Source organism: Grus americana, chromosome 1 (genome assembly GCF_028858705.1).
Source record: "Grus americana isolate bGruAme1 chromosome 1, bGruAme1.mat, whole genome shotgun sequence".
Taxonomy (NCBI): Eukaryota; Metazoa; Chordata; class Aves; order Gruiformes; family Gruidae; genus Grus; species Grus americana.
In genome coordinates, this window is record NC_072852.1 from 188,897,171 (window position 1) to 188,969,259 (window position 72,089).

The following is a 72,089-nucleotide window of genomic DNA, read 5'->3' on the forward strand; positions in this document are numbered from 1 at the left end:
CAATGGGGTCACTTGTGCCTGAGGTGAGGGACGCCGGCCATCCGTCCAGCTACGAGAGCCATGGAAGGCCAGACTCCGGCAGAAGGAGTAAGGTCGGCTTGTACAGCACCCCAAGCTTAAAATTAGTGCTGAATCAGCAATCAGCCCAGCAGCGGGAGCCTGGAAAGGATGTTTCTGGAGGTAGAAAAAGACTGTGAAAGTTCCTTCACACTGCAGTGCAGCTTTAAACTGAAGTCGCGATTTAATGTAGTTGTGTGGATCAGCTGCAGCCCATTACCACAGCCTCCTGTACACGTTTGGGAAACCTCTCCTTAAAAAGTATAAAACTCCATCCGGGAACAGTATCCAAAATTTCAGAGCTGACTGCCATTAGCTTGCTTTATTCAATCCTGTAACATACTTCAAACTTTGATGCGGAGTTCTGCTAACTAATATCGAGTCAAAGACAAAACCCCCTAAATCAATCCATGAAGACTAAGCAGTTTCATCATCTTCAAAATAAGGTCTTGCATTTTTTTTTATAGTATTTGATAGCAGCTTTTTATTGGTTACAAAACCTAAGCCCATATACAAAATTAGGAACACATTTAGATGCCTCTTTGAAAGAACGTTTTAGTCTATTTTAACTGATAGTTTAAAAAAATAATAAAAACAATGCAATTTTAAACACTGTTCTGAAAACGTAAAAGTGCAGCAATATACTTTGTTTCCTTTATTAACTATGAAATGGTGCAATCCCAATCGAAAGCTGATAAGGTCACAACAGAAAGAACTGAGCAAAGGCTTTGTCCTGCCTCACCCAGTTCTCCCATGTTCACTTTAATGTAATGCATTGAGTGCAAGAAAAGGATCAAATCTTCACAGTAGTGGAAAACTGTTGTTTCGGTATCAATTTGTACGTAATCTCTAGGATAAGAGGGAGTGCAGGCTGAACAGGGTATCCGTCAGTCTATATGGCATAGAGGGAGACTAAATTGAATTAGAAGGGGGGAAATATTTGTTCACAATAACATCTGCTGGAACTCTAATTTCACAAAAACTTTGTGACCTTACCTAACTTTGACTTTTTATTGTTTAGTTTTTCTTAGCGAACACCACACAGTTTCAAGATTTTAGACTATAGTGTGTGAATAGGATGCAGTTACCATATGAAGCTTCAACTCAACTTTTGGGAAAAGAAAAAAGGCACAATGAACTTCCAACTCAATTTTATGTGCACAAGAGTTGAAAAATCTGAGCCACCTTAAAGAGAAATTGATTCTAAAATTTATAAAACCTATAAATAATCAGAGGCCAAACCACTATATTAAAACAGATTATCTAGCAAGTAAAAATCTTGCAGTTTAAACATACGCTTGTATCCAGTTGAGATACAAGACAACTCACTCTTTAAAGTGGCTCCACCTTGGCAGATATATATTTAATGAATGCACACCTGCTATGCGTTGTTCATCAGTGGAAAAACAGCTGATCCACAAAGCTCTGATGGCATCTGGCCTTATCTTCATCACAGTAAATACAACCCACATCCAATAACTAAATTCGTTTAGATTTTTCTATCCCTTCACATCAATGCATTGGGAAATTACACCCAGTAAACAACAGCAACAAAACCAGTTTGTGTGATAGCTTACAGAATTTCAAAATTATCCATCTCTGCGCCCCAGCAATACCACAATCCCTTTGAAAACAACTGGGTCAGACGATTTTCCAAAAGCAATGACCTCACATACCTTAAGTAAAGTTATTTAATGTGCGCTGCACATCAGGTTTATGCTGAATAACGGCAGCTTCCATACAGCCTCACACATCAACCAGTTTGTATCTTTTTTAATCACGTGAATAAGATTTGAGACTAATTTCTGAATTACTCTTCCAATACTCCAAGAATGAAGCTTTTATGACGCTTCTAAGTAGTTGCTGGTTTGTTGCCAACCACATCATCATAAGCACTGGTTACTAAGTAAAAAATAGTTTAAGACTAAATTACAGTAAACATGAAAGCTCCACAGTTTAAACCCAATATAAATCAACCATATCCAATTATCAATTTAAAACAAAATATATTGACTACTGAAAGTTGAAAGCAAGATTCTTTTTAACTAATATATTTTTGGACAGAAATTTTTTTTTCTCTACAGTCTGGGACTCTTGCTTTCAGCTTAAACAGAAGTTCAAGTCCATAACAGGTTGTAGCTCAGGTAAAATACCATGCACAGCATTTGATTACTTCAAAACAGCAGGAACACACAGGCTGAAGTGAGTGGTCAAATAGGGCTCGCTGTTCTCAAAAATTAGGTATAATGGCAAAAGCTTTACCAGTCCAAATCTACAGTTCATTCTCCAACCCTGGTTTCTGAGGCAGTTAATGAACACACATCAATTACTGATAGATGAAGTAGTTTTTTTGTTTGTTTTAAACTTAAGTGTTTAATCAATTGCCAAGTGTTTGTTTTCGTTTTGTTTTTTTTTTAAGTTACTTTTATTTCAGTTTCACCAATGAAATTCATTTGGCTTGTATTTTTGAATCTATTCTTCCACATAAAGTATATGAAAATATGTTTGTGGAGGACGATGATGGAGGCTCAGAGCAAACTGGGCCCCTGTAAAGTCTTCCAAATGTACGCATCATACCAAAGTGTCTTGATCCACAGCGCACCATTTTCCAAAGAAGCTACTTTTCCGTGGAAAGCCAATGTGCCACCACTATGGAATATTCTTAACAAAACTGCAGATTGCGGTTGTCAGCATGTGGCACCAGGAAAAAGGCAAATAAAGGTAGTTGGGACTGTTAAAAAGAATTCTGAAACAGTTTAAGAGATCATGCATATGCATTTACAGTCCATGTGATAGTGACGTTTGGCAACTGCAAAGTGACCGATACATGGCTTGCTTTAGAAGCATCAAAACGAAGAGGCATGTGTGTCTTGGAGCCTTTTGTTTCTTCACTTGGTAGCCATCTGGTGGTGCTTCATACTGGTGTGGGACAGAGAAGCTGCACTTTTTTGAACTTAAAAATTAAATTCTTTCGTTTGAAGGTTGGCTGTTGGGTCAAAGTTGTAAGTACCTCCTTGAGTGGCTTCAGGAATGAGACTGGGATCTTCATCAATCTATAAAATACAACAACAAAAGCGCATGAGACACCAATTCCCCGCGCAATTGGGTACACATAGAAGAGATTCACAATTGTTCATCTCTTCTTCTTTTTTAAATATTACTGCAATAAAATTAGATCAATTTTTTCAATTCCTCAAATATATTTAAAAAGAACACATGAACTCTGCTCTAATATTATTAGAGAAACAGAAAATTGAAATGGTTAGAGACTGGGTTGCTGCTTGGACAAAGCAGTTGCTATTTTAGCTGTGCAATTTAATTTTCAATGGCAATTTTCAGTACTTCTGGAGCTGGCTAATCACTAGTTGGAACTTCCAAAATTAGTATTGTACTTTCTCCCATTTTCTTTCAGCAGCTGATAGAAACACTTATATAAAGCTTAAAAGAGTAGTCAGTATCTCCTATCAGAATCTGAAGGATTTAGAATTACTCATTTCAGAGCAGTTTTATATAGCTTTCGTAAGTGCAATCTGATTTTTTTTTTTCCTAGGAACAGCAAATAACATGGTCAGTAGCATCAATACCCACAACTTCAAACCCCACCCATCCTCCTCCAAACCATCAGCTGCATCTATTCACTGGACGCATCACCTCTACAAACCTGTCTGCAGGAACCACATGCCTCGTTTCAAATTGTGTGTCATTCGGAAGCAAGTAAGAGCCCTTGTGTGTGGGGACTAAATAGCTTTCTGAGATCTGGCCTTGGGAGCAGTGTGGATGTCAGAACTGACTCGCCTAAAATGTTTGTTTCTCTTTACTTTGGGTGAGGTAATCCTCCTAAATTGGAGGGAGAGATTAAGGCCTTTGGTAACAGCAACAATCCTCAGGAGAAAGAGTGGGGCACGTCATGCCCGAATGAAGATCGAATCTGTTTTCAGAACGTTGTGCAAAATGTTTGTGAGTTGATAAATTACCACGTCTGCCTTCAGCAGAGGTGAAGTTACTTTGTAGTACCCAAGTTCACATGCCTTTAACACAATAAACTAAAGTCAGGAAGCCATTAGTGCTGGTCCTAAAGTACGTGTGCACTTTATAGGGCTCAAAGGAGCAGATGGGACTAACAATGAAGGGATATCTAGTAGCCAGCAACATCTTGTGAGAATACAGAAGATCCTGAAGTGACAGAAGGCAGGAATACTCCTGGGCAGTCAATCTTAACACCGCCAAGCAGGCTAACATAACCAGTCTCTTGTCTCCCTAGGGCAATTTGGATTTTTGGTTTTTTTTTGGGGGGGGGGGATGTGTGTGTGTTTTTCTTTTTCCTTTTGCACCAGTCCTCAAATGACAAAGGTTATTTTCCTACTTATAGTTACTGCCTAAAAATTTGTCTGGTTTTATGTTTTAACTCCTATCTCCCAATCATGGTATTTTTACAATTTCAAATTTCAGAAGCCCCAGAAAACCTTGTAACAGTATAAACAATAATCTGAAGTGTTGCTGCAGGGTAAAGGAGGTAAATTCATCAAATTAGGCATAGATTAAATTACATTAGTTTATGTAAAAAGTAAATGCACAGAAGGGAGTACTAACCTCAAAAAGGGTATTTTTCCACCTGCACCAACTAGGCTGTGCCCTTCAGTTAGCTACAGAAGTCTCAGAGTCACTATGGAGACTATTAGACACTGCTCACAGAATCATTACAAGCAGAGAGAACTTTTCACAGATCTTAACTTCTGGTGACTAACTTCACAATCACATGATGGATCCATGAATTGAAAATTAACAAGTCTTAAAGTTAGAGCTAGTATCTGGAGAGTTCAATTTAAGAGAAGAATTGAAGATATAGTTCTACTAGGCTGCAGAACTACAGACACCCTGGATGGCCCAGAGAAGGTAATTACTATGTCTTCAAATTGCTCATTGAAGTGCTTCTGATGCACTCACAAGCAGCCAGTAGCAGAAAGAGCTAGAAGCCAAAGGATCAAAATACCTAATCAAGCTGCAACAAAATATCAGATGGTCTGGATGAATCAGTTGCAAGTCTTAGTTTTGATGATTCTCTTCAATGCAGAATCCAGACTGAGCAACTACAAAGCTGAAATATAGGGATCTATCTGAAAGTAAGGAACCACCCCCCCACTCCAAAGACTGATGTATGAGAAAGTAAAAAGGGGAGCCAGAGAACTGTTTAGAATCTAATCAGAAGTAATTACATGTCAATTTACATGTCAGTGTGACAAAATTAGGTCAGCGTCAATCGATTTATTAGTCAAAACCAGAGTGGTCATCTTGATGTTGCTAAAAAAATTCTTGGTAGTGAGAAACTCTTCAAAGACTTTCAATTAGGGGAAGCCATACTGAAAAAGGAGCAGGAAAACTGCATTCCCAGATAACCTATGTTCATGACAATTGGAACTGAGGAACAATGACAATGTACTTACTAAGCTAACAGCACAGCGCATACGCTCTTCAATCTTTAGCATACTTACATCATCACCAGAGAAATACTGATCTATGATTTCAAATGCTAGTTTATAAATGTCTTCATTCTCATGCTGTTGCAAGGCTTCAATTTTCTCTAACCCTGGATAAAAGAAAATGGAGAAGAGTTTTGTAAGTTTAAACTGAAGTGAATTACCATTTTGAAAAAAATTAACTAAGAAAAATAATGAAACATTACTACTGAAACGTACTAGAAAAGATGTAGCTCAGTTTGCAAATATTAACACAACTGCTATCTTTGCCTCTAAGATGAAAAAAAAAAAGTAACTTATGAACCTTTGCATGCCATGGAATATCACATTTTGTGAAGAAGAAATGAGAGAAACTTCTCTCTTTTTAGATAAAATTACATATATAGTATGTACTACATACATAAGCTGCTCCATAGTTTTTGTTCCAGTCATTGTGCTTTCTGTGTATCACCCAAAGGATATGGCTTCATTTGTGCATTGCATACGAGTTTCAAACAACACGGCAATAACGTCTCACACCAAGAGCTGCTTAAAACCCTAGTTCCATTTTCAAACTGGATATGGTACAATACAAGGGGAAAACTTCCAGTATAGTAAGTTCTCAAACATCCCTTTACTGCTATCTTACTATAATACATTAATTAGCATGTGTTAAAACTTGGATTGCAATATCTCAAAGCCCGACTCCTCATCCAGCTTTGATCTGTAATGAAATTATGATCCTAAAAACTGCTTCCAAGGCAATAAACTAAATCAAGAATTGTGTGTTTTACCACAGAATAAAGTATATTCAATAATCAAATGAAAAGAAGCACAATTCTCATTTAAACCTAAAAGATACCTAAGCTACAGAAAGATCCTTCAACATGACAATCCCTAAACCGAACTAAAAAAAAAAAAAAGTAATTTCTCTCATTACGAAAGTCTCACTTGCTAATTCAAATAGCCTAGGGTAAAAAACTGCTATAGTACATATCAACAGCAACAAGGGGAAGACAGAATAATATCCAACAAATTATTTTTTTTAAAAGCCTAATAAACACTTACCTCCACACTCTTCTATAATTTCAGCTATTGTGCTAGCCTCGTCACCAGCCATTATCAGGATGTTCTTCAGACCATCCAGCACCACCTGTACCACTTGAGAATCCTTTACTGAGAGTAAATTGCAGAACGGTGGGATTACATTTTGTTGTACAAGGTATTCAACCTAAATAATGAAGAAAAAAAAAAGTGCTTTCAACATTGTGCTTCTTACAAATGGCTGCATCTGGAAGGTTTTAGTGACAATTTGAAATCCCACTACACATACCTGATCTTTTCTCCCACTTATTGTCAAATTGCTAATTGCCCAAGCAGCCTCCTTTTGTGTTCCGAAGTCCCCCTGAAAAATAAAATTAATAGCTCATTAAAATCTGCATGGAAACATCTGTCAAGATTATTATTAAAAATCACAGACTCCTCATGTCAGATTTATAAAAAGAGGATGACAACTTGCATAGCTGATAGTTTGACTGACCTTAGCCAGCTGGTGTATGATCATAGGGATTAGCCCAGCATCTATTACAGCCTGAACTTGTTGCTGGTTTCCTGCTGTGATATTGGAAAGGAACCAAACTGCTTCCTGCAATTGGTCAAAACAAGAAAGCAAAATACCTTTAAAAACTAGTCAACAGATGAAAAAACAACCACCAAACTAAACAAAACAACCTCAAAACCTAAAATTGTACCATGACCTATCACTAAACAGAACCTCTGGGTTTCCTCCCCAATAGCAGTTCTAGCACACAAACTCTTATTGCACTGTGAAAGCCAAACATGCAGGGGATCACTGTAAAATTGATGTGATTAATTTACAGGACCAGAGTATTACTTACAGAAGGAGTGTGTCCATACAGACTTAAACCTTATAGCCACTTTGCATTGCTGGAGTCGCAGCCATGTTTTAAACTTTCAATCAGTTTTGTAAAGAAAATAGGAAAACTGGTAAAACCTCAGATAACCTCATATCAGACAGGACACTCAGTCCTGAGACTTTACCTAAACAGTTATCTCCTTCAGGTGGTTCATCCGCATAGCTAACAGCTATCTACTGGCAGTTACAAATTCCTGGTTACAAAGGGGGATACTTGTAAAGGCAATCCAGAACATCTTAGGCTCCAATGTTAAGTAAAAGACAAACATATGTGGCAAGCAGCCAGTTGTGAAGTACTGCAGGAAAAAAACATAACGGGTTCCAGTCTCCAGGGATGTGTCTTGCTTTTATTTGTATTTGCCCCTCACAATACACACTTAAAACTCAAAGCGTTTCTAGACTCCCCTTACACAAAAATAATTCCTTTCTGGGAATTCAAAAAGAGCTCTTCATCATTCTTTTCTAAGAGCTAGAAGGGCAAGCAGAAACAAATCACAGCAGTTTGAACTGTCAAAGATAACTTCTTCAGAGCTCTTGAAGCTGACAGGGCCTGAAGAAACAGAGATTTCTCACAAACAGATTTCCCCTCAATGGTACACTAAGTGGGAGAATCACGTAAGCTAAACAAAAAAGCCTCCTCCTCAGCCAGCCCTATCTTTGCAGTGGAAGATGGCACAAGGATTAGAAAAATACAAATAATGAAATACAGCTCTGGAAGAGGGCATTGATCACTTTCTTTCAGTTCCCCCTATTCCATCCAGTCCTTGCAGCAGTGAAGTTACCTCTGCCAAGAGGAAGGAGAGGAAATGCAGGGACAGTTTTCAGAAAAAGACAGTGGTAGTCCCTAGGTAAGATGGACAAGAGAACAAACTCCACTATGAAAAGGTGGAGTGGAAAAACTCAGTCGACCTTACTCAACTCACTGGACTCAACCAAAAGTAACACTCTTTAATTATGAAAAACTATAATGCAAGTTAGCCAGTTACTTTGCAAACGAAGAAAAAGTATCACACTCCAAAGCAAAAACCATCAGTTCTCCCAAAAAGCACTAGGCATCAACACCAATGCATGGATCCTCATTAAGCCTGTTTGGCTTTAGCCCTAATTAAGCACCAGCCTCAAAGGCTATGTCTTCATACAAAATTGCTCGCATGCCAGAAATAATAGCTGTAATAAATTCTTCTGTAATATGCTACAGAGTACTGTTTTATTTCTTAAACAAAAACATTAAGTTTGGAAAAAACAAACCATACCTTATTTATCTTCTCTTTTGGATGCGTCAGGAGATTTGGGAAATAAGACAAAACATCACAATTGAGAACAACTTGTGTCTGTTCATCAGTACCAGTTACTATGTTGCCTACTGCTCTCAGTGCTGCTGTCTGAATATCCAAAGTGGGAAGGAAAAAAAAATTGCATGTTAAAGACATTGCTGTTACTTATGCTAAAACAAAGATCATTTTAAGACTTCTCTTTATAAAAAACACTTTGCAAAATACAATTTAGCACTTCATCCTCTGAGCTACATCCTAAAAATGGGTACTGTTTCATCAAGACAGAGACACACAGTACAGCATTTTACTGAATAGATGCACTGCAGCTCAACTCAAAAAGTGCAAAGATTAGAAATTAAATGAATATTAAAACAATAGAAGAGCTAATTCATTATGTATCTGATCCGAGTCACAGTTAACATTAACTGTTTCTAGGCTTTGACTATGTCTGCCAAGGTTGCTTACTTTTGCATTCAGCTCTCCACTACAGAATTAAAAAAACCCACGACTACTTTTCTTCTTAGTGACTCTCAGTTGACTTTCAGAAATGGACTCTCTATGTATTGGTTACTAAATGCTTTACAAGTGACAGAATACTGGAGAGACTCCTTTTCATCAAGTGAACTGGTCTGACAAATTTCAAGACAGCCAAGTCTCATCCAAAGTACAAACTAAACAAACACGACAAATGCACGGATACATAAAAAAGCTCCAAATTACAATGGCTGGTTTATAAAAAACAAGCACGAATTAACTAACTTTTAGTTTCCCCTTGTCTTTGAAATTAATCAAACAAACCCAGTTAACCTACCTTTTGCAGCTAATTAGAAATTTACTTTACTAAAAGGACTCAGCATCTACAAATATTTTAACATTCGAAAAGTTCCAAAATATTAATTGATTTCCACAAGCTATTCAGACAGAATATGCACAACCATGCATGCAGCAACAGAAAAGAGTGCATATAACTTGAATTCTGGAAAACGTAAAATCTGTTGTCATTAAATATTTTAGGACAACAAAAGGAAGGCACTCCTGGTAATCACACAATGGAAGTTAATGTTTAACCTGTCGCTTTACTTTAAAACTATATTAGAATGGTTTTGTTTGAGTCTTCTGTTGTTTTAATCATCTTTTTTCCCCAGTGTAGGCAACATTTTTTATTCAGTTTTACCTGCAACAACTATAGCAATAAATGCTATATCTCAGTACTCCACTGTAATAAATACTCTAAGGCACATTTTTTAGAAAATAGCTTACAAAGGACTATTCAATAGCAACTGAACCAGACTTACTTGAACTTTAACCTCCTGATGACTCAGAAGGGGAACTAGAAAAGGTACAACTCCTGAATCAATCACCATTTGTATCTGTTCATTTCCACCATCTGTTAAGTAGGACAAAGCCCAAACAGTGTCCACAAGAATCTACAAATTGGAAAGAACATGGTTTACACACTGAACAGTAAAATCCATGTAACAGTCTTAATGTAGTGATCAACATTCCACATGTTGGCGGGGGAAGCATGCAATTTAGATACAGGAAAAACTCAAATGTTACAATGAGACCTAATCAGTAAAATGTTAGATTATAACGTACAACTATGAAAATTGGGGCCATTTGTTCCACAGTAATAATTTCTCTATGTCTTCTCTCAAAAAAATTATAATTAAATATATCATTTTGGTGCATAAAGTGACAGCATACAACATCTCACAAAGGTAAACTGTTGGGCTTGATTTGCATTTCAAAGATAGACAACCAGCTCAGTCAGATAAGTAGTTGTGCTAGTAATTTTCTGAAGAAAATACCAACCCAGCCTCCTAGAACTGCTGTAATTTGTTAGCTGTGCTATCTTTTCATTATGGAATACCTAAGTTCCCTTAGTCTTTAACCCATCTATCTTAGCATTTCTGATCCATACCACAGTTCTGAAGTGAAACTGCAAACTGTTCTGGATGTATGCCTTTTTTTTCCTTCATATTAAGATTAAAATCCACAATGAAGGAAAGGAATTTTTATACCAACTAAAGGACTAGCAACTATTGTAACGTGGCAACTGTTCAAGCAAAGCGAAAACCCACAGAGAAATTACTATCATGCAGGGCAATCTTAATATCTTAAAGAAAACAAAGACTAAGTCACTGATGACTTGATAAGGATGATTTGAGAGCCCTCACAAAAAGAAAGGTACAAAAGTTACAATGATTGAAAGGTAGTATTTGAAGCAGAACCAAAGCTAGCAGAAAGAAGGATATCCCATCACTTAGAGATGAACTGCAGGAAGAGAAATCTGGACCCCCACTGAGGACATCATCTGTTGAGGTACCTAGATCTACTCTACTTTTAAAACAGATACCTGTTTAAAATTTCCAGCTATTAAGACAGCTAAATAATACAGTACTGAAACACAGGAAGGACTTTAAAGTCCTGACCCACAGGCTGCTTCCACCCAGCTCCGGGGACCAGACAGCACAGATCTAATGCTTTCTTGACACAGCCTGCTGCTGCCCTCACCCGCTAACGCCACAGGGACAGCCCAAAGTGCTGCAGTGGAGCCAGTATCGCAGCAGAAGCAGTGAGATGGTGCCTCACCAGTTTGCTGCCCCACAGCCCTGCTGGTGACGAGAGCAGCAGCCGCCAGAAGCGCTCACAGGACTGTTGGCTGACCTACCTGCATCACTGACTCATCTCCAAAGATAGGTTTGCTGCTCCAATACAGAGGCTGGGACCAGACTGGTACCTCCAAACTACCACCTGACTCTTGGGATCAAAAAGACGGGCACCCTAATTGAGATCAGTCAAAATCTGGCATCACAGAGTCTCATATCTACTTCAAGAAGCTTTCACACAATCATTGCTTGGAAAAGCTTTCAAATTTGGCAGGGGGAAAAAAGTCTATAGGTTAGAAGTATGTTTGGTTTTGCTATGAATTTCCAGTCAGGTTTATCCAAATTACGAATTGGAAAGTCACCATGTGCTGTCTCCCACTCACATTACACTGGGAAAACCCTGGCAAAATCCCAGATTAAACTGTTTGCAAATATTCTGTGGAGCCAAGCCTACTTCACCATTAAAAGAGCAGCAGAAATACCACTACCACAGCATGGAAGTTACAAAAGACAGTTCCACCAATCTTACGCTCTATCCCCAGACCCACCACACGGGTTCAATTCCTGCTTCCCTAAATTGAAGGATCACTATAGGGATCAAAGAGTCAAAGACATTACAAAGTCCTGACAGGAGGAGGAGGAAAAGAGCAGCTCAGTATCCCTTAGTTACACAGATCTTTGTTCCTGAAGTCCCAATGTAAAACTTCGGGAGGTAAGTCTACCCCTCTAGGATTTTACTCAGAAAATATATGTAAACCCATGGATCAGGAATGTAGGAAGTACTGAAGTTTTAGGATTAAAAACCTGAAGAAAAGTTGTCAAAGGTGCCACAAAACAATAGTTTATTGCTGTTTATTTAAGTATATTTTTGTATGTGATTTCCTTAGTTAAACAGGTTGCAAAGTCAGGCACCCAACAGGTTACAAAAGTCAGATTTACCCATATGATCACAATATTTGATCGGACTGATATGCAGAATTAAATATTTTTCTTCCTACACACGCATTATATATCATCTGTGCAAAATTACAAATTGGGGCAGAATTCAAGTGAAGCTGATGGTAAAGCTGGCACTTAGGATTTTTTTTAAAATGTAGTTTCTTTCTAATGTAAAGGGTACAAAAATCTGTTAGAAAAGATATTTCAGAAATGGTGTTTGCACTTTCTTTTTCATGCTTGGAATGACTACAATTATATTAGACTTCATATTTTTAACTGTGCATTTACTACTTAATTATACATAAACTAACACACAAAACCAAGTTTGCCACAAACACAATCTTGCAGCATTTTCTCTTTAGAGAAAACAAAGAATCTAAATATCTAACACTTTAGAAATTACTTACGTTTATATCTGTATGGTAAATGAGAACACACAATGCTGGCAAAATCTGAAAAGAAGTTCATCAGTCATTACAGTAGAATAAAATGGGCTGCACAATCATGAATCCACGTACTGCAGTCACAAAGCTTAGCTTGAGACTGCATCAGCATATTGCATTCACACACTTCCCAGCAGCTGGTCATTCCCTCAAAGTATGTATAAAAATATTATATTTAAAATTTGTAAAAATACAAGACAGTCTGTATTTCAAAGACACACAGAGAGCAGACTGTATTTTGAGGGAAAACAAGCAAACAACAGAGATAAGACATCCCCCTCCTATTTTGAAAGCTTTGTTACCACACAATATAACAAAAATCATAAGCCTAATATCAATTTATAAAACTCTCTTGGATTAAAGTAAAACTTTATTTTTGTATTCACATATGGTGAAAATATACAACTGAGCCATGATAAGACTGCTTAGAATGGGGTTTTATTTAGTAAAGTATCACTTGTAGAAGTTTCCCTGTTCTCTGCTTCATTTTAAAAATTTCATTAAAGTTTAGCTGCTAACAGTATTACACTTCACATGGCTTCGAAAACTGTATCTACGCTTTGGAATTTATCTTAAAATGAAGAACTTTATGTACATTACAACTATCGTTCTAGTAAAATAGCATCACTTTACTAGCTGTGCCTACACTATAAACACCACATTTGCTCTGTTCACTAGTTTAAAAGCATTTTCAGATGCTTCTCTTCTCAAGTGGGGACTTGACATTGACTGCATGTTCACAGCTAGTTGAAACACAAACTACAGTACATTCACTAGTTTACTTACATTTCTTCTTACTGAAAATAATTACATTTGAATACTTCTATATACAGAATCACGTTCGTAGCCTTTTTTTTGATGAAAACATGAAATGCTGAGTATGTTAGCACTTTCTAATGTGTTAATTTTTTGTTGTGTCCATTTTACTATATGGCTCATCAGTCTTTAGTCTTACTCAGTTTCAGATGTTAAATACCTTTATTACAGCCTTAGTAAGAAGCATCAAATTGGTCAAATTACTTCATTTAACAACTGCTAAGTGGCACAAGACAGTGAAAAAAAAAACCATTCATAAATTCATAGTGTGACAATGTAAAACATTTGGCCTCTAGCCCAGAGTATAAAAAATTATCTGTCTCGTAATTCTTTACCTCCTGAACTGTCTCCATAGGCGGTGGGGGGTCCTTATTCCTGCAGAGATTTACAATGACCCATGTGACGTTCCGAAGGAAGGTGATGGGAATGGAGGGATTGATGAAGGACAGAAGAGGTTTGACAACTCCCAGTGATATGACATAATCTCTACACTGAGGACCATCACCTACAGAAATGAAAATTGTTGTAAAAGAAATTACATTAAAAATGGAAAATCCTGAAATGTATGCAATGACATGTTGGGATACTGAAATTCTATGTTTCCTCACCAATAGTCTACTACTAACAGTTCATGTTCAATTAAATATACATACGTACAGATATGTATGTATATTTTACAAGACACAAAATTTATCCTGTTAATATTTTGTGCAGCAAGTGATACTATTCTTTAGAAAAAAAATAGGCTGTACATATGTAATTCTGGCCACATGAAAAATTATATTAAGCCACAGAATTTAGAGGAAACATAGTCTCATATGATAATGCCAATGTTCAAAAAGTCAAATTCCAAAATGAAACACTCCCTGAATTCAAATCATTATAATAACAACAAGAGTTACCTATAATATTTCCGAGAGCCCAGACAGCTTGCTCACAAACGTTCTGGTGTGGTGAATGAAGTAGTCTCAAGAAGAGAGGTACTGCATCTACAGAATGCAAAAATTGGATTTGTTTTCACTGGAACATAGTATATGCACAACACTTTCATTGATTAATACAAGACACTTTTGCTACCGTGCCTTATACTAAGATACATGTTTCTATTATGAAGAGCATACAAAACCTCAGTTAAACATTTCTATACATATCTAGAGAGTGGAAAAAATAGACTTGAGAACAAGCAACTATTAAACAACAATTCTGCCCACATTTAAGCATTTTCCCATATTTCTCAAAGTGATATACAAGACCTTCAAGTATACAGGTGCTAGGTTTAATGTCCCGGTAATTCAGACTTTCCAGTTATCCAAGATCACAATACATACCAATCAGAATGACATACCTACTTGTGCAAACATGTTTCAAATCCTGACTTTAAGAAAATAGCTTCCTCCCAAGAGGTAGCTATAGTTAGTCTCCATATGCAGTGAAGATTTACATCCATCTGCCAGTCCTAAGGCACGTTTTAATTTGCTCTTATATAATGCAGGCAACATACCAGATTAAGGAAGTGGTACTGATTTTAGATATCAGTCTCTGCTGAATTAAATAAATTTAATAGAGCTAAGAAACCATCCCTCTACTATTCCCATGCACTACTTCCCTTCACACAACCCATACTGTTTGAAAGACAGTAGTTCTTGCAGCAATTTTTAAAATCTACATATGATCATACTCATCCTATAGTCTGAGCAAAGTAAAATAGATCAATTTATATACTGTTGAAGGAAAGAATTTTTTTCTTGTAGAAATACCTTCAGAAATTTTAAAAAACTGCAACGCAATTTGTGAGCAACTGTGAATCAATATTTTGTTGATAATTTAACATGTGATAATGAGCCAAAAACTCCTGATGCATTTTCCTGAAAAATACAGAGCAACGAAGAATAAAGACAACCTAAAATTCCTTCCCCACCCTAGATGAGTAATTCAGCAATTACCTACAACTGACAAGTTAGGAGGGACAGCAACACACTGTCGCTTAAGAACGCTCTCACTGTTCTTGCAACAATCATCCCACTGCCATTAGCTCAAGTGGAATATTCTAGCTTCCTTTTCAGTGATTACTGAGATTACACTTCAGCCACATGTGTATTCAACCTATTTCACAGAGGAGGGTCAAGTATGTAGTTTATATTAGATTGCAATTCTGGTATGCTTTCAAAAGCACGAATGAAATTATTTCATAACAGCACTCAGGCAGGAGGACAGTCTGAGAAAGCGTGAGTTGCAGGTTATCTGATCCACTGCTCTCAAAAAATTAATTACGTCTGCTCCAAATTGGCTCCTGCCAAGATCTATTCTGTATGTATAGTACTTCTCCTCTTTTGCTGGGCCTTCCAACTGCCATCTGTCCCTCTTGATTGCAGGAGGCCTTCTTCTTTTGTATTTAGGCTGCACCAGCCTCTTCTTCTATAGCTGCAAGGGCCTATTGCTTTGTTTCCTTGAACCATCCCTTATCTAAAGGGAGTAGAGCTGAGAGGCTGTTTTCCCTTAGTCATCTCCCAGCCAAAGCAGCGAGACTTTTAGACTAAACTTCTTCCATTTTGTCTTCAGGAGTAAAGCTTGGAAAACGCTTTTTGCTTTTCTGAAGTAATTTTATCACATTTTCTTTATTTCCAGCATTTGCTAAACAGATTTTGGGAGAGACATATCCCAGCCTGAACTTCTAGTAATTGTTCAGGTAACAGCAATGCTTTTGGCTGGATATTTTAATTCTAAATTTAATTTTTATTTTAAGATTTTTTCCAGATTTTTGTCTGCAAAGCTAACGCTATAAACAGCCTTTTCATTAGATTCATTCAGTCAAATAAGATAACACTGAGGAACTTGAAAAAGCAAGAAAACAATGATTGACCAATGAACAAGTTGGGAAGGATGAAAAAACTTGGGAATAGATTTTCAATGATATTTAGATACCAGAAAAGCAATCTAAAAACAGAGGTACCCAAACCATGTCAGGATTTTGAGACATTCAAAACTTTTATTTTTTTTAAAAGGCTTTGGATTTTTATCCAAAGCTCGGTCTGATAAGCACTCTTATTCTATTGATCCAATATCCTATCTATGTAGAATCTAAGAATTAGTGAGATATTTTATTAGCTATTAAAACGTACAAAATGGTATTTGATTTGAAAGACAGGTTCATATACTTTAAAAAAAAAAATCAAATAAGCCAAGATAGTTTATTACATAATTGCTTATCTATAGTCTCTTGTTTAACAACAAAATGTGGTATTTAGCATAAAGGTGATTGTTTTAAGATAAGCATGCTGATACATAAAAGCTATATATATAATCCTGAAAAAATAATTTTAATAATTTATCTTCAATTAACATCAGAATTTATTTCCTATCTCTCTTACTGGCTGGTTAAGGCAGCAACAAAGACAGCACAATAAACACAGTCTGTATAGGAGATACTAATCATATGGTGAAAGAAATGATGGTAATTTTCTTAACTCTGTATTCAAATGGGAAACCTTACATAACTATATGCATTTAACAACTTTAATAAGATTTATGAACATACCTTTGAGGTAGAAAGGATTACTTCCTAGCATAAGTTTTAGCCATAGCGGAATTAACAGTACATGATTTCAGAAATCAACTCAAGAATTAGAAAGAACTAACATTTTTTTGCCAGACTCATTATATCATCTGTCATTCTCTATCTTCTTTATGGAAAAATCAGGTCTAGGATCCTTAATATTAATCGCTAGTGACAAACAGATCAATGTTTAAAAGCAAATGTAGATTTTTTTTTTTGAGAAACAGAACAGACATGCATCTATTATTTTAATGGTTTTCATAACAAATGGCATTTATTATCCAAATACCCCTTTTCCCCTTTCAGCCGCAATATCCATCAACCCTCAAAACCCAAACTGTAATACTTACTAGACCGTACAACAGCTTGAGTCTGTGCAGAAGTGCCTGACGCTATGTTAGTCAATGCCCATGCAGCTTCAAATTGTAATGAAGGACTGTAATGAAATAATTTTATAGTGATAAGTTGAAACATGATCTGCAGATTATTTTATGGTTCACTTCAGCATTACTAGCTGCATCCACTCTGAGACACTCTACATTTAAGTAGGTCACTGAGCTAAAAGTTGGTTTTTTTTTTAAAAAACTCTAAGCCTGGATATGTCAGAGGAAAAGCTACATTAAAAAAAACCCAACAAACATTCTATGACCTTCTGTAAACCACACATCATTCTGACTTCATATTAGTAATAAAAAAAAAAATAAAAGCAGTAGTACTTATTGAAGCACATACCAATCAGCGAAGCTGACCATTACTCTAGACAACTAATTATTTCCTGTATGAAAGATTTCTAGCACTCCGCATCATAAAATTTAATTATGCCTCTCTAACAGAGATCTCTTCACATCCAGCTGATCCAAACACCATTCATATTTAGTGAAAAAAAAGCAACTGTCTTGCTGCCATTAGTAGTTCTCAATAAATAAACTATGTCTGACCATAACTAATAAAAACTTGGCCCTTCTAACATTACATCCCAGATCAAATGTAAACAGGTAGATACTGGGATAAAGACATTTTTCTGCCCCATCACAGACAAGGGAAAGATCATCAAGAGTCAGTGTCAAAAGACAGCATCATAACTGTATTAAAACTGACAAACGCAGATAAAATTAGTTACAAATATTACAAAAGCTGGGGGAACATCTCTTCCAAGATGCCTGTCAACTGTTGTCTATGCCAACAGAAGTTTAGTAAAACACTTTGCATGAAACCTTGTTCAAGCAAATTCTAAAGGTTAGGAGTTCTAAAAGCTATAGAAGTTTACAGCTTATGGTGGTTAGCGTAACAGTAAGGTGTCTGGCTTTGGGAGGAGCAGAGAATATTTACTGTTAGGTGACTACTTTTCATTTCCATTGGGTTTTTTTGGATCTTTACCAATTATGTTTTATATACAGGCATATACACCTGCTTCCTTTAAGCTTTTTTTTTGTGCATTAGTTTCCAAAGCATTTTAAGGTTTTATTTTGGATGGGATTGGAAAAAAAATAGATAGGAGAGCCCAAGATGTGTAAATAAGGATTTGTAAAAACAAATAATACCTGTCAGCAGCTATCTATAAACCTTTACATTCTAGGATCAGACGCATTAAAATTCTAGTTCTAGGTTGGTTTTTCTTTTCTTCCTCTTGTGATAAGCTTTCATTTATAGCTTTAACAATCTGTTATACAAAGCCTTTGCAGAATTTACCTCTACTAAATATTATATAGCGATCACACTTAAAAGGACTGCTTAAGAAAATGTTGAGTTCAATTTCAAAAGGCTTATGAAACATTTAAAAAGGTAAATCATACAAAAACTAGACAGAAAATGAAAATTAAAAGAATTTTCACCACACTGAACCAGCTACTTCTAGAGCAGACAAGCATTCATGACCCATTTTAAAATGCTATCCTGATTTGAATATTATTGGCAGCTGCCTTCTAAGCAACTGTTTTATTAAACAAGCTAGAAACAAAGCTACTCACACTTTGTATCTTTGTAACCACCGAATTATACCCAAAATACCAATTTGCATTCTTTAAGTTTCTAGCCTTTGTGGCTGCAGAAATAACCTTGAAAATGGAAATACCGTAAATACGCTTACGGCTGCCTGAGACCAAAGATAGGCTAAAACATTTACCTCAAATGTGTTAACCCCATCTATTTGAGTAAGTTGCTCACGGATTGTGGAATATGGCATTTTTCTTACAGATCATTAAATTCTTGCAACTACATGCTCATGTTCTCTATCTCCTTTACCAAAGCTCTTGTTTTCCCACAAAGAATCATAACAGAGAGCACGCTCACTGTGTTGTACTATCACATGAGGGAGGAGCACAGTCAGAAGGAAACCCACCTTACAGTGAGAATGAAAGAAGCTAGAAACTTAAGCTAATAACCTCAATGAAAAAGACAACAAGCGTATTCTGGCAAAGAGAAGAGCCCTGTTCACAACCAGGCAAGTTCTCTGCCTTCACACAAATGTAGTATGTCTGAGACAGGTTTCTTAAAAACAGTTAACAAAAAAGTCTGGAATATTCAAAACCAAAGAGAAATTTAGTAAGGTTTTCTGGATATGCTCATGCAAGTTCTCAGTGGCAGAATAAATACTCCTGAAAAATTTATGATTTATCATGATGGAACGTGATCCACTGTGTCAGATTCTATGGTGCTATGAATCCTCAGTTTCATCTGAAATAATGAGACTTTTTTTGGATGTAGATTTCCAGTAAAGGGGAACATTTTTAAAAGTATACTTACTTATCATCCCTTTCTAGGCATTTTACCAGAATCGGTAAAATTCCTGATTTTATTAAGTCATCAATAGGTGGATTTCTGTCACTGGATAGGAGTTTTCTGTGAAATTAAATGTAAAAGTAAAATAAGTAACTTTCATCATGAAAAATTTGTAGGAAATATATTCCTGTGCCTTTATTTATTTTTACCTTGCAGCTTGGACAGCACTCAGTTGGATCACTGGGTTGTCACTTGTGGCGTTCTGAAACAGAACAAAACAAAACCCAAAGTAAAAACCAAAAATGCACAGAACACACACTTCTGATTAAAAAAAAATAGCTAAATGTAACATACCTGCAGTATAGCTTCTAGTGTTACGTTTTGCTTGAAAAGAAAAAAAAATGTTTCAGTAATTTTGTTGCTAATTATATTTTTAAAACATTTAATACAATCAAACTAATTATAACAGCGTATCAGTTGATAATTTTGCTTTCAAATAACTGTAATACTTCCAGTGTTAAAATAAAAACGGAATACATTGTTTTGAGACACCACCAAAGTTTTAAAAGTAATTCCAGAATCAAGGAACTTACTGCTTTGAAGTCCGCATCAACATCCGAATCTTCTAAACTTTCTTCTTGGGGAACATTTCTTTTTTTCAAAAGATGTTCATCTCTCTTGTTCTGTAAAGGAATGACAAAAAATAAAGACACTTAATGCTCATTAGTACAGGGTGACGATCTAATGGCCCTTTTCAAAATAAAAGTTTAGATAAGATTGTGGGGTTTTTAAAGACATTTTGTAACTGTAAATGGAATTTGCAGTATTTCAGCTGTAAGAATCTAGCAACTTGCTAATCATAGACAGAACTATGTCAATCCATGACATTTGAATGAATTAAATCTTACAGTTTGGGGATCAATTTTCTAACAGACATTTACAATGCACATAGATCTGCATGACGTTAACATTTAGCCACACATAACAGAAGTTATTTTCCAGTATAAATTAGTTTTCAGCCAAACCTACTTCAAAGTTCCCTGGTTACATGTACTTTCATCTTGTGTGTAAAGCAGCACGCCCCATGTACACTGACACTTGTAATATTTCCCACTCACACTGTTAGCCTAATTTCTGACTTAAAACAAGCACTCTTCAGCCTTAGCTCCTTTAAGGAGTTACTGAAGAAAAAATTACCTTTTCAGTGATAAAGTACCCATTTAACATTTCTGTCTTGCTTAATTAGAATATTTGAACATCTAAAGCACTAATTTAAAAAGAAAGGAATGAAATCATCAATTGTAACTGTATCCCAATGCACTTTTTTACAAATTCAAAATATCTTAAAAGTATTATTCCAAAAGTATGAAATGGTCTTTTCTAAATTTTCAACTTTATCTTTTGTTTGGTATGTCTAGAGGTACAATCAAAGATAGAAAGGGCAATGGAAGATTATGATGTGGCATGTATATTTGAATATCTTTTTGTGGGTTTTTTTGGTTTTTTTTTATACAAGCACGTTAAGTTTTCAATTTCTAATGAAGCAAAACATTGAAAAGGTGTAATAAACAGCTAAAGCACCTAAAACAAATCTATTATACTAGCAAGGAAAGGCAGGCTTTTCAGTCTCCAAAGAGCTATCTGATAACTGAACAGTACTGACTATAGAGATTGTATTATACCATTCTTTGCTTGTAATATATAAAAAATCCTCTAAATAGAACCTTGTTTTGAAGGAGTCCCCAATTATTTTTTTTATCTTAGAAAAAATAAGCAACCTCATATCCAAAATTTCTGTGACTTGCTTACTTTTTAGATAAGACAACATTCCACAAATTTAGCATAGTTTAATTTTTGTCAAGAAACTAAATCCCCAAAGAGCGCGCAAGATCACCTAGATTGGCTACGGCAGCCTCTCCAGCGCTGTACAGTAACAGCAGCATACTCAGGGTACATCCGTACGGACAAGCACTAAAGGTATTTTGTTGTCAGGTGTTTTTGGAAAGAAGGAAGATGGAAATGAGCAGGCAGTTAAATGCTGAGAAAATCATGTTATGCAGACAAACCACATCAGGTAGGTACACACTGAAGGACGCATTCACCATAAAGACTTACAATATATTTCTCTCATTTTTCCACACTAAGTACTTGGCACTGACATTTTAAGCAAAGAGCAAACATCATTCAATCCCAGTCAATCTGGCTTTGTCCAAGTACAGTTCATTTTCCTGCTGTTTGTCTACACCACAGCCTATACTTTGGCAACTGCAGGGACCAGACCCAATTTCCAGAGGCCTTCTCCACGTGGAGGTCAGCTTTCTTCAGTGCACAGCTACTACACACATCCCCATGGAGGAAGGGTCTCCTTCCTGCCTCAGATGAACTGTTCCTACAGGATCAGTTGTGCTGCTATGGTAACACAAGCCAATCTTGAGAGAGGGGATTGAAGCTGGAGGAATGTCCTGATGTCTTCAGTCCTACTGTCCTTTTCCCACCCAGAGGTATCACCACAGTTCATGGTGGTGCGCAAGCCAACACGTGTGTGAACATACAGGGAGACATATTTAGTTACGAGGGTGGCACACACTGGCCCAGCAGACATTCCCTGTCTACTGAAAAGGTGCAGCCTGAAGAAATCAGGGTCTTAGTGCAGAACCATTGCCAACTGTTTGCTAGAGCAAGTTAAACAATTCATATTAAATGATTTACCGGGAAGGACCAAGTTTCTTCGTCACTAGCCATAAACTACTGTGGTACAAGGCAGGGTTTTCTGATTCTGTTCTGGCTAAAGTATATGGTTGGATTTTCCACATCTCATGCTTATAAAACTCAGGGAAACTGTTTTGCAGTGTTTTTTGGAAAATACGCTTGTTGTAAGAATTGCTTTTCACGGATTCAGTTGGTGATATCTACTTGTTTTTCAAGCAAATGATTCGGCATCAGCAGTGCTCAACTGTATTTTGCAAGATCTTGCAATAAAGACAGGTGATTTTTACTTTTAAATTTCTGTTAAAAAGCCCTTTAGATGCAGGTCTCTTGCAGATTCTTTGATTCAAAAGATGATGAAATATCTAGAATAGTCAAGATCTTAGCAAACAAACTATTTTTATTGAATTACTGAAAATAAAATTCTAGTTAGGAAATGTCACGTTATCTCATTTGTTATTTTCATGTTTCTCCAGCAAGAATGAGTATGTATCTTGAGATCCTCTCTCAAACACCCTAAAAAACCATGATGGTAGAGGCTGGAATTCAGCAGTGAATCACAGAATGGACCTTTAAAGGTCATCTAGTCCAGTACAATACAGAGAATATAGCTGGAACAAAGCAAGAGTCCCACTATAGGTGACTGAACAGCATCCTCCCAGAACAGAGGAACGAGCTGCATGGCCTTCAGCAGCTGAAAAGCTGGAAAATCACCTTCCACAAACACCAGGCAGTAAGTTTAGAGTATGCCAGTGGACAAAGCACTGAATAATTCCATGCCACTTCACCCGCACTTCAGAAAGACTACCTGCCTGTAACCATTATTTGCTACACACTTCATGTTTATTCACAGTGAGCGTGCTTCTGTACAAGTACTGTTAGCTGAAATAATTTGCTTGAGTTGTATTTAGAGGGGCATGCACAAATTCTCTCTGCTTGTGGCCACAGAATTGGTGATGAACACTTTTATTTCAGGTCTTCCAATTCTCTAGAAATCTTTCAGGAACTTGGATGAAGAGGAAAAGAGGGCAGGTTGTAAATGAACACATAGTTACAGAAGAACATTAACAGAACAGTAACTTGTCTCTCTCCTTCAAGCAATTGTCCATGTCTGCATTGATGCAGTGGGTATCTCCAAACAGTACTCCTCAAAAACTCCAATTACCTGGAAAAGAGTCCCATGGATCCCTAGATGATCAGACACTGAAGGGCTGTTCTCCTAATGGCAGCAGCATGTTGAGAGGTGAAATAAAACAGAGCTCCAGCTAATTGTTCTGCAGCTATCAGGAACAGAGGAATATCCCACTGGGAGGCCACCAATGGTGAAGATGGTAACAAAGGAGCGACATTTCAAATTCTGACCCATCGAAAACATATAATCTAGGTTTAAATTCCACTATGGGACAGGGTCTCTTGACAAGAGCAAAACTGCATCAGACTGATTAGAAATCTTAATATAGTAAGACTGAGTAACACTGAAAAGCCTTCCGTTTGTAGCTGCAGGTTAAAGATGGTCATAATATACACCATAACTGAGCTAAAGAAGAGCCTAGTTCTCCCCGTTCCAGCAAGTTAATAGCTCCTTAGAGAGCCTTTTATACCTGCATACACAACTATCCAATTCCTTTGGCAACGTGAGTATGCCTAAGAGAATGCTTCCTAATGTTAACCAAAATAAGTATAAACATGTATATTCTAATACCAAGATATTCTACCCTCTTGAGAGACCTGAACTTCATAGGACATAACTGACCGCAGGTTGACACTAGAATTTCTGCGAATGCAGGCAACATCTTCAGGCTGTCAGTCATATTGCGCAATGGGCTCCAGAAAAAATTTCCCTTAGCCAGGGCAAGTAAGAGCAAGCAACAATGTTCCTGTAGCTACTCACTGTTTGCAGATGGTTGGGCTGAAAAACAACTGTCAAGAACATACATAGAGGCACTTTCACAGCAGCCTGAAGCAGAAAGGCTAGTACTTATTGAGAAGCACTAAAAAATTCTTACTAAGGAAAAGCTATTCTTATTAGTATTTCTTATAAAGTCAAAGTGTTCATGGAACCTTCCAGTCCTAAAAAGTGGCTCTAAGGCTATTTGAAACAGCTCTGTCCATTTGCAAAAGCATCCCATTCCTGGACAGCTAAACCACTGTATACAGTAATTTGATAGACCAATCACTCCCCTACATAAGGTAAAATTACATGATTTGCGCTTGACGTGACCTTAAAATGCTTGCATTTTGTCATACTGTGACAAGCTCAAAAGTTTTTGCCTAAATCATAGCACCAGCCTGTTCTGCAGGCTCCTGCAATGAAAATGAAGACAAATGCGCACACCTGGATACAGCAGTCCTGTTCAAAGCCTGGTGAGAGCACCCTTTCAAAAAGAGAGGCATCAGACTGGAATCCCTGATGAAGGATAAGACCTTGTCATCAACAGAACTAAGCAGGTCTCCTTCAAAAAGGAAGATCCTCAACTACTGCCTGAACCATGCATGCTATGTACAGTAAAGTCTGAAAATTTATAAACAGCAACTGACTGTTGGTTATAAGCATATCATCATCCTGTAGATCCACTGTACATCCACTACAACAGCCTACAGAGGTTTCTGCAGGAACAAAAGGTATGTGGACATATATACCAGGTAAAAATGCCAAATGGTTAGAAACAACAGTAATGATGTCACAAGTGCACTTTCTTGTCCAGTGTGATGATCTGTTAAGAGTTTTTGATGACAGTTTGCTTCACTGACGGTGGGAAGGTCAGGCTGCACGAACAGTAAATACGCAAATCCTGCAGATCCCGGTACTTCTTGTTTACCTTCTTGGAAGATAGCCACAAGATTAAATAAAAATGGCCATCACAGCAAACAAGTTTCAAAGACAACACGGTTAACAGAAGAAGAATCTTTGTGGGCAAAGAGGATGTCCATCAAGCTCTGTGCTGCATTCCACTTAGTACTACAGGACATGGCCAATAGGATACTCTAATGGAGCTGTGAAAAGATGTTAAATATGAATTAGTACATGCTTTTCAGCATTTGACACATGGGAAAACTCTATGAAGAGTCTCAACTTTGTTGGGAAGCTTCAAGATCAAAAGGGAAAAGAAATAAACAAGGAAATCTTTGCCCTCAGGTAACAAGCTCCATTATGAAATGTTTCTTGAGGTCAGGGAAAGGTTTAGGAACTCAGCAGCTAGTAGGAAGAAGTTCTTTCGTCATGAAAGTTAAGATATTTATGTTTGAGTCCTCTTGGGACAAAGAACAGAACTTCAAGAACATCTCAACACCAGGAACTAGAGTGCTAGCCAGCATTAGCTATACTCACAGATGACAACAAGCAGCTCTTTCCTCTGCTCCTACATCCTAGGAAAGACTACAAGATCAGGCCGGTGATGGAGGTCCAAGTTGTCTGGACATCCCTTTTAAGCAACCACTGTTGTGACAGACTGAGCTGAACTTCCAGGTTTCACTTACATGTAATCTCCAATTTTGGTTTTGGGGGGTGAGAGCACCTGCCGCAGTCCATCATAAAGAAAAAGAAAATGCCTATGACTCCAAGCTCATCATGTTAAAGGGATGCTCTGAAAACCTCTACTAAAGATCCTCTTAATGAAAGTTTTCCTAGGTGGGCTATGTAGCCTGAGTGAATTTTTAGTAACAGCTCTTGGATATGAACCTGGGGAAGGATTCAATTTCTTTAATGGTTGGGAAAGGACCATTAGCTGGCACTACTCACTGTCTTAGAACTCATTAACACCTAGAGAGATTAAAAAACCCACAAAACTATAAACCTGTAAAAAGGCTGAACAGGTCAATCTGATGATCCTAAAATCCATGGATATCAAAATTATATCCTACATGCTTAGTGAACTAGGTTCCTTGCATCCAAAGGCAGTCAAACAGATTCCAAGACTGTTCTTCAGATAAAGAGCATAACTACAGATATGCAGTTAGAAGACAAAGGCAACTTTTCTACATTTGAGTTCTGCTAACTCACCTTTGTGACAACAGATAGAAGACACAATGTTCCTGTTTGGCTGGTGCACATCTTTCTCAGATGATGAGCAGGTTGACTAAAAGTGAGTAACCGCATACATGTACATCAGTGTGTGGCCCAATAGCCCCAAGCACGGATTGCAAAGAGTGAGGCCTGTTAAATTAGGCAAAAGCATGCTCTTACTAAAATGGACTCAAGCAAGCCTCCAAGGAATTTCTTCGAGCCCTTTTCAACTAAGTCTCCGGAAGAACACACTGAGAATATAATTTTCCTCCTAGGGTCTTTTCTTTGAGGAATCAATCACGGCAGGGTAGACGCAAGATCTCTCCCAAGAATCTACATGACTAACCCTGGGTAGAGAAGCCTCTAGAAGAACATACTAGTAATGCTTGTCTCTGTGACTGTAGCCTTTTTTTTTTAAAGTCAGTAGACTTATACCTAAAAAAAAAAAAAAAAAAAAAAAAAGGACTTTACAGTGAATGAAAAGGTATACATTCACACTGAACTGGAAAAGATGTATAACTGAAGCAAGTTTTGCTGTCCTGCAACTGAAAATGTGGATTTTTCTTTTGCATTCTCAGACTTCCTGAGAATCAGGAAGATTTTTCCCACCCTAGTTCTTCCAGCAAGATGAAGACGGTCTCCTTTCTTCAAGGCTCACTACTTTATTTAGGAGCTACTATGGACATAAGCAATCTTATGTAAGAAAGATCAGAGGAAGGACAAGAAGTACAGTATGCCAGAGAAACAGGTAAAAAAAGACATATGCTCATGGCTCCTTAATCCATCACTTGTTTAGCAAATAATTGCTTTGCTTTGCATGAAACTTAATTGGCAATTAGAGCTTTCATGAGCTCATGTCTATGAGCTCTCAGAGGCACCTGAGTTTGCTAAGAAAGTCAAAAATAAACCTTGTAAGAGATCCTGGAAGTTCTTAGGATTCCAGTGAGCAGGCCTTGAAGGAGGACAGGATCCTCTGTTTCTGCTGAGGTTAGGAGCGTTAAGGCTTCCTTTGAAGGGCGGCATCTAACTTAATGACCATAGCATTGACCTGGCTAAGGACTACCTTTCTTAAAGCACACAAGCAGCCTAAGTCAAGCTTCCTCCTCATAGAAAGCCAAGCACCTAGAACCAAAGAATCTTTCACAGCAATGGAGTTACAGACTTCATTTAGGTATGGAACCTTAAACTGACCCAGCCCACTCCCCTTTAGAGTGAGACTAATCAGCTAGGTTAGCCAATTAATTCCAGGGTCCCTGTTGCTATCCGAGCAGCTGTGATGCTGAAATTAAGTGATAAACATTCTAAATCAGACTTTGCAAGACACTACACTGAGAAGTTCAAATTCTAAATCCTGAGACAGTGTCCATCACCAAAACTGACATCATTATCTTGTCTGTCTGGAAAGAGAGATGGCTAGTTTTTAAGCTCTTGGGCCCACTGCTGCACTAACAATACAGCCAGAGACCAAGACCATCTTTCTAGAAGTGTAGCAGGTCATTTCCCCAAAATGCATAAAACAAGTTCAGCAAGGCCAATATGGAACCAGAAAAGGGCCCCTGACCATCAGGAGTGTCATCTGACTGGCTCACAGTGCCAACCCTTGCCTCAACCCAGATTCTGCCAGAAGACTGCTACCCTTTTATGTCATAGATAGCTTTGTTAGTTCAATTCCTAATCAAATAATGTGACTGGGAAAAGAAAAAAGGGGGGAAAAAAAGTAAAGTCTTTTTCTGAATAAGAGCTGTAGTGTGAAGATAGTGAAGAGATAATGTATTCTTGAAACACAGTATGTGTTGCAAATGCACCTTGTCTGTAATCTCAAAAGAATAAACACCTCGCACTAATGCATGCAGAAATTGTTTACTACTGTTTAAAGCTGTGATTTTTATTTATTCCATCTTACAAAACAGAGATGTAAGCAACTTCATCAGATCCATTCATTTATATTTATACAAAAGTTGATTCAAAAGACAAACCCGTAACTATGTAGTGCTTCAACTGTACAGGTCAAGAATACGCTCAATTTGCCTGTTTTCTTTAAAAGCCAGGTATACACTCTGCATCCGGATAGCTGGGATAAAAGGAAGATACTTCTTTGTTTTGAAGAGGCACTGGTGGATTACTAAGGTCATGCCAATACAAACATTTCCTGATTTTGGCATACTCATACTAGGGTAGCACTGTCAGCCATAAAGATGAAGACTGAAGCAGTAATATTACAGCTTATCTTTTCCACTACTGTAGCCTAATAAAATAATATAGAATCATAGAATAGTTTGGGTTGGAAGGAATGTTTAAAGGTCATCTAGTCCAACTTCCCTGCAATTAGCAGGGACATCTTCAACCAGATCAGGTTGCTCAGAGCCCTGTCCAGCCTGACCTTGAGTGTTTCTAGGGATGTGGCATCTACCATCTCTCTGGGCAACCTGTTCCAGTGGTTCACCACCCTCACCATAAAAAATGTCTTCCTTACACTTAGTTTGAATCTACCTTCTTTTAGTTTAAAACCACTACCCCATGTCCTATCACAACAGGCCCTGCTAAAAAGTCTGTCCCCATCTTTCTCATAAGCCCCCTTTAAGTATTGAAAGGCCACAATAAGGTCTCCCTGGAGCCTTCTCTTCTCCAGGCTGAACAAATAACATCCCTTCACATTTCAATCCCAATTCTGTACCAGAAGCAGTGGCCTCACTCTGCCACAGAGTTCCCACAACAGACCAGCTGCCCACTAGCACAGTTCAGTTGCTGCAACCCAAAAACTCAGACACATGGTGAATCTCTTATTAAAGCAGATTTCTTCTGGTCTCTGCAGGGGAAGATGTTCAGCAAACACTCCAGAAGAACACAACTTCCTGCACTTAAAAGAGTTCTGCAGCTGCTGTTCACTCTTGATTTACAGCCTGACCTACATCCAGTGCTTAGGCCTCTCTAAGTGTGTAACTCATCTGTGTATGTGCAGTTCTCAGAGAAAAGTCAACAGCAGCTCACAGGCTTCCTCTTCCACATTTTTACTCACGTATTACTGGCACATACAAGATTCCTTCCACATAGATGTATTGGGTTTGTGTGGCAAGGCTTTGGTAGTGGGGAAGCCACGGGGGTGGCTTCTGTGAGAAGCTGCTAGAAGCTTCCCCTGTGTCTGACAGAGCAAATGCCAGCCAGCTCCAAGACGGACCCGCCGCTGGCCAAGGCCAAGCCAATCAGCACCTCTGTGATAACATATTTAAGAAGGGAAAAAACAACTTAGGGAGAGCTTTTGCAGCCGGAGAGAGGAGTTAGAAGATGTAAGAAACTCTACAGACACCAAGGTCAGTGAAGAAGGAGGGGGAGGAGGTGCTCCAGGCGCTGGAGCAGAGATTCCCCTGCAGCCCGTGGTGAAGACCATGGTGAAGCAGGCTGTCCCTCTGTAGGCCATGGAGGAAGGATGAGGAGGTGCAGAGATTCCACCTGTAGCCCGTGGAGGATCCCATGCCGGAGCAGGTGGAGGCACCTGAAGGAGGTTGTGACCCTGTGGGAAACCCACGCTGGAGCAAGTTCCTGGCAGGACCTGGGGCCCCGTGGAGAGAGGAGCCCATGATGGAGCAGGTTTGCTGGCAGGACTTGTGACCCCATGGGGGACCCACGCTGGAGCAGTCTGGTCCTGAAGGACTGCACCCCGTGGAAGGGACCCACGCTGGAGCAGTTCATGGAGGACTGTCTCCCGTGGGAAAGACTCACGTTGGAGAAGTTGGTGGAGGACTGTCTCCCGTGGGAGGGACCCCAGGCTGGAGCAGGGGCAGAGTGTGAGGAGTCCTCCCCCTGAGGAGGAAGGAGCAGCAGAGACGACGTGTGATGAACTGATCACAACCCCCACTCCCCGTCCCCCTGTGCTGCTGAGGGGGGAGTAGGTTGAAACCAGGAGTGAAGTTAAGCCCAGGAAGATGGGAGGGGTGGGGGGAGGTGTTTTAAGGTTTGATTTTATTTCTCATTGCTCTACTCTGTTTTGCTTGGTAATAAATGAGATTAATTTTTCTTTAAGTTGAGCCTGTTTTGCCCATGACGGTAACTGGTGAGTGATCTCTCCCTGTCCTTATCTCGACCCACAAGTGTTTCGTTATACCTTTTCTCCCCTGTCTAGTGAAGGAGGAGGAATGATATAACAGCTCTGGTGGGCACCTGGCCTCCAGCCAGGGTCAACCCACCACAATACACAATCCGTTGCCTTGTCTGAAGTGTATAACTTGCTCCCCACCAGACTTCTGTAATAAAATGGCCTTGAAATTGTGACCTGTTACAAAAAACAATTATGAGAATTAAATTCAAATTAAAAATTCTCACTTTGTGCTGCAAAGGTCTCTCCAAAGACTGCACTAGAACGCTCACATGCAATCTCACAATTTAACCAGATGCATGAGGATATGCTGCATTAGCTAAGCCATCTTTTACAGCATTGCTTTGCTAGCAGACATAGGCCTATATTGTGCTATGAACAACTCTTCCCAGTGCAGATTTCACAGTTATACAGCGAGTTTTACACTGAGTCGACACACTAGTTCTGAGCAGAGAGGGCCTCTAACATATCAGCATAAACTTCAACTGCTGATAATTCAGATATCAAAATTAATTACCTGAATCTCACTTTAAGCAAAAACTGGCTAATTTAATTTTTTACTTGCCACTGTGTGTGAAAGTAGTTTTCTCCACACCTCAGTCATCTGCCAGTACTGATGAGGCCATAGCCCAGCTTAAGCTACACCACACGTTCAGACACATTCAGCTAGTTTCTTTAATTAGGAAAATGCAAAAGCATTAAACAATTTTTAGATGACACATCATGTTCATGTAAGTAGTAAGATTTTTTTTTCCCAGTCATTTGGGTCCAATCAGGTTTCTTCAACCAATTCTTACAGTCCCGGGATGAATCTTACAAATATTTATTTTTTATACTGTAATGAGATACAGAAGTTTTTCTATAAGACATGAAGAAAAAAAAAGAAGTCTCTTTTAAGAAGAGCAGAAGGATCCCAGGAAAATACTAACACAAGATTTTTTGGTAGCTCCTACACAATCAGGTGATAAGTGCAGACAAAATTTCTCAAAAACAAGTCAAGCCAATTTCTATTAACATAACTTCTATTTATAAACCCATCACTGTGATTTTAGCAAGGCTTTTGTCTTCTCTCAGTGTGTTGGGTTTGCATGGCAAGGTTTTGGTAGCGGGGGGGCTACAGGGGTGGCTTCTGTGAGAAGCTGCTAGAAGCTCCCCCTGTGTCTGACAGAGCAAATGCCAGCCGGCTCCAAGACGGGCCCGCTGCTGGCCAAGGCCAAGCCAATCAGCGCCTCTGTGATAACATATTTAAGAAGTAGAAAAACACTTAGAGAGAGAGCTTTTGCAGCCGGAGAGAGGAGTGAGAAGATGTAAGAAACTCTACAGACACCAAGGTCAGTGCAGAAGGAGGGGGAGGAGGAGCTCCGGGCGCCGGAGCAGAGATCCCCCTGCAGCCCGTGGTGAAGGCCATGGTGAAGCAGGCTGTCCCCCTGCAGCCCATGGAGGAAGGATGAGGGGGTGTAGAGATTCCACCTGCAGCCCGTGGAGGACCCCACGCCGGAGCAGGTGGAGGCACCTGAAGGAGGCTGCGGCCCGTGGGAAGCCCACGCTGGAGCAAGTTCCAGGCCGGACCGGTGGACCCGTGCAGAGGGGAGCCCACGCCAGGGCAGGTTTGCTGGCAGGACTTGTGACCTCGTGGGGGACCCCACGCTGGAGCAGTTTGCTCCTGAAGGTCTGCACCCCGTGAGAGGGACTCCATGCTGGAGCAGGGGAACGATGAGAGGAGTCCTCCCCCTGAGGATGAAGAAGCGACAGAAACACCGTGTGATGAACTGACCGTAACCCCCACTCCCCGTCCCCCTGTGCCGCTGAGGGGGGGAAGGTTTGAAGCCGGGAGTGAAGTTGAGCCCGGGAAGATGGGAGGGGTGGGGGGAAGTGTTTTAAGAGTTGATTTTATTTTCTCATTCCTCTACTCTGTTTTGCTTAGTAATAAATTGGTGAATTCCCTCTCTAAGTTTGGTCTGTTTTGCTCGTGACAATAATTAGTGAGTGATCTCTCCCTGTCCTTATCTCGACCTACAAGCATTTCGTTATGCCTTTTCTCCCCTGTTTAGTGAATGAGGGGAGTGAGAGAGCAGCGCTGGTGGGCACCTGGCCTCCAGCCAGGGTCAACCCACCACACTCAGTTTGCAAATAATGAAAAAGAAATTTAATTTAAATTGGGTGGGTATGTACTCCTAAGTAAGCATCACTCAAGACTGCCAATGACTCAACTGGCAAACTGGAGATATGCATCAAATGGGAGACACAAAGGAGCTTGGCCTATATCTAGAATATTCAAAGCACACACTTCCATTAAGTCATTAATGAAAATACTAGAAAACATGGCTGATGGGAGGCCTTGAAACATACTGGGGAACAGAATGGAAATTCAAGTTAAGAAAGTCTGGAAAAACCAGATGCAATTCAAAAGACAAGAAGCAACCATGTTTAAAACTTCTGCATGCATTTAACTATGCAAACAGAGAATGTAAACAATTACCGTTGCTTTGCAGTACTGTAGAAAGTGTCCAAAGGATATGATGGATCACAGACTGAGTTAGAGTCAACAACATACTCAATATAAATAGGAATACTATGTTAAGAATTATTTTTCACTGTCCCATTTAAACCTGAGCTGTAGCCTTCACCCTTCCAGACTTTCACACTTCCAGAAAGATACAGGCAATTTGGATCTGAGGAGCAGCAACAAGTCATATCTAGGAAACAGAATGTCCAAGGAAAGGGTGAAGAACTGAATTTGTCTTAACAGGATAAAACTAGAGGGGCGAGTATCAGTTCTCAAATATACTGAAAGTACCCAAAGGCAGATAAAAGTTTACCCCTTAGGTTTACACTAATTGCCCAAAAGCAGTTTAGCTTGTGAAAACATCCTCCAGCAGCAAGCCTTCAAGGTGCCTAGAAAGACTCTTGGAAGTGTTACGAATGACAAGGGTGTAACAAATCTTGTATGTAGGCAGAGCACTGAACTAGATCACCTCTGATGGTCATGATCTTCCCAGATAAATTGGCATTTACCCAATATAACCAAAATCTGACCCTGAAGTTAGCTCCCTCTACAGCACAGAAGCAGTAATTTTCAGAAAACAAAATACAAGAACATCCGCACCTTCTAAATGCTAAAACTCTTCCTTTTTCCCTTTTGGAGACTTCAAAAATTTGAACAGCTGACAGCTTCACTGTAATAATATGAAAACTGGTACAGAAACTGAGTATGGATTATTTCCAAGTGATACATTGGAGTAAAGCAGTACTGTGCTGCTGTAGTGAGCTTAAGGAGTTGGAGAATAAAACTAACATTAGAATCTGCAGTTAGTAATCCACAAATTTACAACTCTTTAATATAAGTTTGGGGCCATAAAGCACAGCTTACGGTAAAATATTTAGTTAAGACACCACAGCATTATTAGCAAAGTAACACAGTTAATAATCAAAAGCAGACTCACCTTCCGCAATTCAATTGTAACTTCATTTCTGTGTCTTCTCATAGTCTGTAAATAAAAAAAATAAAGTTTTGTATGTAAAGAAAGAAGTGTTTTGTTCTGGAGTCAGTTGTTTCTAGGTCAAAAGTGCAGCTATCCATCAAAAAGATAAGGAAAACCGTGTGTGTAATTTATAACTCAATCTCTCCTAGCAAGATGCAGGAGTTGTTTTCTGGGTTTGGTGGTTGTTGGTTTGGTTTATTTAAAAAAAAAAAAAAAAAAAAAAAAAAAAAAAGAGATTTTACACCTTACAGAAAGCTTTGTCATAAACCACAATAAGTATCCCAAAGGCAAAAAACATTGACTTCCCCATGCAGTTTCACTGGAATGACTCTCCAGGTGTTTATACGTGCACACTGAAGGACGCAGTAAATAGAGGTTAGACAGTCTCACATTCAGATAGGATCACATTCACAACCTAAACACATAACCTATGCCAGTTATCTAACCAAAAAAGTCAATCACAAGTGACAGAAGATGACTGAACTCAACGCAAAAAAGGCAGATTAGGCTTGTGGGAAAAGGAAACAAGTAGTACAGTGGCACTGAGTCTACTTAGGATCTATACCCCGAACACTGTAAAGGAAAACCAGTCCATAAATATCTCAGCTCCTTTATGATACTGGGCACTCGGGATGCATCCCCTACAATGCTGCTATACATTTTTGCTAAAAGAGATCAAAAGATTGAGAAAGAACAATTTTAACCTAGTGAAGGCAATCTCCCTAGGTTCATTTAACTATCAGTGGAAAAGACATGTACCATCAGAAATGAATCCAGAGAAAAATCAGGACTGGATGACCCCTGGCAGCCTAGGAAGATCACCCACACTAACTAAAATTAGCCTTTTAAAATACTTTCTATGTCCTATCCTTGCTACTGACCTTCACTGCTAGTATCACATTCCTTTTGAGTTAGGGCAAATAACTTCTCTAAGCTCAAAAGTATCAGTGAAAACCAGCAGTACAGAGAAAACACCAGCACTACCCATCATCCATCAGAGGCAATACCAAACATGCTAAAGCTCAAACACAGGTAAATGAAATGAGCAGACTTCACACCATGAATCTATGCAGGATGTAGTTTCACTGCTTAGCACATTACCTTAGCTTCACTGTTCTCAACCAGTTTGCATAGCAGTGTTCATTTAATTATTTTAGATCTGAGAGTAAGAAAGGCTTGTCTTTCTGTTCACCACTCGATTAACCAACTTACTCAAGTAAACAAACACAATTCTCCTTTTACATCTACAAGCATGAACTATACTACTTTAAACAAAGCAAGTTCTCTTTACAGTACAGTAAGAGGACACTAGCACTAGAGCATCTACCAGAGTTACACTTTCTTCTCCCCCTATTATTTTGCTAAACCATTTGATTTTGTGACCATGTAGGCCTGCTGCAAAAGCTCAGTATGATAGGATTGAATTGCTGAGGAACAGGAGAATATTGGGTAGGCAGGGAATGGACAAATGAAGAACCTGGAAAGTTATTACATGTAACCAGCTAGATCAGTCATTCAAGTTTCTCGTTATATTAGAATTTTATATTTGAATTACCTTAAAAACTGTATCAAATGTAAGGGCACTAAATAGCCTAAAAATGTTTTTCAGTACTTCTTCCCCATGAAAACTCTGTGTTTCAATGGAAAAATGTAGTTAGGCAACGCTGTCTTGGATTTCTGCTATAAAACCTCCTTTTCTCAACCGTCTGAATGGTGCCAGACACCAAAGTCCTTTACAGAACTTCTCACTAGTAACACCACCCCAACTCCACCTAAAATCTAACCTTTAATTCCTACTTATCTTACATTTTAAGGGGTACTCCTTCACATGGCAAATCAGTTGAGTATCCATTAGCATTTTCTCCCCAAAATCCAGCACTGTATGCGCAGTATTTAAAATCTCAGTGATTTAATTGATGCAAGGCACAATTTTCTTCTAAATTTGCTCCCTAATTACAATTTACCTCTACATTTTATCATTTATCTATCTGATAATACTGTAGAATATTTTCTATTGAGCAGAAAAAAATACACCAAACCTGAAGCTTTTTAGGGGACAGCAATAACATTTGCCACCCACCATTCTTCCGGAAGCAAAGCAGATTTAAGAAGGACTATATGCTGTGTTCAACAGTTCAGCAGCTTAATATTTTTGGTTTAGAAAAAAACAAATACAGTGCAGTCCCAGGCAAGACATTACTATTCATTTTATCAATTTACTCTAAAACCTCCTCTAATAGTGCTTTGACTAAACACAGTTACTCGGAGTCATCCATCCATAAAGGCTCTACTGGGAAGACTCTAAGCTTCTTTCTAAAGGCAAATAATTCACTCAGCTTTTCAATTAGGGTTTTATCTGTGTTTCATACTTCCATTATTTCAGCCCCACTGATCCTATCCTATTATAATTCTGTCCCAATATTTTTTTACTATTTTTTGCTTTTATCAATCTGATCTTCAAAATATTTTACTATTCCATTATGGTTTTACATTTAATGTACAAGAATCTCCCATCTCTTCCTCATTTAGAGAGCTACCACTCTAGAAAGATTCTTCAAAAAAAGATTTTCAACTACATGGACATTTTTGCTGACTACTAGCACACATTTTCTGAGCTTTAATACCCTTCTTAAGGCAATCTCCATATTACCTGGGTTTTACCCTTTTAGCTCTTCTTTTTTATTTCCTTTTAAATGTATTAGATGCAGTTTCTCTTTCAAAGCAGCTCTGGTACTTCCCCCCCTCCCCTTCCTTCTTTAAAAGGCAGAATAGGTAGTACTCACCACTAAGTCCAGAGCTGCTTCTCCATTCACAGAGCAAGCAGGTTGACAACTGGGGATATCACTTAGCCTTAACTTCACAGAACTGATGAGTGTTATCTGACCTCCACTGAACTAAGGGCTCCCAGTCTTGCAGAGTCTCCTGCTGGCACAGCATCTTTAAAAATTCAGCATGACGCGGTCACCAGGATCATCCAAGAATCAGTAGTATAGTGCTAGGGCTAGAGTCTTCCTACAAGTATACGGCACTGAAGTTCGCAAAGAGTCTATGGTGCTTTCTGGCAGTTAAACTTTGTTGCCATGGTCAGATCACAACTGGTGCTCTCAGCTAGATGTACACTGACATTATTTCTAACCTGATGATACTAGTGTTCCATTGGATGTCCCCGACATATAAGATGACCATTATATACCAATACATTTAAGATCATGAATTCCACTTAACGCACATCAGTCATTGCAATTATAGACTGTACATGAAAAACACGTGTATGCACAAATTTTATTCCTCGAAAACAGACTTAAGTGATCTAGTTAATTTTGTTGTCCTGACTTGGCATTTCGTAAAGAGTAGGTACTTAAAGCTTGTGCTTCAGATGAAGCATTTTAGAAATACAGCAGTTTATCAGCACCTTCCTACAGCCTCAGAAGAAATAAACATACTATAATCCAACAGTATACAAAAGAAGCAGTCTTAAGCACTAAAGCAAGCCTCCCTTTAAGGAAGCACTACCACTGTAAGCAGAAAAGCACACTTTTACACTACCTTCAAGCCCCAGCACATAGGGAACTGAGAGGCATTTACAAGGGATTTATATAGTAGTAGAAAGGTTAAACATTTTCCCCAGCTAACAAAGGTCAGCTAAAACAGAGAGTAGAGACCAAATTACTCTGCGACTTAACCACATGGATTCATTATCAGCTTTCAGGCTGGGAGGACAACCATCTGCTAAAGTCTATATATTCAGTACTAGTTGAAGCCTAGCAAGATGTTACCAATGGATGTAATACAGTGCCTGACATCCACAGCACCTGACTACAGTCACTTCTCAGCTTAACATACTCACAGTAACTTCATATCACGCTGAAAGAGCACATCTCAAAACTACCCCCAAGACAAATCTGAACTGTTTCACTGAATAAAATCAGACTCCAAAAATCTCAGAAAGGGATAACTTGGCATAGGCAAAATCCTACAAATCACAAAAATGATGACAGTTTATTCCTGCAGAATCTAAACTGTGAAGCGACTCCTAAACACAGGGGTATTAACACACCATACTTCAGGTGCAAAAAGTAAAAATTGAGGCTAGTAACTATCAGTCAGCATGTACTATTAAGAAAAAAAGAACATACCACACTTACCAAATTGTGCTACAACATTACATCTCAATTGTTACATATGACTCAAGTCACACTTAAGTTCACAGGGTTTTGTAACAAGAGATTTCTTCTCCCCAGTTGCCCATCTGTGAAGAACAATTACTTACCAGTGTGTCCGACAGGCTGACATAACCACAATAATGCACCAAGTACCGTTAAGTCTTCCAACAAGCCAAAAGCTGATGTTCAACAATGCTTCTAATTTCAATTTCCCTGGCATTCTGTTATTTTTTAAAATAAAAAAACCTGAAACCACCAAACCCACAAGATCTACTAGATGCTGTTAGATACATCAGTGTTCACACTTCTACCCTGAATTTCTGAATAACCTTCCAAACCCAGATACAAAGTATTATCTGCCAAGAATTTCTCCCTAACACCTTCCACTTGAAAGAAAAGTAATCCCTAGTTCCATCAAAGTATCAAAACTGAAATTAATTTTATATGCCAATAAAGAAAGTCACTATGCACATTAAGGCTTTTGTGCTAAGGGCTGCAAGGGAACCTTGTTTCAGGCTGATACAAACCACAAAAATGCTAAGCTGACAAAAGACAAGAGATTTAAGAGACACTAGACCTTGAAAACAAAGCAAGCCTCAAGTCAATGCTCAAAATAAGGCTTCAAAGAATGCCTCAGTCCCTGCAAAACTGCCTTTGACACACTCAATGGCCAGAAGCGACACAGAATACAGCAATCCTCATCAGATCAGCGTTTCAGCTCTATCTCTTCCAAAACGAAGCTGACAAGAAACTCAAACCTCCGTTTCAGAGCCACCTGTGGAGAAGGGAAATGTCTTCCCAATTTTCAGTTGCTATTTGGTTTATGACAGAAGACAAAACTGTATATAAAACTCTGGATATCAATAAGCAACGGCTAAAGATAAGTCTGTGCAATTCTGAATCATCATTGTAACAGTAACCCTTACTGCTAGCACATTCAAAGAATTATTTTTAAGTGACCAAACATTTGGGATCCTCTGGCTCAACCACACACACTTCACAAGTGCCATTTGTGAAAGCCTCTATAAAGGTGCGCAAGATGTTCACTACATGTTAAAGAGCAAGTATCACTGCTGTAACACTACCACTTGATGTCTTAAGACAGCCTATCTGCACCTTCCTGGCAAACAAACAAATAAAAAAAGATTTCTTTGAAGTTTTGAATAGCACTGAGATTCTAGAGAGAATTAAGTCTAGCAAGCTCATTTGGCTTCTTGAGCCTTTAACATAAAAAACATTTCAATGCATAATACATTAAACTACCTGAAAAGGCAACTCATATAGCTTCTGTAAACTAAAAAAAATTAAATCAAGGAATCCCAAAACCAATCAGCTACATACCTGTCTGATGTACATCAGAACAAGATAACATTTTCCAAAACCCTCTGCAGCAAATACCTAATGTAGTGAAAATTCAGGCTAATTCAAAAGGACAAAACCACATTTGAGACAGCAGTCAGAATAGTCCTTCTATTTATGAGGGAATGATTTAAAGCATTAGTACTATTTTATGCAAATTAGATCTCATTCACAATGAAATATCGGGACTAGTCTTAGGATCTGTTAATTTGAAATTTCTACTTCATATCTAAAAATCAATCTTAATTGATTATAAGCACTTCAAAGTCCCTTAAGTATATTACTTTCAGAGAAAAGAAATTCTGGATACCTGATAAGATTACTTCATCCCCAGTTACAGTACAAATCAGAAGATCAAAACTATTTAAATGTGTGAATGATACAACTAGTGAGAAGCTGAAGTCATTACACTCCCTTTGTTATGCTGGGATAAAGATTTCTTAAATGAAATAAAAAAAAATGAAGTTTCATGTACAAGATGTTTAATAACATACGTTCTCTGTACAGAAAACATAAATGCTGCAACAGGAAGTGGTATGAATTTTAAACATTTTAACCAATTTTAGCTATACCAACTGTGTCCGAGGGAAGCTTAAAGCATAACCATCATTTAATGACTAAAAATCTACCTACCATTGTAACAAGAAGATCTAGAGCTCAGTGTGGTGCTCACCCAGACTAGCCGCCTCATTAAGTGGGATACCTAAGGAGCATCACCTTTTAATCAACACATTTACACCACTTCCATTGCAACAGGAGCAAGTCCAGAAAACATCAGAGATGGAGAGGCAGGAAACAGATGTTTTTATGCCACCCAGCATATGACTATTGCCAGCATGGTTGGCCTGCCAGCTGCCCCACAAGCAGCTAGGTGGCTACCCCTGCTCTCCTGCAGGCTGACCAGTGTGCATCAGCCTCCAGTTAGCACACACAAGTGGGAAAGCCAGGCTCACCTTCACAAGATAAACACCACACCAATATCAGTTTTGGCTATTCTGTGGATATAAAAATACAGGTTTTCAGGAACTTGAGTAAGATGTGCATTTAGTTGCTTTTGAAATTTCAGCTATTAAGTGGAAAAGAGAGAACAACTTCACTGGCTGATTCTAATTTCTCTGCATCTACAAACTTCATCATTAAAAGATAACTGGTCATTTTAATTTTTTATTTCTGCTCTTGTCTCTCAACATTACAGGACCTGGTCTCAGCAAAACAGAAGATACATGCTTACAGGAAAGAGCTACCCTGAATACATAGCTGGGATAGTAAAGTAGCTTGATTAAACATACAGGGTACCCGAAGAGCTTAGCATTTGCAAGTCAATTCCAGACTACTTCCACCTGCCTAACTGAAAGAAAAAAACCTGGCCCAGTTCCAACAGCTGGACTGAATTTAACTAATACCTCCCCTCTTGCATATGAGCATACCCTAGAGTATAGTTTAAATGCTTTACAACGTAGGTGTGGGTGCAATACAGTGAAAGGAGAAGGTGTTTGCATTGATGAAGTAAATGCTGTTCTTCCCTGGAAATTGCTTTACTAGCCTTTTTTCCTTATTCCTTCTCTGACACCTTTTAACAAGCATGAAATACTGCAATGCACATGAAAATGCAAAAGCCTCAGGAGCTGGGCCGGTTTTAGTCAGAAAAAACATTTAAGTGCTTGTTTGTATACAATAGTTGAGATGATTAAGGTTGTCAGCTACCTATCTTCAGTTCACATTAAAGTTAAATATTCCATATTTGCATAGGAATATAATTTGTTAGTATGTGTAAAGTTGAGGCTTAGACTGATGATATTGTTCTACTTGTTCTGGTACAGCTGGCTTCAGTCAAAAACAAAGAGACAAAGGGACACTGATAGAAGGTGATACTGCTGTTGAACCTGTTCATGCTTTCAAAGTGCATATAGTTTACTCCAAGAATTGCAAGCAAATCACAAAACATGAAGGAAAAAATTCTAACACTGCTGAATTGAAATTCTGGGACAGCATCACAATGGTCTGAATGCAACCACTTTATCACAACTGAAAGAACTAAAACCAGTGACGCTGTCCACACTCATCCCTGCTATTTCTTTTGGACAGGCAAAAAGATTTGACATCCATGCCAAACAAAACCCAATGTTTAGTCAAAATTAACGCTTCCTGCTAGGTTTATTCCTTTAGTTACAAGCATCATGGTTTATTACTGAGCCTTCCCCCCACCCCCCCTCCAGTGTATGTTCTAGGAAGACTCTTCTTCCCCACACCCAATTTTGAGATTTATCTAATTACCAAGTACTCCCATAAAGCCCCAAATTGTCCTTCTAAGAAAAACAGTGATTATTTTTTTTCCAGTCATATAGACTACAAAGTTAGAACAACTTCACCTCTGGCTTTGTTATCATAGCTCCATATTAAATTATGCTGACCCAGTTAGAAATGCAAGCAGGGAGGGGGGCATGGATTGCACAGTACAAGCAACAGATCTACCAAAGCAGCCAAATACACTTACAGTGTGCCTGCACCCTGACCTGAGACTCCAAGAGAATTTTATTTAATTTGATTACTGTTTGACCCAAAAGGTATTTGCTCCTCTTCTAGGGAAACACTCTGTTATTTTGCAGAAAGTATTAGAAATTGGTTCAGATTCTCTGTTTGCTGCAGAACCTTAATGCTATAAAGTTTCCTTTTGGCTTATAACCTTTAATGCAGTACTAGGTACATTAGGAACAGAGAGCAGTATTTACGCTACTGTACTGTATGCCATAATCTGTCTGGGGCTTGTGTTCCTCAGGGTTAATAAAGGCCACTGAAGGAAAACTAGTTCTTTTGCAGTTGGAGCTGCCACACACCAACTTTTTTTTTTTTTAGTCGCAAGTTTGGAGTCCCTAAAATTAATACCAGCTGCTTTTTGTTAGCCAGTCTGTGGCAAGATAATTCAATTATCTGAACCTGGCTAGTCTTGGCAAAGTGGATGCATGAGATATCCACTGTGACTCTTTTACTTAGTGATGGGTAATGACTCACTGAAGTCAGACATGCATGCCAATATGGAAAGCCACAAGCCTCCAATTATTGTTGCTCATGATGCTGACTCACCTGAAAGCCCTATGGAAGCAAAGCTGCCCATCCACGTTATCTACTTCTACTGCTCAAAAAGATCTTGGCAGAAAAGCAATTGCTAAGTTTATTTCTTACCAGCTCTTTTGTAAGCATATTTTTCGAGGTCCTGACACCCTCCCCGCATTTGTTTAACCTGCATACTGAGCTACTACCAGCAAAGGAGATGTGAGCACTCATGTTTTAATTTCCATATACCAATTATCCAGTTTACAAGTACAGTCACATCAAACAATCCTCAGAAGATGAGACCTGAAGCAATCTAGTTGGCTGCATTGAACACAAATTGCACCAACATTGAAGGACACAAAGCAGTCCAAAATAAAATTAACATGTTATCTGCTGTTTTAATATAGAATAAAAGAAGAGCTGGAATTCTCTATTCAACATCAAAACTCAGCTGGGAGAAGGAAGACAGAATCTAGTAGATTACCAGTTACTGCTGTTGTGTGAATCAAGGACATTATACCTAGTCAAAAGTTTTACTGCATTTCCATTCAGATGTCAATCTTAACACTGTTAATCACAGCTTTACTGACATCAGACCAAAGACTGCAATGCAGCCCTATGGACTCCATCTAAAGTCAAACTGAAGTTTCCTGGTTATCCCACAGGACCTCAAGCTAACTCATCACTGCGCAACGGTTGGTCTGCACAGACCAAGAGGCAGGCAGCAAAGATCAACTAATTCAAAGTATTCATTTTGCCCTGTGGTGCTAACAGAGCAAGGGACCTGTCCACGTAGTGTTCCAAACAGCAGTGGCTGCATTGCCACTGCTATCTCCACTTTGCCAAGGGCCCACCCTGAAGAACTTAACTATGGAATTTGGTCATTTATGCTACAGCCCAAAAGAAACTACTGATCTGAAAGATATCAAGTCTTTCTTCTTTTCCTGTACATTTTGGAAATAGAAGGGCATACTGAATTTTACAATGGTGCCAGCTCTGCCTTATCTGAATACTGTGATATGCCAAATAAGCACCAAGAACAGTGGATAACCAAGATAGCCTAATTACAAGTGATTACTATTCACAATTTTTTAAAAAATTAGAAGATTAAGCTTCTTGACACACTCTAAATATGTACAAGAATTTGAAATTTGATAGTTTTATTTTACAGGAATCTACTTTTGCCAGTACACAAATTTCTATTCAGATGTGTGAATACTAAAAAGATATTTGCTATTTTCCTGTATTACACAAACAACATAGCAGATGCTTTAGAATCTCCTAGAAATAAAAGTTTATCCTATCCTTGAGGGAGAACAAGCAAAGCACTTACATGACTCCTTGGTCTCTCCCAAGACATGACACTACCTCTGTCATCTCCTAGAATTTCTAAGCAAGCGTCCCTTCCATTCCCTTACCAAGGAGGGAAAGTACACCAACCTGCCTATTCAAACAGAACAGCTGAATGCTGTTGCAAAGAGCAGGAGCCCCTTTCCTCTTCTACAGTCTAGAAGACCCCAATTCAGAGGTATAGGTTCAGGTTTTTTCCTAACAGATGTTACCAGAAACAAAATCCACTTTTAATGCCATACTTCATAGCCAAAATACCGTCTTTGCTTCTGTACAAGACATGAAAACAGAGAACAGCAGAGCAAAATGAAAATGACTGTTCATGGTAACTAGTTGCAAACATCAGACTAGAATTTTTATATTTAGATCAGCATAAAGACTTAAATAAATTCTTTAAAATGTAAAAGCTTTTATAAAAACTGTAGATAACCACTTTCAAGAACCTAATTACAAAATGAAGTGTTTGGTCAGAAAGGCCTCACAGACTTCTGGGGCAAACGCCACAGAAGACCAGACATTCTTAAGCTTGCCAAATATTTATACTAGTTTCCCTTAGGAAGGGAAAAAAAAAAGGAGGGGGGGGAAGAGAAAACCTACTAGGCTAAATACTAGCCAGATACCTTCTTGTGCAATCTATGTTTGAACAGACACTCCTTTTCCAGATACTTAAACAGTCTTCAACTGTAATATCAAAGTACCTCAGACAATCATTCTATGATATATTTATAAGCACCTCCCTGTGAAGTGAGGAAATAAAAGTCCTATTATTCTATCTATAAAATGGGAAACAATAATTGCAATTTACATACATTCATAGGGTGCCATGAAGGAACAACAAATCAATTCCCTAGAGAGCTAGTCTATATTCAACCACAGCAAGCTTTTTTTGGTATAATATTACATGGCTCAAATGAAATCAGATTTTTTTTTCCTCTATTTTTTGAAAGTTATAATCAAAAGGAGAAAAAAAAAGATTAAACATGTGCTAGCTGCCTAATTAAATCTATGAAGAGATCATTCTGCTCAAGATGCAAGAGAAAACAACAAACCCAGCTGACAACCCAGGAAGATGATGGAGCATTAGGAATTAGAAAATACACTCCAGCGACATCCCACAATCTTTTATGAACTCTGTCAGCAACCCTTCTGATTTAATCATTTCAGTATCATGAATTCTAGATACTTCTACCTCACTTTTTAACATGACATAGGCCCTGATTCCACGTTTCTGCTGTTTGAACATTTTGGGTATCATATTTCTGTCCTTGAGGATGCCTTCAGTTTCTCAAAATTCCAGTTTATATGTCATTCTATAAAAAGGGTATTGGCTGGCCCTAAGAAGTCACTTAATACGACCAAAAGTGGTCTGGTTTTGATGGACAAGAAACAATATAAAAATCCTTTGAACCTCATAGCTACAGGACCCACCAAAACACAGATTACACTGAGCACAGAGGTACAGTGGGCCATACCCCATTGGCAACGGGCACAGGAAGAGGATACTGCTGGATTCTGAACTGCCACTGGCAGCTCGTGATGCTCAAAGGCGCTGTCTCATTGATTGCCTATATCAGAGCTCCTTAAACATCTCTTCTTGTCTGGAAGGTTGCTCTTCACTGCTTTGTTCAGTGTTATGAACACTACCCATTACCAACCTACGTTCTTCTTGCACACCTGACAAACAGTGGTTAACAGGATCCTGCTAACTCCTAGCAGGGCTCTCTCATTTCAGGATTCTCTCTTGATGTGGAAAGCCTTCTACATTTGGCTGCAAGTCAGATTTTTGGTGCAGAGAAATCACTACCACTGACTTTGCATCTAACATTTGTGTGCATGAAAAGAAGCACAAGACCCTGATGCCAAAAAGCTGCATGCAAAGACAGTATCTGCTGGTTAGGGTGACCTTAGCGTACCTGAGAGACACACACACAAAGTCTCTCTGCATAATTTCATCAACTTTGTGACTTACTCTGTAGTTGACTAAGAAAAGCAAGGACTAGGAAATTCTGAGAATGGCAAACTTGAAATCTCACACTGCACCTGGCCAGGAATCCCTTACTGCATCTCTGAAAACCTGGCCACAAGTCACCCTAGCACCCTGTCTGACCACCTTCTAACTATGCAGACAAGCTTTGACTATGTTCCACACCAGCAAGTTTGCAATGGGGCTTCAGCACTCATTAAAATACATCTCCATCAAAGCTAACAAGTCAAACTACAAGGAAGCCATTTCTCCAAGCTGATTTTGCAAATCATCTATCACTACCTCCAAAGTCCACCTGTTACTGAATCTGACAATAACTAAGGTTAAAAATGCACAAGAAGAGATCCTCAGCTGGTCAGACATGACAGAATATGGAGAAAACAAGTCATTCAGTAATAGGTGTTCGAATGGGGAAGATTCTAATTTTGTCTCCTGCAGCCATTTGTACAGTATATATTCCTATTTTGTACTTGCTGTATTGATTACACACACACAATCAAGTTTAAAACTAACATTTGCTTAACCTGAGAAAGGAGACAAGCGTCAGCTGACCCAGAAGAAATGATATGGAGCTTCCCCAGCACATCTAATGGTGTCAATCTGACTGTGAAGGGATAATAAGCCCACAGTTAAACATCACTAGACAGGGTATACCTTTTCCCCTTCGCAATGACTTCTTTGAGCCAGCACAGGTCTTCTCTAGACATGAAGGGCTGGCTCAGGAGGCTAAGGGAGTAGAAAATTAAACATGAAGAGACTTGCAACCAGCTTACTCCAAGGCATAGACAGTTCTGATGCAGGACTAACTGTATGGAAGAAACTAGCTCTTTTGACTACCCATGTCAAATTTTGTGAAATAAAATGCAAAGCCCACAGCTTCTGCTATTACAGAAGTAACCAGGAATACCAATTCAGCATCAGAGTTTCACAGTGCTGAGTATTTTGGAAACAATTGATAGACTCTATTCTTGGAAAATATACAGGTTTTACATTTCTTTTTCATTTCAAGTTAGTTCACTTGGCAATTTGTCTTTACTACTCGATGACACACCCCATCAGCTTCAACCAGTTCATTGCCTCTTCTAGCCTAATCTTATAAATTAGATGCCTCATTCCACTTCCAATCCCACAATAAATACAAATCTGATCACTCACTTGTAGCCAGTACACCCTCCTAATCGCTGTCTTTTCAGATAACACAGTTTTAGAGAACAAAACGTCCTGCTTGGATATGTGCTGCAACTGCACAAATATTATGAAAGCCTCAAAGAACTTACATAAAAATACTTAAAGAGCTCTTAAAACTAGTATGACAACTACACTGCTACCAACTTTGACAGTTTACAAGTTAAAAATCAATCCTTTAACAGAAGAAGCTTTAGAGAGACCTGCGCAACTGCTGTAGTGTTAGAAATATCCAAGAGTGAAGAAAAACAAATTCTATAATTACAGAAAGATTAGCGAAGGCTTGGTGTATCACAACAACAAACAGCAATAATTGGGCCCCAGTACAGCGAGCATGGATCCCAATCAGCTTATAAAGATTACGTTCATCATGACAGGCCATCTCCAAATTGTTTTCTCCACAGGTATTTCTGAAATAAACAACGACTTAAGGTATCCGTGTCTCTAAATGTTTTAAAATGCAATGCATTCAATTGATTTCGAACCTCACAAGGAAAATATAAGACAGCATATCTAAGTGGACTTACTAGGTGTTTGTTTTCTGCCAAGAGACACACATATTTCAGAGTATTGTGCTATTTACTTGCAGACTAACTAAAATTTGGAGAATTCTGCAGCAATAGCAACCAAGGAGGCTTCCCACATCCACCTTTTCCTACCCATGTAATTCTTTCCAAGGTACAAACATGTATTCGCCCAAGAGTACATATATACACTGGTCTGAAAGGGTAACAAGCTGCAGGAGTCAGAGTTTAGAAACTCTGCATCAGAGTATTGGATCTTATATTAAATCCATTTCCCAACAGGAAGCTACCTGACACCTGTGTTTTTACTTAAACTACTAAGATTCACCAAGCCAGTGAAGCTATTAAGACAGCAGGTCTACAGTATCTTTAAACCAACTTAAATCAGCTGTTACAGCCCTGCTCCCTCCTAGCCCTTTTGCCAGTATCCATTCCTGCGCCAGTAAAGTGAAAGGCAGAAAGCTGATCAATTTGTAAAAGCGCACTCCTGAAAGAAGTTGGATTGTTGCAAAGTATCTGGGAGTAACAGGCTTTCTGGGATTGCTACAAGTCTTATTTGTTTCATGTAGTGTTTGAGGGGAGTACAGGGAGGCAGCAAAAACACTCAGCGCACCGAACAGCATCAAGAAATGAGCTGGTAGCAGCATGTCTGCTCATTCATTAACACTGCGCAGCTATGATACCTCCACTGCAATAAGCCTTTGACATTTGACAGGAACGTGGCTTTAAGTCAACCTATACCTTTCTCAGATGCCCAGAGACTATATAGATTTGGCCTCTCCAGATTGATATTCCTCTGCTTGCAAAAAAATTTATGGCAGCATGACAGAAAAATGTAAATAAATTCAAGCCTTTTCAAGAACTAGATTCATACTGTTAGCATAGCAGCAACGGTAAATATACTGAAGCTGCCAGATGATGACAGAGATCAGGGCTAAGCCCAGTTTCTTCCTCTGCCTCATCTGGGGTCTGGATGCTGAAGGTACAGAATAAAACTGAATCCTTCAAAGTCCCTGGACCCAAAAGTGATACAATTGCCCTCCCAAAAAAACTGTAACTGCAGAAAAAACCTCACTGGCTGGGACCTCTGAGGCTTAAAATCAAATAGAGCAGGAGTAGGTGAAAGATGAGAGTGGCTATGCCTCCTTTTGGTAAATAGCCTACAACAAATTTCAGGAAGTTAATCCTACGGCCTAAGCAACAGAAGTTCAAGGACTTGTGTTCTTTTGACTTAAGATTAGGGGTATGACAAGTATACAAAAAGGAAATTTTAATCCTAGCCATGAAAGTGTTTTTACAGAAAGTTATTCAGGTTATAACACACTAACTCCTCACTAGTTGTTGGTTTTTTTTTAAATGAGTGCACATGGAGCTTTACTTTTGATGCAGTACGCATTTTGCTACTTAAATGACCGCATAGTCTCATTGCGCCACACACAAAAATAACAGTAAGTCATGCAGACAGCCCTACAATTTATAACACCTCCGTTCATCAAGAATTTTTCCTCAGTTTTACCCAGGGATGCTGACTAATCCCAACAAAAAGAAATAGGCTGAATTGTTTGATCTGTTACCTTAAACATCAGAACAGTGAGCCAACATATGGGTGCCTGCTATTGTAATAAAGAATAAGTAACACTTCTGATCCAAGAAACTGGAGAATTAAAAAAGTCTAAGGCAGCTGTTACTAGGCAAAGAATGAAGCTGAAGAACTGCAAACAGAAAAATCAGAAGGTGCAAATTAGGTTTTCTAAAAACTAGGTTAGCTTCGATGTCAATATAAACAAATAAATGCAGCAGTTATTAGGGGTATTACGAATTAAGTGATTGCGACTGTTTAATCTTATCCTGTAAAGCCTCAGTTGTATTGGAATAATCAGTGCTGTACATTTAGAAGAAACCTACTGGGACTTATGACTACATGCCTATGACCAACACAGGAAATCTTTCTCTTCATATATGGGACGATTTAAAAAGCCCCTCCACATCTCTGGAGAATATAAAATTGAGAAGGTTGTGAAGAGAAACTCTTCTGGCAGTTGTTTGTCCAGATGAAGCCACTAGTGTCTTGGCTCCTTGTAGCTCAGCTCTGCAGGTTCAGGTTAGCTCTGACTGCTGCTAATCACATGTCAGTACCTATAAAAATAGAAGAGTCTCACTAATAGAAGCAAGAACGCAAACTAATAGAGTAACACTTTGTTTCTGGCATTTGATTTTGCTATTATCCCTTTTGGGGGCTAAATACTTTCTAGAAGTATTAATACCTCAAAATCAGAATTCCGGTTCTATATACACAACTCTACCTTCTTAAGAGAGGAAGGCAACAAAAAGGTAGTAAACGTCCACCCAAACCTGAAACTAGGAAAAGTAGACTGAACCTGTGCAGGTCAAGCAGAAGTCAAAGCTTCTGACTCCTTAACAGATCCATTTCTTTGCTCTCAGATAAGGAGCATAGTGAGGGCATGGGGTACTGAGGTCCGTCTTAACATAAAACAGAAGTACGCACTCAACTTTTGTTTCCCTTAAACTTGCATTAACAAAAAGCAAAGACAATTATATGGCCTAGCAAACCCAGTAATAAAATATGAGTTAACTACAAATTAAAGGACTAAGTATTTTGGTCTGCCAGAAGAGTCTGTACCCAGAGGGGATCAATAACAACTCATCAGTATTTATTAGAAGCCAAAGGAAGATTACTAAAGAATGTATCCAAGCTTGATGAGTTCAAAGGCAGTGTGACTGTCTCCAGGCAGAAGGTGACTCAAACATCATTGTTTTCAAACTGAACTTGAAAGCATATGGCTTTGAATATTTTAGATTTTCCAAAGGATATAATCTAGATATCAGACCATGATTTATTACTTCATCATCCTAACCATTTATTTGCTCCTTGGTGGAATTTGACAAACTGTGTAGATGCAGATCAATGCCAACGATAACTTTGGAAACCAGGAGGCATCAATGCTAAGTACAGAAAATTGGAGGCAGGATCTCTACACAAAACTCCTTATGGCAGCACCAGGACCAAAACAAGTGCATTTAATTGCTGACACTTGGGAATTACATATAATATTTGATTTAGAAAAGAAAGATTTTGCGGAGAACTTTCACTACAAACTATCCAATCAGCAGGTCAGTCTGTGTAGCAGTATCTCAAGAGAAGCACAGTAAGTAATGGCAATTATATAGCACTGCTGTGCTCCTTCATTCTCCACTATAAACTTAACTTACATCGGTTTACTTCTAGAGACTTAAGTTAGATAAAGTTTACTTAGAAGGGTACTTCTAACACAAACTTTTAAGTAAGTACCATGATCAGAAAAGAGTCAAAAAGGTGTAACAGAAAATTTCAGATATTTAATACAAATTAAGTTGTTTTGAAAGATGCTGACACATTTCTAATCTTTTACAGTCCTTTACATTAATCTAAATTTCATTTTGGCATATCTCCATGGGTATACAACTTTTACATATTTCTGTGTTTCATCTGTTGCCGCTAAAGAAAAGATGTTTCTTACATTTAAAACCTTTTCAAAAGCACAGATAAAAGCTTTAACCATATTAACACTGTTGGCGCTATCTACCAAACAGTCTTAGGCCCAGCCACAAAAGGAAGTCAGTCAGTGCACTGGAAGATAACCCTAGAGGATATACTTCTCCATAACAGCAAATACCCCATTCCAAAATAATTACTCCCCTTCAGGAGGAAATGAAAGCTAAGCTACCTTAGCTGGTCTGGTACAACTACTTTCAGTAAAGCTTAGGCAGTCAATTCCCTTCTCGCCGCCCCACAGAGGCGGATATTTAATTCCTCTAGTCTCGGGCATGCTATAATATAAGCAAGTATGGATGACAGATCAGTTCACACTAGGCACGAACATACCTAACCTTTCCCTGTTTAGAGCTCTGATGGATTCAGGCCAGTGACTGAGAAAGCAGCAACAAAGCCAACAACCAATACTGGGAGATGAGACAAGGACAAAATGAATGAGGAGCAGCAGGAAGAGTCTCACTGGATGAGAAGGGGAAAAAGAAACCCACCACACCTCCTCCTTACCCTGAAAAGCAACTGCTAAACAGAAGGATGGGTAATTTTTAGTTACTTTCTAACGTTTACTAATGTTAGCCAGAAGTGTTGAAGTTCTCATACTCCTTACATACAATATTTTCTGTGAAAAAGATTCACTGTCACCAAGTTAAACAGAAATTAAGATAAAGATTAGTTTACACTGTGAATGTCATCTTAAAGACACTGCTGCTGCTAAGCCTGACCTGCATAAAATTGTCTCCACCCAAACAATAGCAGCAGAGGTGTGAATTCTGCTAAAATGCAAAACGTGCTTTCAAAGGACTAAAATTCCAGTCCTACTGATTACAGAAGTGAAATTAAGTGATAATATCAGTAGAAGCATGGAAAACACCCTCAGGTGAAGTCAAAGTAATCTGACACATATTTAGGTTTTCACCCCAGCGAATCCTAATCTGATTTCAATCCTAGTCTGATTTCAGAACAACTCCCTCCCCCTTCCTTTCCTATTACAGAAATGTAAACACAAGATTTGGGATTTCCTCCTTTTTCAAATGCGACTAGAAAGGAAGATACCCCCGGTAATGACACACAGACTCAGAAGACCTTCAGAATACCTCCAGGGAATAAGCTTCTAATCGCACAGCATCTCTCAAATTCGGGGGAGTAAATTACTACCCCATAAGCCTCAGTAAGCACCACACACCTTCTCGATTGAGATGGAGACGCCCAGCAGAAGATTACTTATGTGCCTACCAGCATGTAAAAAAAAAAAGGGGGGAAAAAAATGTTCATTTAAGGCAGTGCAGGGAGTAAAATCGGCCAGCACAGTACACTGTAAAACGGCTGATCAGAGCGTGGGAGCGGCCCCTACCACCAGCACAGGCCTCCCTGTGCGGCAGCGGCACAGCGGGGCACGGGAGGACGGGCAGGGCAGCCCCTCGCCCCGGCGGAAGGGCTATTACCGCCCAGAGGGCCTGGCACAAAAGGCAGCCGGCACCATTGTCCACCCCATCCGAGCCCCGATCCCGCCGAGCACGGGGGAGGGGGCGCGGGGAGGAGGCAGGACGGGGAGGCAGCTGGGGTGGGATAAAGAAGAGCTGCGGGAGGAGGGGAGAGGAGGGGGGTGTGCATCCCGCCGCCTGCCGGCCCTGCGCGAGCACAGCCGCCGGCTCGGGGCCCACCGGGCCCTCCCGCACCCCGGCAAGCCGGAGAGGCGGTGGAGGGGGCGCGGCGGGGCCCGCACGCCGTACGCTGGAGCCGCTCTCGGCCCGGCCGCGCCAACCCTTCCCCCCGCCGCCGCCTCCTCCGCCCCCCGCCGGCCGCGCCCGCATGACGGAGGGAAAAAAAACCCCCGCGGGCGTTTTCCCTGCCGCCGCCGCCCGCCCCGGGCGGCCGCTCCCCGCCTCCTTCCCACCGCCCGCCGGCGGCGCCGCGAGCGCGGCCAGGCCCCAGCCCCTCCTCTCCGCCCGCTGGAGGCGGAGGCCGGGCCCGGCCGGGGCCCCGCCGGCCCCGCACCTACCTCCACGTCGCGACCCTTGTTCTTAAAGCTCTTGATGCGGTGGTTCTCCAGGCCGGCGGCAGCGGCGGCGGCGTTCTCGGCCATGGCGGCGGCTCCCGGCAGCGGCTCCGGCTCACAGCTCCTGCGAGGCGGCTCCGGCGGCGGCTCCCGGCGGCTCGCGCGAGGGGAGGGCGGGGGGGGGAGGAGAGGGGGGCGGGGGGAAGCGGGACGCTCCGTGACGAGAGGGAGCGCGGGGAAAGGAGGGGGGGGAGAGGGAAGGAGCCGAGCGCGCGCGCCGTTGCTGAGTGACTGGGAGAGCGGCCGCGAGCACACGTGACGCGGCGGGCGGGTTCCGCCAATCGCCTCGCGGCCCTCCCGCCTCGCCTCGGCCGCACTACGTAACGACCGGAGGGAGGCCTCGCGGGGCCGGCGGCCGGGGACTGCGCTGCCCGCCCTGCTCCGCGGCGGCCCCGCGCTGCATTCTGGGGGGTGTAGGCCCGGCGGGAGGCGGCCTCGCACGTGGAGCCGAGCGGGAACGCGCCCTGCAGGGCGGGCAGGAACGCCGCCGGCCCCACGCTTCAGGCCGGGCCTACGCGGGGCCGGTTCGGGGATTTCGGTTCAATGCTGGGGCTCCGGGAAACGTCGAGGGCGGCGGGGAGGGGCCGGCAGTGGTGTGCCTCCGGCCTCTGTGGCCTCGTGCTTCTGAGGGTGCCTGGGGCCCTACCTGCCCTGTCGGGATCAACTCTGACGGGGGGGCTGCGGTGGGCTCAGGCCCCCCCCCCCCCCCCCCGGCCTGCGGGAAGCTCCTTGAGCCCCTGCGCCCTTGTTAGCTGCGGGTTTGTCCCCCAGATGCACCGTGCCCTGACCTCCCTGGTGTGGCTCACCTGCGTGTGTCGGGGGTCTGCTCCACGCCTCCCTCTGCGCCCGACAACTGCACTAACGTCGCTGTATGTCGCCTGGGAAATGCACAACAAGCATCTAGCAAATCCAGATGTTCTGGGAAGTCCCGAGTCTCCTTCAGCTCCCGTGCCCTGCAAGCCAGCCCTACCTGGAAAGCAAATCCAGCGCTTTGCGAACACACCCTTCGTACCACGCGTGCACGCGGTGGCTGCGTGTGTCCGAGGGTGTTGTATCTACAAATGGTCTCTGCCGATCCAACAAATTGTCCCCAAACTGTCAAAATTATTGCAACCCCCCCCAAGTCATTAGTGCAGCTGGGGTGGTAGTTCCATATGTTGCCAACAGACCCAGGACCTCCAGGTCAATAGGAGCCTGGGCACAACAGGCTGGGTCAAATACCGCATTTTGGTCACACCCAGTATTTCCAGGCTAGAAAAGAGGATGTGTGAGGGTGATGTAAAGTAATTGTAGACAATAGCAAGGAGTGATCTAACACCTTCCGTGAAACACAGTATTATTTATTTGGAAGAAAAGCATCCAGGAAAACCATATTCAAAAGTAACAAAACCATGTAACATTCATATCTAGCTCATCTTATACCACATCAGTTTCTGCAACCTATATATATAGCTATATATAAGCTTTTCACAGACCTCTTTCAGAGTCTCTCCCTCTAATTGACAGCTCGGCTTTTTAATTGCTTTCCCCCAGCCCTTCTTTCTATCATTCAAATGACTGTAACTTGTAACTCACAGTTCTGGCAAAATAAGGCTTGCAGCCTGATGGAGATGAATAAAAATCTGGAAGACTAATGCTCTTCTTCACTGTCGTTCAGCTGCGTGCCAAATGTTCTTATCTGAGGGATCAATGTAGCGTTTCCATCCCTCTCGTATCCAAGTAGTTTCGGTTCCCTATGCGCAGTCCTCAGTGCCTTTTCCCAACAGCTTTGTCTGGGTGTGCTGCACCATTATCACTAGCAATGGAAGAGAAGAAGGAGCCAGGAGCAGGCGAAGCCCAAATGACATGATGGTGTTTGTCAAGATCGTTAATGTCAGAGATGGCTTCTAGGCTCTAACACTTGCTCTTTTGAAGGGAGTTGGATCCAGCTGTCTTCAAGAGAGATGCTAAAGCAGATTCAGAAGCTGAGGACTTTGTTTTACCCGCTTAGGAAGGTGGCCGTAGCTGCCAGCTGTGGCTTACTCAGGCCTGCTGGGACATCAGAGCAATGCCGATAGGATTTATAGATACAATGGTGGCAATGTCTTGTCTTTCCCATTTTTTCCTATCCATGATATAAGCCTTTCAGAGGTTCTATAGTGCATTTCATTAGTCTTAGTAGACACTCAGGAACTGAATGCCTCTTAGACAGAGCTACATGGAAGTTTGATTAGTTTTACTGCCTGAATAAAGCTTCTTGGTGGAGCTCTTGACTAGATAATTAAACTTGCATGTATTCAGAGAGAAAACATTTTGATGTAGTTTAGCAAATACTACTTTTTGGCACTGTAATTAACAGACACTACTAAAATATAAGGAACAAGTACTTTGCTACTTTGAAAACTGAGTGAACCATGTGGTTCAGGGTGGCCGTTCTTACCATATGAGCTTCATATCAATGTGTTCTTGTCACCAAGACCTGCAAGATATATGTCAGGGCCTAATAGGATTTACTGGCCCTGAGCAGCCTCCCCACACTCCATTTCAGCCCCCTGGGACTGTCAGTTCTTGGCTCGGCGATACTGCAGCGGTGCCAGTCTCTAACTCCACCGCAGCCCTGGCCCTGATGCGCAGGCTGATGTCCTGGCTGGGCTGAAACAGGGGTCCTGGGTGGTGGGAAGGGGTGAAGCAGAGGAAAAGAGGCTTGTTAGGGCCAGTGAGGTCTGTGGGTGCCTTCAGTGCTCTGACAACATAAACTTTGTAGCTTAAAGAGCTGTGGGGAGGAAAGATCTTTCATAATTCAAAGATGTGGGACAATAACAACTCTTTGGGTGTCCCATTACTGAATAGAGTTGAGCTTGTGCTTGTTTCTGGGATGACCTGTTGGCTTCAGCAAAACAAAATGAACCCAAGAGGTGATATTGCCATATTTTGGGAAGTGCACATGATCAGCTCAGGACCCCACCTGACAGCTCCAGAGTCAGAGGCCACTCACCTCGCAGTAGCTGGTCACTTGCTCTTTTGCAGTAAATGATTTTGTCATATCCACCAGTCGATACAGCTGCAAGAAAACCAACATGTAAAAGAAATGTAATGAACTTGAGTCATGCTCTTCCTGGCAGTCCCTCCAAGAAGGATTGGGGAGATTTAGGTGCATTGCTTTAAGATGCTACCTGTTGTCAGTCCCACCCTGCTAGTGGATGTTAGAAGGCGAGGCTGGAGAGGCAAATAAAACATGTGTCAGCTACTCAGTCTCTCTGTTCACAGCCACAAGCAGCTGAAGCCAAGACCTGTGGGGTGGAGGAGGTGTGGATACCTCCTGCTACTCCCAGCAGAGGAGTGAGGCAGCTGGTGAGGTGGTATCATCTTAAACCACTGCTGTTGATTTGGCTATAGACCACCTGTCAAGAACAGTCTGTAAAATCATGCAACTTGTAATCACAGAAAGGTACAAGGACAGTTATTTAAACCTTTAAGTTGATGTAAACCACTCATGAGTCTTGTGTCTTGCTTGCCCGTCTCAAAATGGGATACCTAAGCATCTCTGACTTGGGTTGCATGACAGCTGTAACCATGTAGTGCCATTGGCACAGCAGAGCAGGAGGGAGCTTTTCCCTACAAAATTTGATGCTATTCATGACACTCTCTAACTCCCAGCAGACGTTAACTTTCGTGCCTTGCTTTCTCGTGTCTGTTAGAGGCAGCGCGACTGGTGCAGGCTCAGACACGCATGCAGCCAGGGTCCCTGTGTGCATCATCTGCAGCTGTCCCCACCATACGTACAGCTCTCCAGCAACCAGCTGAGCAGCGTCTCATCGGGTGTTGCTGTCTGACAAAAAAAGGATGAGTAACGCATAAAGTAAACTAAGGCAAAGTCCCCTACGAACAATGCCTTTGACGCTCATTTTCCCTTGGGATACATGTATCATTTCAGTGAGACTATTAATGCACGTTTGCAGTTCTCTCCATCACTGAAGTAAAAATTTGTCTTCATAGGAAAAGAGTTATGTTCTTACCTCATGGTAACTAAGGCTTAGTAATGAATGTGGGTAAATCCTGGTAAAGACCCCAGCTTTGTCAAAGGCTGCCATCAAATCCCATGGATGCTAAGAGGTAACACGCACTCAAGGAGAGACAAGATAGGTCCATCAAAGAGAAACCCATGGAGAGTTGCTGTGTACAAAGATCCACACCCAGCTCAGGAAACCTCTAATCTGAAAATGGTTGAAAGCTAGAAAAGTGTTGGGGGAAGCATCACATTTTTCCCTGCTCTTATGCTTTTCTTAAGATACCTGTTTACTGGTGACTGTTGGAGACGCAATACTGAATAAGACAGGCTTTTGGTCTGACCCAGAATAATCCTTATATTTACACCAGTAAGTTAGTGCTCAGTGAACCACGTCGTGATGAATTTGGCACCCGAATACTCTAAAGGTACTGTGTGGTCCTCCAGTTTCAAAGCAATAGGTTATGAATGTCACCATGCTGTTCCATTGCTACTTTGCCCCTTTCACACCAAGGTCCAGGTTTTCCAGTCACCCACACTGGAGGAAGCTTACCTTGTGCCAAACTCCAGTCTGGGGTGAAAAAAGCTGTTCTTTTGGCAGAAAACTCCAGCCACAGGCTAGGATGGTGCTGAGAGGAGTGGCCGACGTGCCAGAAAACTGCACTGCCATTCAGCGAGATCTGGACAGGCTAGAGAGTTGGGTGGAGAGGAACTAAATGAAATTCAACAAGGGCACGTGTAGGGTCCTGCACCTCGGGAGGAATAACCCCAAGCACCAGTACAGGTCAGGGGTTGACCTGCTGGGAAGCGGCTCTGTGGAGAAGGACCTGGGAGTCCTGGTGGACAGCAAGCTCTCCATGAGCCAGCGGTGTGCCCTTGTGGCCAAGAAGGCCAATGGTATCCTGGGGTGCATTAAGAAGACTGTGGTCAGCAGGTCAAGGGAGGTTATCCTCCCCCTCTACTCTGCCCTGGTGAGACCACATCTGGAGCACTGTGTCCAGTTCTGGGCTCCCCAGTCCAAGAAAGACAGGGAACTACTGGAGAGAGTCCAGCGGAGGGCTACAAAGATGATGAGGGGACTGGAGCATCTCTTGTATGAGGAAAGACAGAGACAGTCGAGTCTGTTTAGCCTGGAGAAGAAAAGACTGAGAGGGGATCTCATCAACACTTACAAATATCTAAAGGGCGGGTGTCTAGAGGATGGGGCCAGAGTCTTCTCAGTGGTGCCCAGTGACAGGACAAGGGGCAACAGGCACAAACTGGAACACAGGAAGTTCCATCTCAATATGAGGAAAAACTTCTTCACTTTGAGGGTGACTGAGCACTGGAACAGGCTGCCCAGAGACGTTGTGGAGTCTCCTTCTCTGGAGATATTCAAAACCTGCCTGGATGTGATCCTGTGCAACCTGCTGTAGGTGATCCTGCTTTAGCAGGGGGGTTGGACTAGATGATCTCCAGAAGTCCCTTTCCAACCCCTACCAATCTGTGATTCTGTGCACACAAGGAAACCCTACCCTGGCTACAGTGGGGATAGGTACCTCATGAAATTTGTCTCTCCGATGTCCTTTCCTAGTCCTTGAACAGTGTCTCAATGGACCTGGCAGTCTTAAATACCTCTCTGCAGTGGTGCACTGTATCCTGCTACCCATAGGCAACAGAGTCAATGGCACTTTGCAAAAAAAGACAGCTCTGCTAGGCTGTCCAGAGATGCGTGGACTGGTACAAGGCTCAGGGAAACAAGGACCCTCCTCAGTACATCTGTGCCAGGACCAGTCCCAGAGAGCTGCCCTTGCTGCTAGGAGAAGCCACTTCTGGGGGGGGCAACACAAAAAGCTGGTGAAGGAGCTGGTGTGAGGCTGGTTTTGGAAGAACCAGTGAACAGCCCAGGGTTAGGATTTATAAATGCCTTATTATCTGCAGACCAGGAGCAGAAGCATTGAGGGAGCAGCTGGCCAGTCTGCTAGCATTTCCAGAATCTGGGGGAGGTTGTTAGTGAAGGAGGAACTGTAAAACCTCTGGTTATTCATAGGCCCTCTGTGTTCAGTCTGAGCCAAATTGCTGTGTCAGCATCTTTGTCCACACTGTGACCAAGAGGAGAATTAGGGGAAGCTCCTCCTGGGACAGAGCATCACTTTCCTCCACTATTCTCACAAGAAACCCCTGAGTAAGTACACACTTGTTCCTCATCTTCTGCTGTTTCCCATTGTCAGGCAGCTCCGCACCAGAAGGTGAGCTGGGGTTGAGGGTGACAGCAAGGTGGGCATGGGGTAGGGGCTTCGTGGACAAGGCCTTGCTGCCATGGTACCCAAGCAAGAAGAGCTTGGTTTCGTGACAGTAGCTGAGATCAGTCAAAAGCCCACACCAGACAAGACCATAATGATGAGGCAGGTCCTGGGTCACGTCAGGGTCCAGACTGGTGAGTTATATGGCCGGGTATGGGGATAGTTGCAATGTAGCTCAGGCAGAGACCACAGACAAGAGCCCTGCTTAAAAGCAGTTCCCGAGATAAGGGGAGTGAGTCCCCGCCAAGGCTCCTCACAGCTTGTTCTCAAACAGCTCTTTGATTCAAGGCCAGGCAGCTGCTCCGTCAAAGCTGGCCCTGGGCCCAGGCAGCCTCAGCCCCAGGAGGAGGGGGATGTGCTCAGGGCCCGGGCACCCACCTGGAGCTGAAGACATCTCTTTCTCCTGATGTCTGAGCTCCAGGCTGCCGCAGAACCAGAGGAGTCAGGGCAACTTACACCGGCGCCTGGACAGCTTTCCCAAATTTAAGGTAGATGGTGATCAGGAGCCTGAATGGCATCCTGCCCAGAGCAAAGCTCCTGAGATACTGTTTGCAGAGCCATGGGTCCACCAGCCTCCTAGGCTTTGGCCTTGGGATACGCATGCTCAGGAGGCTGGACTGTGCTGGGCTGTGCCACAAACAGCAAAACCTGGTGGTGGGCTTGCTGGATTTTCTGGTAGGAACAGCTCTGGGTGGTCTGCTCCATGGCCCACAGCCTTCAGCACAGGCAGCCCAGAGATGCACTGGTGGAAGCCCAGCCCCAGAGCCAAAAGGGCCAGGAAATCCCTGGCACAGACTATGCTGTGCCTGAAGGAGACATCAAAGGGATGCAGTTTACAGGAAAGGTCCCTGAGGACCTGGGAGTGACCATCTGCAGGATGGCTCTCTTAATTTATATTTCAAAGTGGATAATTTAATTGGCATAATTGGGAGTTTTCTTTCTTTTCTTCATTATGGATGCACAGAATATGGTAGTAGAGACAGCAAGAGGGAAGCATGCCTGGGAGGGAGGTAACTGCAGAAGTGGTCTGCAAGAAGGTAAATAATGACATCCTATTTGGGAAACTGCAGGGGTAATAAAGATTTCCTTTAAACAGGGTACGGGGTACCACATTCCTCACCCTCTGGAGCAGGAGAGGTTTACTTCTGTGTCACGGCAAAGAGGAGGGAAGAGTCAATGCTCCTGGGTGATATCCTTAGTGGCACAAGCCCATGTGTTATAACCCTGGAAGCATGGTGCAGGTAGCCCTGTGCCAACTGTATGATCATGTGTGGCTTCCCACGTGTCCCTTCTGGCCAAGGAACCAGGCCCGTTAGCTGTGGCAGTGTCAGGCTGTGCCATCGCTGCTGGGGGGAACCCTGTCTTGGTGCATCCTCTAGGCAAAAGGGCTCCTCAAAGCCTTCTTGAAAGCTGTGGAGACTGTGGCAAGGTGGAGGGTGTCACAGCGGACAATGGAAAGCCTGTCTTTGGAGCCCTGGGACTCAGGATCAGCCACCCAAAGCCCCCTCTATTCCATGCGAGAGTCATGGGCCCAGCTGAAGGTTGCTGCTCTCCATCTGTGAGGAGACAGCCACTGGGCTGATGGGGACAACTGTCATCAGCCACAGTGGCTATTTCAGTCTGTAAGCTCTAGCATGAGGAGGATCCATCTGCTACGAACCATCTGGCCTCACCTTGAATGAAGACTGTGGCTGAGCTTGGGGCAATCCTCTGTGGTCAGACCTCATCAGCATCACTTGCAGCAGGGTGATGGTACTGCACGTTTCTGTGCGGTCGCAGTGTGTGTGTGAGATGGACAATGCAGAGCTGGATGTGCTGGCCAGGCCTGGTGTTGGTGAGGTTCAGCACTGGACAGGCAGCTCTTTTGTCACAGCCCATTCTTGCCAGCTGGCAGGATGTGTGCCCATGGCCTGTCCTACCCAGATGTATTGAAGCTCCTCCAAACCAGCCTGTAAACCCACCTCAGGACTACGGTTGCACTATGAAGCACAGGAGAGACCTGGTGGCCTCTGGTTGGTCTCCCAAGGGACAACCTCATTTACTGAACACTTCAAATGTCTCTGGAGCGCTGGTAGTCTGCCAGCCTTAGCTTGCAAACTCCCTTGTGCTGACAGCCCCAAGCAATGAGAGTTTTGATGCACATCAGACAACTCTTTGTGTTTCAGCAGTGCAAGGGAAGAAGATGGCTGTTCTCTTGTAGTCTTTGGTTTGGTGGCACTGGAGGATCACTTCTGAAGTAACCTAACTGCAGGTGTGGGTCTCTGTGGTTGGAGTGATCTTCATCACCTCCAAATCATAATGCAAAGCCACACTGCCAACATCCTAAACACCATGGTGCTGTCACACTGCTGTTTTGAACAGGTACTGAGTGATATACATTAACTGACACATGTTAATATCCATGAAAGGATGGGGAAATGGTGGTTTGATCCACCATAGCCAGATGTATTTAACTAGCACAGATGTGAATAGTCAGCATGTTACCATCTATATTGGGTGTGCGTGGCAAGGTTTTGGTAGTGGGTGGCGGGGCTGCAGGGGTGGCTTCTGTGAGAAGCTGCTAGAAGTTTCCCCCATGTCCGACGGAGCCAATGCCAGCCAGCTCCAAGACAGACCCACCGCTGGCCAATGCTGAGCCCATCAGTGATGGTGGCAGTGCCTCTGGGAGAAAATAGTTAAGAAGGGGGAACAAAACCTGCTGCACAAGAGCAGCCAGAGAGGAGATAGAACATGTGAGAGACCAACAGTCTGCAGACACCAAGGTCAGAGAAGAAGGAGGGGGAGGAGGTGCTCCAGGCACCAGAGCAGAGATTCCCCTGCAGCCTGTGGAGAAGACCATGGTGAGGCAGGCTGTCCCCCTGCAGCCCATGGAGGATGATGATGGAGCAGATATCCACCTGCAGCCTGTGGAGGACCCCACGCCAGAGCAGGTGGATGCCCGAAGGAGGCTGTGACCCCATGGGAAGCCCTTGCTGCAGCATGCTCCTGGCAGGACTTGTGATCCTGTGGAGAGAGGAGCCCATGCTGGAGCAGGTTTGCTGGCAGGACTTGTGACCCCGTGGGGGACCCATGCTGGAGCAGTCTGGTCCTGAAGGACTGCACCCCGTGGGAGGGACCCACGCTGGAGCAGCTGGTGAAGAACTGCAGCCTGTGGGAAGGACTCACATTGGAGAAGTTGGTGGAGGACTGTCTCCTGTGGGAGGGACCCCATGCTGGAGCAGGGGCAGAGTGTGAGGAGTCCTCCCCCTGAGGAGGAAGGAGCAGCAGAGACGACGTGTGATGAACTGACCACAACCCCCATTCCCCGTCCCCCTGTGCCGCTGAGGGGGGAGGAGGGAGAGAAATCGGGAGTGAAGTTGAGCCTGGGAAGAAGGGGGGGGTGCGGGGAGGGGTGTTAAGATTTGGTTTTATTTCTCATTACCCTACTCTGATTTGATTGGTAATAAATTAAACTAGTTTCCCCAAGTCGAGTCTGTTTTGCCCGTGACAGTAACTGGTGAGTGATCTCTCCCTGCCCTTATCTCGACCCACGAGCCTTTTGTCACATTTTCTGTCCCCTGCCCAGCTGAGGAGGGCCGTGACAGAGCGGCTTTGGGGGGTGCCTGGCCTCCGGCCAGGGTCAACCCACCACACCATCACAAAGCACGATGACCATTTCAGATTTTGGCACGTGTTAGCAATACTTTTTTTTTCCTAAACGCAGTCACTGAGAGTTGCAGGACTTACACCTGCAGTGCAGAAAATAGGCATCTCTTTAGTGAAAGTATGTCAAAGTGGAATTGCAGTGACACCAAAGTATCTTTAGTACCCACATTGTTAAAGGTTATCGGGAGCCTTCACTTGGATTTGGTCTGATTTCACTAACTCAGATTAAGAACTTTTTGCATAAGGAAAGACAATATAATGCAAAGAATTATGACAGACAAGGCAAAGATTTACTGAGGTTGATCTGGCGGACTTCTGCTTCCCCCTTGCTTCGGTCCCAGCAACGCAAGGTGCATTTCCACGCTGTGTGGTTGTAGTGCAACCAGCGCCTCCCTGCACCCACCCAGAGCAGGCTGTCTCCATCCCTGGTTAATGCAGCTCTGATTACAGCACCCTTAGAAAGGCGGATTTTCTTTCGTGTTCTCATATCCAAGTATTAACCTGCCCTGACATCGCTTCACTCGCTGGAGCTGATAACGCAGCCCGAGATCGCTTCGCTGTAGAGATTAGGCAGAAGTAGAGGCAGATTCCAATAACTTCTGTTTGGCAAAACAAGTTTTAGTTTCTACTCTGGTACAAGGGGATTTTAAAAATTTATTTATTTATTTATTTATTCTCTCTCTCTGTATAATAGCTTGTCTTGCTGCAGAGATAAGAAAATCAGAGATGTGGTGCTATGTGGATCTAGAACTAGAGACACTTCCCTTTGTGTGCCTTGATGGAAGAAAATTCAAGTGTAGTTATGCTTCTGGTACCAACACAGGTCCACTACAGCTGGCTACTGCCACCATCTCCTGCTCATTTGAGGAGACGTTCTGTATATTTAGAGCCTGCAAATAATTATACATTTGGTACCAGGCTGTTATGAACAACGTACAATATTCTTCTTGTTTCAGTAACTTCAATTTGTAAGAAGTCACCAAAGTGGCAAGTCCCCATGCTTACACTCTGAAGCTGGTTTCACATGATTAGTGGCAGAAATGGCAATTTTATTTTAAAACCTCCTGTGATCTGATCTCAGGATCTATTTGGATCTTCAGTCCCCATGGCAATAGCTTCTCAAATCCTGAAAATAACAATGTGCACAGCTATTTTGACTGAATAAACCAGGCGCCACATATGCGTAAAGCTAAGCATATGGGTCCATCCTTGCAGGAAAAGGGTTTCGTTTCGGTCATGAAAGTAAATAGCCGAGCACACGTAGAGATCTGCTCTAGTTGGTCAGATGTGTCAAGTGAGGGAATGCTATTTTTACATTGCCACTTTTTAAAGCAGGCTTGCATTCATCCTTTTGAATGGCTTTCTAATGATACCTGATGTGGATCACATGCACCGGGATCCCATTAGGCATTGCTCTTCCCAGTGAAATACAGCCGAAATGGTGCCACGGAAGAGGAAAGGCAGGAAAATGGATCCTAACCTCGTCTTGTATATTCATGTGCTCCCCCTTTGGGCTGGAGCTGTTAATCAAAATGGGAAGCCTGGTGAGTTGTTTTGGTTAAGAATAGGAATTTGTTTTCATTTTCCATGCTGCCTTAAGTATTTGAAGATAATGCACGATGAAGGAAGAATCAACTACACAGGCAGTTTCTTTGCTCACAGCTCTCTGCCTTCCTGATGGACCTTGATCTGGTCCTGTGAGGGTGCTCCAGCAGGGCTGTGCCTGGACAGACCTCCTCCTGCAGGTCGCCAGGTATCACATGGACCTCATCTCCTGGTTGCCCAGCTCTGCATCTCTCCTGGAGCCTGGCCCCATATGATCCCAATGCAGGAGTGCCAGGGGATGGCGGGCACCGGGTCCCACAGGAAGATGGGCACCATTTGTCCTCGGTGCTCGCCTGCTGGCTGGCACTCAGCTGCCCGCAGACTCCCCCAGGTTGTCGTGCGGAGGATGTTGAGACAGCTGGACCTGTGCAAAGATTTGCTCACAGGGTCTGTAGCTGGTGGTGTGCATTGACTCCAGAGGTAATAGCTGCTTTTTATGAAAGATGAAAAAATAAAAGGAGAGAAATACAAGGGAAATGAAAACTCACCCCTGGGGCCAGCTGGGAGGAGAAGGAACAGGAGATCCCCAGGGGAGTGTCCTCCCCGGGCATTCTCTCTGGTGGTGTGGGTGTCCTCCCTGAAGACAAATTTCCCATGGTAACTATATGTATTTTTCTTTTTCTTTTTTTTTTTTTTGGCTCCCTCAAACTCCCTGTTGGTTGTTCCTGCTTACAAAGCCATTAGTGCTGATGGGCGCACACGCCGATGGGGCACACTGATTGTTTGTGAAGCTGTGTGCGTGCATTTTCTTGGGTCCCCTAATGTAAGCTGAGAGCCACAGCCCAGGAGTAGGAAGAGAGGTGGGAAAGGAAGGTGATTCTTATGCTGATGGCCATCACTTCTCATGGGAGACCATCACAATAGGGCTTGCAGGTGCACAGCCATGAGAATAAGAGAAAAACAACATGGATTGACAAGGGAAAACCACCACCCAGGGGCTTGAGAGAACCCAGCAGCATGGAGGGCAGACACAGAGCAGTGAGGAGGCTGCAGAGCTGCAGACAGGAGCCCTTAATGTCACTCTGGTTGAGGCACTTTAGGCTCTGCACGTCACAGAGCAAAGCCAGGGCATGGCTGAGAAGCACACACAGAGCCAGGAGCTGGGAAGCGCTCCCAGTCGGAGCTGTACAGCTCTAAATTGTGTCTTTTTATTATCACAACCAGCAGACCGGGTGACGACAACCGCTTGCTACAATGGCATCTCACCAGCTGCAAGCGAGCTTGCTTGTATGCAAGTGTCTTCAGCTCCTTGCTTGGCTCTCGCAGGCTGGCTGGCACAAGGGCACCCTGCTGCGTCCCCATGGGACTTGGCCGAGGTGATGGAGGCCCCATGGCTCACTGGCCAGGATGGGGCAATGCCAGGCACCAGGATGGACTTGCCGGGGCCCTGCTGGAGGAGATCGGGGTGTGTCACCTCCAAACTCAGCATGGGGTGTCTGGCAGCAGCCCAGAGGCACCGCTGCAGCCAACTGCTGTTCCTGTCCCCGGCACACACCAATGGATGCTGTCATCCCAGGGCAAGGACGATCGACCCACTGGTGAAATGAACTCACCAACTGCTGTTTGCCAGCAGTGGGTGTTAAGCTAAGCCAGTCCTGAGTTTGGCTTTGTCTTCAGGGTGAGCCTGAGAGGGATTTTCCAGATTTTCTTCATCAGTGCAGGAAGAAAGGGAAAGGTAAGGGGCAAGGCAAGAAAAAAAAAAGTCAAGGCAAGAAAAAGAAAAAAGGAAAAAGGAAAAGGTAAAGAGAAAAAGAAGAAGAAAGAAAAATCAGGCAGAGGTAAGAAAAGGCAGGAAAATAATAGGGGAGGGGAGGGGAGGGGAGGAGAGGGGAGAGGGGAGAGGGAGGAAGGGAGGGAGGGAGGGAGGGAGGGAGGGAGGGAGGGAGGGAGGAAGGAAGGAAGGAAGGAAGGAAGGAAGGAAGGAAGGAAGGAAGGGAGGGAAGGAAGGAAGGGAAGGAGCACTGTAGTTCCTACTTCACTGTTTGTCTCAAGCTGCAGTGGATTTAAAGTGCAACCTCAAACAGCATGAGCGTTGGCAATGCTCTATCTAAGCTGAAGCATGACGATGACAATATAACACGAACAAAAAATGTGAGTGAGGAGTAATTGAGAGGGGAGGGAGCTTTTTGTAAGCATTTGTTTGCAGATAGTTTTATGATGATTCAACACAGTTGACGTAAAATCTGGCTGAGTTGAACTGGGTGTCAGCCAGCCTGGTGTGGCTACTAAAATTTAGCTGAAATTGATATTTTATACCAATTTACTCAGGTGAGGAGATGGATGCTGCCTTTTGGGGCAGCATCTCCCCTGCCAGCCCAGCTGTGAGAGCTGGTTCTGCTCCAGGAGGACCCCTACCACAAGCCCGTACGGGCGGTTGGCAGGTTGGTGGTGAACCAGGTCGGACAACTGATCCAAGGGGAAAATAGAAAAAGAGAGAGAGGTGGGGTTTGGTTTGGTCTGGGTTGTTTGTTTGATTTTTCTTTTCCCAGGCTGTTTTTCCTGCCCTTGGCCAGCTACTAAGTGAAAGACCACTGGGGCCTCCCAGAAGCCCTCCAGCAAACCTGCAGCAACATGACTCTGTAACTGCTGCCAAGGTAAATACAAGCAGGGAGGAAAAACAACAGCAGTAAACCCCCAAAACCCTGCAAGGCTACTTCATCCCCTTTGGAGAACGATAGTGACAGGGGCCCCCATTTGGAGGGGTGGGTCCCCCTCAGAGAGCCTCTCGGCAGGAGCGCTGCTGGCTTTATGAAATGCTGAGCTGCCGTCCCCCTCCGCTCTGCACATCGCCACGTCCCTTGTCAGCACTCAGCAAGCCAGTATTAAAACAAGAGGGAGGCCAAGTGGAAGAGAAACTGAAAGCTGCCCTCCTGGCTACGGGGAATTCCTTCCCTGGCAGAAAATTGGCGCCAGCTCTGCCAAAATTCCGGCCAGATTTCTGTCCTTCTAGGTAATACGTGAGAGTTCAGATAATTATGTCAGTGCCATAGATTTTAATTTTTTAAAAAAAAATGTTGTATAAAGCATACTTGGTGAATCCCTGGCATTGCTCCATCAGTGTAAAAGGAATAGGGCTTCCTTGTATTTGAAGAGATAACGGTGCTCCAGGCTACAAAAGATAACTGTGCTTTTTAATTTAAGCTTACAGCCATGACAGCAGTGCAGGGGGGTCTCTCTGCTCCCAACATGCTCAATCTGCATTGACTGATGGCTGTTATATCTGAAACCTCGTAGGTTGCTATGGGGAAAGTGCCAGAATAAACATCTCTGCTTACTACAGAGGCTCAGAAGACTGAGATGCCGTTAGATGTAAATACCTGGTTTGATAGCTAGTACATTTGGGGTTTTGTCTGGCGTCTCGCTAAGTGCCAGTGGTGGCTTCCTAATAATTACAGGCACTAGAAATGTACACTGGGGTCCTGAAGCTGAAGGGGAAATCCCTGCGGATTATAAGGAGGGAAGAAGGCCACTCACTGTTCACCTTCCCTGTACATTTAACTTCTACATTTAACAGTTAAGGCAGAAATGAGAAGATTTCTGTGCAGATCTTTAGAAGCCCATATTGGTAGGGAGAGAGTAAAATACGAATGCGTTTTGTAAATCTAGTAGAAATGCAGTCTAGAAACACAAATGCAGCTATTAAAACTTCGCATATTAGATATATTTGACCAATACACACATGTTATTTGGAGCTGTAGTTTTGTAAGTTACTTACAGCATTAAAATAGCAATAAATCCCTCATACTGAGTATTATTTAGCATCTACGTTTCAGTCCATTCCCCAAAAGGATGCCAAGAAGTGAAACAATGAATTGGAGGGCATACGCCTTTCCTTAATTGCTGCCCAGGTTGCATTTCTGGCAAATCAGCAGGAGACCTCTGCAAAGACCAGTCCCGGTGATGAAAGATGCCCCGGTAATGGCCATGGGAAACACCAGCAGCAGCCTGGATAACTGTCACAAGCATAGGTCCAAACCACTCTATTACAGCAGTGACTTCACAAGGTGCCAGCCCTGTCCACGGCTCAAGGAACTGGCATTTCAACCCACCTGTGAGAAGCCAAAAAACTGGGAAGGGACCCAGAGTAGAAGCTTGCTGCTAATGAAGCAGAGGACACAAGTTGGATTGCTTCAGACCTAAACTGGCTGCCACCTTTCATCTCCTGTGTACCCTTCAAAATAATAGGTAACGCCATGTCGATCCCTTTCCAAATGCTGCCCCGTGAGTTTTAGCTACAGTTTGCCTCCGAAGGCACAGCGTCTGCTCTGCTCCTGCACTCGGTGGCACCAGCGACCCTTTCCTGTCACCTATGCACTCACCATTCTTGCCTGCAGTGTTTTGCTCGCAGCATTCAGCAAAGCTTGTGCCCTGGTCCTACAAATCTCTTCTTGAGCAGTAGGGAGCCAACACAGAGGAGAGCAAAGAACCCAATTAAGGCTCAAGTAATTAATTTTCCAAGCTTCATCTTTCATCTTGAGATTTAGCAGGCACAAGTCCTGTAAAGGCAATCGGTGGCCACTTTTGTTGCACTTGGATTTTTTTCATGGCGAGTTTGGCTGGCATGGGGGTTTTTTTGGACCACTCTGATGGGCACCATATCAGGTTTCCCCAGGAAACATGGGAATGGCTTTGTCACTGCAGAACTGTTGCTTTTCCCTTGCCTTTCCTTCCTTTCTCCAACCTGTCCTTGAAATGGTGGGTTTATATGTAAGAAACCACATGCTATGGCATAAAAATGCCTGATCTCGATTCGGCTTACTCAGATCAGAAGTGCATTTAAGCCAAATCACAAGAGCATCCCCTCTGCTTTTGGTATTGATTTAAACTGGGGAGAAAGTAGGAAGATTAAAGATTAAATTGTCTCCTTTAGCCACCACACACCAGCCTGCCTGAGCAATGAGTGTGGGTGGTACGGGCTGTGCCCATCACCCTCAGCCTCCTAACACAGACAAATGTACTCTGGGGCCAAAGGCTTTTTAAATATCCTTGACCCAGCAGAGAAGCACATATAAACGATGAAATAATTGGCCATGAATCACGTATTCATTATTTTAAAGAGAAGACGGTGTCCTTGGAAATTGCTGAGGGATGCAAGTCACCCTCTTAAAATCATTCACGGCTCTTGGTGCAATGCAGGATGAAAAGGTTAAATGAGCAGCAACACTTGTTGAATTATACACCAAAGCGGTTTCGCAACAACACGACTGTTTCAGTGTACTGAGTGTCTCCTGGTGATGGACATGGCAAACTGCTGACAATGTTGGATTTTAGGTGAGCTTACAAGGAAAACACTGAAGCACAAGGGTCGTTTCTGGTGCACAGCAAACATCGGTGTTTCTGGGAAAGAAAGTGGGGAAAAGCTACTGCATTTTTGTGTCTCTTCTGGGTGACAAAAAATGAAGTTATACAAAAATCACACCGTTTTACCATATTTTAGTAACTATATCCTATCTCTTATCTTCAGTAAGCTGAGAACTTGCAGTTTACCCAAGAGAAAAGGACCTTCTCCAGGTTTCCATGCTGCCATGGATTAACATCCTTCCTTGTATGCTGCCCTAAAAAGCATTACCTCCTCTTCTGAAGTTTTCTCCCCATGAGCACCAGGACTTCTGCCCAGGCAGAGGCTCCAGCCACATAAGTCTCCAGGCAGGACGTGGACCACAAAGCCCATCCCAGGTCTCCAGCAAAGTCACCCCGCTGTGGGAAGGGGGGGGCCGTGGCCCAGGCTCTATCTCTGCATGCACGTATCTGGCAGCCGCCTGGATAAACCTATGAGCTCAGAGTTGTGTAATGTGTTTCCTTGATGGATCATCCTATAAAATCACCAAGGGATCCTGAGGCAACCTGACACCTGTAATCGGCTGAAAGAACAGATATTGCTTTGGAAGGCAACTCAGCAGGGGAGGGCAGGGTATTTTTCCCCCCCCATTTTTCCTCTCTGCCTGGTCACGGCAGGTTATTTGACTATTGTTTAAACTTGCTGAAGAGTTATTGCTTTTCTTTTGAATAAACCCAAGTTGAAATGAAACAAAACTGTCTGATCTTAAGGCTGTGGGGTAGAAAGGAGGAGGTGCGAGCTGGGCTGTGTAAAATCACACTCTGAGAAAGTCACAGGGATTTAGCTGCTTACATCCCCATTAGGCTTGTGCTGAATAAGGCAAGGCTGGTTTAAGCTGGAGGAGGGTCTTTGTAGCAGGGAGCCTGGAGCAATTCCTGCCCAGCTGATGCTTAGAGGGGTCACCTAGTGCTCGGGTCACCCAGCTTACAGGGGTCACCCAGTCCCCCAGCCCTGTGCTGCCCTGCTTGTTCCCATGCCCGGTGCCCCCCATCCCCTCCCATTCACAGTTATTTGGGTGCAATAGAGCATTGCCCCAGAGCTGCACACCTCCAACCCAAGGATTTACAGTGCTGTCTGTCCTCTCCAGCATGTTGGGGATGAGGGCCAACCCTCTGGGGAGGCCAGTTTTGGCCCAATGTGGTGGCCTGGGAAGTGTCATGTTGGCTGCGAGGTGCCACGTGCCTGTCCCCAAAGGGCCCTGTTATTGCCCACGGCAAAGGGAGACAACGGGCAGAGCTCTTACGGGAAAACATGGCTACCCTGAGCTGATGCCCTGGGTCACAGCAGGTTGCAAGATGCTGGGTTGAGTGAGCTCCGATGGGTTTGTGCAGGTACGCGGAACATCGCCGCAGTGTGCAGGGCTGTGGATTTCACGCCAAGAACCAGCCAGCCCTGAGCAAGGTGTTGGGACGTGGAGTGGTGGGTTAATCCCTTACAGGAGCTGGGATTGTGCAAGTAATTCGGGAAGCTGAAAGCTGAACTCAGGTGGCATCAGTTGTGCCAAAGAAATCGTAATCAGCCCCCACTTTGGCAATGCTACCTTGCAGTGCTCATTTCATCCGAGGAAGAAAAATCTCTTTGAGCCTGGATAAGCTAACGTCAATCAATCAGTACTGGAGTGTTTGATTTAATGCCTATTTTCTATTTCATTTTAAATATTTTAAAAATAACTAGCTAGGAAGTTATTTGTGTCTTTTTTACATCCTAATTGGAGGAACACAATACTTTTGCGCTGATGGATTTGTAATTTAATCTGTTAGTCGATTCTTTCTCAATATTGACATTCCAAGAAGCAAAAGGAGTATCAAGACAAAAATCAAAAAGGCTGAGTGAAGAATATTTACACTATTGCTTGCCATATGCTAGCCTTCGCATAGCCATCGCCATTCTTATTATTATGCATATTATGATTAATCATTAGCCGTGCAAT

At 42.0% G+C, this 72,089-nt stretch overlaps 1 protein-coding gene and 1 long non-coding RNA gene across 3 annotated transcripts in view; one reads left to right on the forward strand and one right to left on the reverse strand.

Annotated features, from left to right (window-relative positions):
- Positions 1-511: 511 nt before the first annotated feature.
- KPNA3 (karyopherin subunit alpha 3) lies at positions 512-53,552 on the reverse strand. 2 transcript variants are annotated; one of them, XM_054826999.1, is made up of 17 exons: positions 53,248-53,552; positions 34,044-34,088; positions 20,395-20,484; positions 20,156-20,185; positions 20,011-20,063; positions 19,826-19,921; positions 17,434-17,519; positions 14,433-14,519; positions 13,866-14,035; positions 12,679-12,723; positions 10,016-10,147; positions 8,700-8,828; positions 7,051-7,155; positions 6,844-6,915; positions 6,579-6,741; positions 5,547-5,641; positions 512-3,110 (listed from the first exon to the last, which is right to left on the reverse strand). In XM_054826999.1, the coding sequence occupies exons 1-17, from the start codon at positions 53,329-53,331 to the stop codon at positions 3,012-3,014; spliced, it is 1,581 nt and encodes a 526-aa protein (XP_054682974.1). In that variant the 5' UTR covers positions 53,332-53,552; the 3' UTR covers positions 512-3,011. The 2 variants fall into 2 exon arrangements, with proteins under 2 accessions (XP_054682974.1, XP_054682985.1); XM_054827010.1 differs by lacking the exon at positions 53,248-53,552 and adding an exon at positions 52,432-52,463.
- A 13,794-nt stretch (positions 53,553-67,346) lies between these two features.
- LOC129197091 (uncharacterized) overlaps positions 67,347-72,089 on the forward strand; it is a 5,937-nt gene continuing 1,194 nt past the window's right edge. The window contains exon 1 of the long non-coding RNA XR_008574263.1: positions 67,347-67,415. This is a non-coding gene — a long non-coding RNA (uncharacterized LOC129197091). The remainder of the gene's footprint in view (positions 67,416-72,089) is intronic.

Excerpts from the sequence above, each read along its gene's own strand:
- KPNA3 (XM_054826999.1), bottom strand. The coding sequence starts at position 53,331 with ATGGCCGAGAACGCCGCCGCCGCTGCCGCCGGCCTGGAGAACCACCGC. Across the intron at positions 20,485-34,043 it reads TTACAATTGAATTGCGGAAG|AACAAGAGAGATGAACATCT; the intron begins GTGAGTCTGCTT and ends ATTCCTTTACAG. Across the intron at positions 10,148-12,678 it reads TTTACCATACAGATATAAAC|ATTCTTGTGGACACTGTTTG; the intron begins GTAAGTAATTTC and ends TCCAATTTGTAG.